Source organism: Peromyscus californicus, unplaced genomic scaffold (genome assembly GCF_007827085.1).
Source record: "Peromyscus californicus insignis strain IS unplaced genomic scaffold, ASM782708v3 Scaffold_7__1_contigs__length_154581171, whole genome shotgun sequence".
NCBI lineage: Eukaryota > Metazoa > Chordata > Mammalia > Rodentia > Cricetidae > Peromyscus > Peromyscus californicus.
The window spans coordinates 67402345-67469676 of NW_026294595.1; the positions used below are offsets into that span (position 1 = coordinate 67402345).

A 67332-nucleotide genomic window follows, 5' to 3' on the forward strand; every position below is an offset into this window, starting at 1 on the left:
CTCCCTCATCTGGGCATAACACTTTGCTGTGAGAACTAGGGGAGGCTATCAATGTGGAGCGCCTACAGACTTGCACATGTGTGCACAGACATAAGGAACAGAGATGGGTGTGCCCAGGTGAAAGCTCCCCTCGTTGCGCTGGGGTAACCATGAGACAGGGCAGCTCTCAGCAGGGGTGGGGGGTGGGGGGGTGACTCCTCTTCTCTAAGGGAGGAGCCAAGTCCTGTGGCCTCTAGCTGTCTTCTCCCATCTCCTGCCCCAGAACAGGTGCTGGCCCACGACTCTCCCAGACACAGCCCCTTCCCTCCCAACCTGTCTGCACTGGGCCAGCCTCTGGAGGTTTCTAATTGGAACAGCAGCTCTGGACCTGCTTCTCACCCTCCCCCACTTCCTGTTTACAAGGTAAATATTAGTCTTGGGTCTAAATAGAACAGAGGGACAAAGAGCACGTACACCCGGGAATTAAGGGACGCTTGCTTTGCCTTGACTTCATCAGGGCTGGCTGTTTGGGGTCACGTACAGTCTGGAGAGAAACAGGGATGGCAGAGAACTGGAGACTGGGACTTCCACAGTCAGCTTAATCCCTGAGTGGTCCACTTCTTACGGATTTCATACATATAACACACACACACACACACATCACACCACATATATTACAGCTTTTCTTTCTAAAAGTTATTATTTTTACTATGTGTATGTCTGTGTGTGGGTATATGCATGTGAGTACTGGTATCTGAGGCAAATCCCCTGGAGCTGGAGTTACAGGCAGTTATGAGCGACGTAATGTGAATGCTGGGCGTCAAACTTGGGTTCTCTGAAAGAGCAGTCAGTGCTCTTAACCACTGAGCCATCTCTCCAGTCACATTTTTTTTTTTTTTTTTTTTTTTTGAGACATGTTTCTCTGTGTTAACAACTTTGACCTTCCTGGAACTCACTCTGTAGACCAGGCTGTCCTTGAACTCACAGAGCTCCACCTGCCTCTACCTCCTGAGTGCTGGGATAAAAGGCATATGCTACCACCACTGCCCAGCTAAAATATAACTTTCAAAAACATATGCAGCTGGGTGTGGTGCACACCTTTATAATCCTGGCACTGGGGAGGCAGAGGCAGGAGGATGTCTATGATTCTGAGGCCAGCCTGGTCTACTTCGAAAGCTCCAGGACAATCAGGACTACATAGAGAGATCCTATATCAAACAAACAAACAAATGCCTCTCTTTAAAAAAAAATTAAATTACATGTATTTATTTGTGTGTGTGCACGTTCCCCACCGTCCACTCGTGGAGGTCAGTTCTCTTCTTCCACCCTGAGTCTCATGGACTGAAGCAGGGACTCAGGTATGACAGAGATGCCCTTACCTGTTGAGAAGTACTGATGGCCCTTTCCCCATCAACAAATGTGTAATAATTCTGCATCATATATGCCGCTTCAAATAAGGCTCGCAAAATGGTTACAAGTCATAATCATTTAGTTCCACATTTCATGTACACCCCTATTGGACCAGCCCCCAAAGGTCCCTTCGTGTCAGCCTGCAGCCTCCCCCTCCAGTGAACACCATCCTGACACAGACCAGCTTTGTCTATGTTTGAACCCCACAGGGTGCTACATAACAACATCTCCTTTGTGTCTGTCTCCTCTAGCTCACACATGGTTTCGTGGATCCATCCACGGTGTGCTCATCAAATGTGTAGGTCTTTGCATGGATAGTGCACCTTTCACTTCTCTGTCCCTTCTGTGGGTGCTGTGGTGGGTGTTTTTATGAGACAAGGTCTTGCTGTGTAGCTGGAGCTGACCTTGAACCTAAGGTAATCACACATATCTTTATTTTTATTATTTCCCTAGTAATGAGCATTTGGATGAACTTACAGTTTGGGAACACTGTGAATAGTTTTTTTTTTTTTTTTTTTGTAACTTTATTGATTTGATTGTGTGTGTGTGTGTGTGTGTGTGTGTGTGTGTGTGTGTGTGTGAAGTGTGTGAAAACATACGGGTACATGCCACAGTGTGCATGTGAAAGTCAGAGGATAAACTTCTGGGACTCAGCTCTCTCTTTCCACTGTGGATTCTGGGGATCAAACTCGGGTCTGCAAGCTTGCATGGCAAGTGCTTCCAACCTCTTCCCATCTCACTGGCCCCTGTGAATATTCCTGAAGACATGGTTTGGTTTGGTTTGGTTTAGACATTTTCTCTGTGTAACAGCCCTGGCTGTCCCAGAACTTACTCGGTACTCCAGGCTGGCCCCGAACTCACAGGGATCCACCACTGCCTGGTGAATGCATGTTTTTGTGTAACTCACTTCTGTTGCGTAAATGACGAGGGGATGGGGATTTCTGGGCATAAAGTAGGCTTGATATTTATCTAAGTAACTACAACAAACATCTGTCCCAAATGGTTGTACTAGTTTATACTCCAACCAATGAGGTTTGAGGGTTCCAGCGGTTTGTATCCTTAGCAACTTTTTTCATTTTGTAGGAAGCATTTTATTTTATTTATTTATTATTTATTTTGGTTTTTCAAGACAGGGTTTCTCTGTGTAGTTTTGGTGCTTGTCTTGGCTCTCAGTCTGTAGACCAGGCTGGCCTCGAACTCACAGAGATCCACCTGGCTCTGCCTCCCAAGTGCTGGGATTAAAGGTGTGTGCCTCCACTGCCCAGCATGTAGGAAGCATTTTTTTTTTTTTTTTTTTTTTTTTTTTTTTTTTTGGTTTTTCGAGACAGGGTTTCTCTGTGTAGCTTTGCGCCTTTCCTGGGACTCACTTGGTAGCCCAGGCTGGCCTCGAACTCACAGAGATCCACCTGGCTCTGCCTCCCGAGTGCTGGGATTAAAGGCGTGCGCCACCACCGCCCGGCATGTAGGAAGCATTTTAATGAATGGTTAAGTGGGTGTCATTGTGGTGTTAATTTATATTCCCTGTCAAGGCTGGGCGGTGGTGGCGCATGCCTTTAATCCCAGCACTCGGGAGGCAGAGGCAGGCGGATCTCTGTGAGTTCGAGGCCAGCCTGGTCTCCAAAGCGAGTACCAGGAAAGGCGCAAAGCTACACAGAGAAACCCTGTCCTGAAAAAAACCAAAAAATAAAAAAATAAATAAAAATATTCCTTGTCAACTGATGATATTGTACCTATTCTTTCATCCCTCTCTTTCCCACCCTTTTGGGGTGTTGTTTGGTGATGGGTAAAAAGATGTCATTTTATAAGCTGGGTATGGAGTGAATACCTGGATTAGGAGGCAGAGGTAGGAGTTTTTCAGTTGCATAGTGAGACCCTGCTGAAATATGAAAGAAAGAAAGAAAGAAAGAAAGAAAGAAAGAAAGAAAGAAAGAAAGAAGAAGGAAGGAAGGAAGGAAGGAAGGAAGGAAGGAAGGAGAGAAAGAGGCCAGTGAGGCAGTTCAACAGGCCGAGGCAAGCTTACAAGCCGCTTGCCTCGGTTTCTTTTCTGTTGCTGTGATAAAGCATCTCGACAAAAGCAGTTTGGGAAAGCAAGGGTTTGTTTCGCACACAGTTCCAGGGTACACTCCATCACTGAGGTGCGGTCACACGCCAGGGGCTTGAGATAGCTGATCACATCGCACCACGGTCAACAGCAATGCATTAATGCACACCTGTGTTCAGTTCACATCATCTACTCTTACACAGCTCGGGATCCCATCTACGGAATGATGCTGCCCATAGTGGGCAGGTCTTTCAATCTCAACACGACTGAGATAACCTCCCCTCAGGACGTGCCCACAAGCCAACCTTCTCTAGACGATCCCCCACTGAGATAGCCTCTCAACCCTGGCTTTGCAGCAGCCAGAGCTGTAGGAGCCACAGCCACCTCGGCTGGCTTTTCCTTTCTTGCCCCAGGCCCTCTGAGCAAGTCTGGGGTTTTCCTGTTTCAGCCACCCTACAACAGTCTCCTGCTGCCGCCCAAACCCCACAGGTGCCTGGGTTCCAAAGAGAGTTAGCCATCCCTGACTGGCCAGCTCTGCATTCAGGCAGCTCCCGATACACATGCTTTTTCCACACAGTCCCCTGTGTCCGCTTTTCAGATGGCTGGCTCCTTTTCCCTGTGGGTTTTGGGCTTCCACTGGACCCCCTCCTCTGGGCCACTGCCACACCACATCCTACTTGTTCTTTGTATAACCAAACTCCACTACCCACAGGAAGTAATCCAAAGGGTACTCAAAGAAATGAAATTTGACAAATAGATGTGTTTCATTTTGCAGAGTTTGGAAAATTAAAATATGTACACCATATTCAGGATTTTAACGGGCAACTGCTCTGAGTTCTGAAAAGGCTGATTACACATTTATTAGAAGTTATGGCCATCATGAGGATAATTGTGCAAATTAAGACTGACAGTGATCCAGCATATGTCTGGCATAGACTGGCAATAAATGATACAGCCAGCTCTTCCAGGACTTGACCATTATCTCAATTTTCTCAGGGTCTCCTAGAGATGCTGTCACCCCCCACCCCAGAGAGCAGGAAATAATTTTAAAAACATGATGCCTGTTTAAGTTGGAAGCTCTGCTCCAGCTTCACTCTCCCCCATTCCAAATCCTGCCTCCTCTCAGAAAGCCTGCGAAGTAGCGGCTCCTCCCCAGAGCTACTCAAGACTGTGCCTACAGGGTATTTAAACTGACTCCTAGAGAATGGCCAGGCAGTTTTTTCCAGTCTCCTCTGTTGATTTCATCAGAGATCTACAGAATATGATATTTAAGATGTTTTAATTATATAGGGATTTTTATGACAATGGGACACATCTGCTCCTGGCAGCACCAATCTACTTCCGAGAAGATGATGGGTATCAAAGAAACTTCATATGGAGTTTACTTTCTTTGTAAAAAGTTAGCCATTGGGCAAGAAACTACCCTTGCCTCAACTGTTGACAGTATGCTGTCCAAATTAGACAAGCAGGACACAAAAGAAAGTGACTGCCGAACTTTACCAAGACAAAGTGGGACAGTCCTTCAAAATTCCTGCTTCACAGAAAAGTCTGTCAGGTATTATAGGCCTATTTGCCGAAGATGAATGCCCCCACATTATAGAGGAACCTTGGGTGACTGTCCAGGCAGCCAGCTGTTTCTGTCATTTCTTAATTTTGGAAGTTGTTTGCTCTGTACTTCCTATTTACTCAGATAATATTATATCCTCTTTGGGTCTCTGATGGAGTTGAAGACTAGGTAGTTACAATTACAGTTTTCCTTGTTATCAAATTCAGAAAAAAACTCACTAAAGAGGTGTAAAGTGTATAAGGTTGAAAAACATAAAAGGATAGCTTTGTGTTGGTAATGCAAGTTAGGATAGAAAGTGAATTAAAAGGATAGTTTTGTGTTGGTAATACAAGTTAAGATAGAAAGTGAATTAGGTACAAAACTTTGGACTCACTAAGATAGGATAGATAATGGAGTATTGTCTCTGAATTTGCCAAATGCAAATGGACTGGACATTGTGAATGTAATTAACTGACAATTGTTCTTACTGTATATAGTTTTACTAGGTTAGTTAAAATCTTCCCTGCTGTGGGATGTTCTGTATGGCAAATGTGTTGCTGATTAGTCAATAAATAAAACACTGATTGGCCATTGGCTAGGCAGGAAGTGTAGGCGGGACAAGGAGAAAAATAAAGCTGGGAAGTGGAAGGCTGAGTCAGAGAGACACTGCCAGCAGCCATGATGAGAAACAGCATGTGAAGATGCCAGTAAGCCACAAGCCATGTGGCAAGGTATAGATTTATAGAAATGGATTAATTTAAGCTGTAAGAACAGTTAGCAAGAAGCCTGCCACGGCCATACAGTTTGTAAGCAATATAAGTCTCTGTGTTTACTTGGTCGGGTCTGAGTGGCTGTGGGACTGGCGGGTGACAGAGATTTGCCCTGACTGTGGGCCAGGCAGGAAAACTCAAGCTACACTTCCCTTTTTATTTAGACAAAAAGGGGGAAATGTGTGATATTTTGAGTGCATTCTGACAATAAAGTTTGCTTTGGGTCAGAGGGCAGACCTAGCCAGGAGCTGACCAAAACTAACCAGAGGTTTTAGAGGACTGCGGACAGGAAGTAAGCAGTAAGGCAGGGCTGAGAGAGGGTCTTAGTCCTTTTGGATGGAGAAACAGAAGTGATAAGAGTTCATTGGTGACTTCTCCATCGCTTTTCTGATCATTCAGGTTCCTACCCCAATATCTGACTGCTGGTTTTTTATTGATAAAGAATAATTAGATAAACGTATCAGTGGGAAAGAGATAGAAATGGAGTCAGGTGAGCTTCAAGAGTCAGGGCTGACTAAAACTAATCTTAGCAACTATTTTCCAGGCCATGTGAAGTGGCCTCTTTGCTCCCATTGGACAATTTTAGATACACTCTACCACTGAGCTCTTCAGATTGGCAAGCAGCAGGAGGGATGCCAACAGCAAGCCAGGAGAGATAGGTTGCTTCTACCATCAAAAGCAAGTGCAGAGACTGCAAATCAGTCCGTTTTCCTGTGTGGTCTTGGCCAGGCATCCACCCTCTCTGAATCTGTTTTCTCCTCCACAGCTCAGGGATCATAGCACTTTTTACAGGACAGCAGGATGAAACAAGAGTGTCTGTTTCTGCCAGCTGTGGTGACACACGCCTTTAATCCCAGCACTGGGAGGCAGAGGCAGGAGGATCTCTGTGAATTCAAGGCCAGCCCGGTTTACAAAACAAGTTCCAGGACAGCTAGGACAGTTATATAGAGAAACCCTGTCTCGAAAAACCTCAAAAAAGAAAAGTCTGCTTCCTTGGGGCCTGCAAGATGGTTCAGTAGGTAAAGGTGATTGCTGCTAAGCCTGGCAACCTGAGTTCAATCCCCAGGACAAATAGGGTAGGAGTGAACCACTCATCCACGCTTGTCCTCTGACTTCCACTTGTCCCACTGCACACATGCATATGAAACAATAAACACATCTACACTTCCTGTCTCCCCTTCCTCTTTTCCTCAGAGAATCCAATGTGGCTTCTAAGACCTCCCCACTCACCAGTTACCTCATGGGTTCCAACCCCAAAGGCAGGGGTGCTGCTGACCGTCTCTCTTTCCACCACCCTCTCTTCAGTTCTAGTGACCCACTTCTCAGGCTTTTCTCTTCCATTTGATGCTGATCTTCACTCCCACGGTGAGCCTTCCTCACTAACCTGAGTAGGGCTGCCGTGGCCATGGTTCAGAGCCTCCCCATGGCTCTCATAGCTTCCAAGGCCACCTATTTGCTAAGTGACCCGACCCCTTTCCCCAACTGCTTGCTTCTCATAGCTCTCAAAGCCTACCTCACCCCAGACATGAGATGTCGTGGATCACGTCTCATGAGAACTCATGATGGCTCCTTCGGCCACTGTCTCTGAATTCGTGCCTCCCAGAGAACATATCCACCCCAAACTTTTATTTCAGCCGACACCTGTCTTCACCATCTATGGCTAGTCTTTCTCTGTCCTGCCAGCCAGCTCCCAAATAATGACAGAGACTTACTAATTATGAAAGCTCAACCTACAGCTTAGGCTTGTTCCTAACTAGTTTTTGTAACTTTTTAATCTGTTTCTATTAATCGATGTTTTCCTCATGGCTTTTTACCTTTATCCCATTCTGTGTGTCCGAGTTATTCCGAGTCTCCTTGGTGTCTCCTGAGGGCCTCGACCCATCTCCTATTTCTCTCTGCCCAGAAGTCCCGCCCATACCGCCTGCCTAGCTACTGGCCATTCAGCTCTTTACTACACCAATCACAGCAATATACCTTCACACGGTGTACAAATATCCCACAACCACCATCCCTGGTCTACCATGATCCCTCTGCACCTTGTTGGGTACAACACTGGGTTTGTCCTCTTTCCTCTGCCTACCACCTAGCTTTTCTACCAGGTTCCCATTACCCACTGTTACTCATTCTGCTTGTCACTTCGCTAGAGGTGTCCTGATGACCTCTTTGGAATGACATCTCCATCCCTGCTTTCCAGCCTGCAGTCACCCCATCCTACCTCTTCAATATCCACTCATCTACCAAGTCCAGGTGAACCAAGAGTGTAGTTCCGATACTGGAAGTCTACCCACAGCATAAAGTAGAGCAGGTAGACTTTGTGGTTGTGGTTAGAATATTTAAAGCACTTTACACCTGTCTTCTCTGCCTCCTGAGTGCTGGGATTAAAGATGTGTGCCACCACAGCTTGGCTACTCCTGTCTTTTTTATTTGTTAAGAAAAAAAAAAAAGATAGGACTTACAACATGGTTAAGTTTGCACAAAGCCTGGCCCACCATCAAGGTATGCTCTTGTCATCCCTAGGGAGGCCGTTGGGGACCCAGACCACATTACACTACCATACTAAGAATTAAGGTGCCCCTTCTGAACTCCTATCCAATGATTCTCCTTCCTAAAGTGAGGCCAGGTGGGTCTCCAGCTTGTGCTTCCACGGGCAGGGATTCCAGGCGAGAGCTAGTATACCCAGCCTACCCAGGAATTCCCCACACACCGGAGCTCAGTGCACCACGAGTTTTCTACCTCCCTCCCCGGGACAGGTCCCTTTATGTAGTCCACGATGGCCTCAAACTTGCAGCAATCCTTCTGCCTCGCTGAGTGCTGGGATTCAAGGTGTGCACGCCGCCCAGCTCCGTGTTGTTCCACCCCCAACATCTCACGTGGTCAAGGCTCACGGCAGATGCAAACCATCTAACACCTCGCGCCTTCCCTGCCGGCCAAGCCTGTGTACCATCCACACAACACTACCCATATTGTTTGTTGTCCTCCAGCTTTCACAACCTTTAGACCAGAGGTTCTCAACCTTCCTAACGTTTTGACCCTCTGATAAGTTGTGGTGACCCCCAACCACAAAATCATTTTTGTTGCTACTTCATAGCTGTAAATTTGCTACAGTTATGAACTGTAATGTCAGTATGTGTTCTCTAGTCTTAGGGAACCCTTGTGAAAGGGGTTGTTTGACGCCCAAAGGGGTCACTACCCACAGGTTGAGAATCACTGCCTTAGATGCCGTGAAAAGCAGCCAAACTATCTAAAATCTGAACTACCAAGGACATGTGACGTGTGGATTTTAACTGAACTTTTCCAACCCCAAGGGCCAGTCAACTTGGTTCCTGCACCTATCAGGCGACCCAGAGAATGGCACACAGACACAATCTGCCACAACAGTCTTTATATAGAGTTCTTGTAGGGATGGGGGGGGGCACGGTGAAGGTGTCAGGTGCCTGCCTCTACCACCTCGGCCCAGCCACTAAAGCCCACGTCCTTGTGGATCAGCACCAGGCTGGGGCTAGGGGCTGGCTCCTCGGGTACCACAAAGCACTTTTCCTGGTCCTCAGAGATGGTGACCTCCACAATACCCCCACTTGGGGGCACTTCCTGTTGGCTGCATGTGTCCGGCAGCTCTGGATCACTTTGTAGGAGCACCATGGTGGGCTCTGAGGCAGCGGGAGGCAGAGGAGGGCTGGAGGAAACTCCATGCTGGTGACCGAGCTGGTGCCGCTTGAGGCTTTGAGGGAGGGCATAGCCCATGCCGCAGACAGGGCATTGGTAGGGCTTGTCTGTCATATGGGACTTGAGGTGACGGCGCAGCTTGGTGGCCAGTGTGTAAGCTCGGCCACATTGGGGGCACCGAAAGGGCCTTTCCCCCGAGTGTAGGCGCTCATGAGCACGGAGTGTATGTGGGTCTCGGAGGGCCTTCCCACACACCGGGCACAGGTAGGCCTCACCAGTGTGGGAGATGAGATGGCGCCGGAGCTCGGGAAGCTGGGGGAAAGTATTGGCACAGTGTGGACATCGGTACGGGCGCTCTCCTGTGTGCAGTCTCAAGTGCCCTCGGAGGTTGCCCCGCTGGCGGAATGCTCGGCCACAGTGTGGGCACAGGAAGGGCTTTTCCCCAGTGTGAAGCCTCATGTGGTTCCGCAGTGAACCCTGGGTGGCCAGGAGCCGCCCACACACTGGGCATGGGCACGGGGAAGGGGCATCTGGCATCTGGTGAGTCTTCCGGTGTAGCCGCAGGGAAGGTCGGCGAGCAAAGGCTTTGCCACACTGCTCACACACAAAGGGCCGGGCACCTGAATGGACCACCTGATGCTCTCTGAGGTCTCTGCGGGTACCATATGCCTTGTCACACTGTGAGCAAGGGAAGGGCCTCACCCCTCGATGGCCCAGCATGTGGGCTTTGAAGCTTTCCTCGGAGCTGTAACTCTTGCCGCACTCAGTGCACAGAAAGGGCTTATGGTCTGTGTGCACAAACGCATGTTTCTTGAGGTGGCAGAGCTGCAGGAATGCCTTGCCACACTCGCCACACTGGTATCGTCGCCCCTGCTTTGAGGAGCTTCCTACTGGGTCAGGAGGGCTGCACAGCCCTATGGGGAAGTTAGGGAGCTGGGGTCTGGGCTCTGAGATCTTTACTGTAGACAGGCACTCACTGCTGGAGACCTGTAACTTCTTGGCTGGGCAGGTTTGCACCTGGGGCCCTCTGGGAGTTAATAAACTGGCTTCATGGCTCTCTGGGCTCTTCCGGGTAGCTGAGTCGCCCTGAAGTTCAGGTGGTGTTTGTGGTAGGCACTCCTTATCCATGACATCATCTTGAAGCAACAAGGCAAGGGGTTGGCTATCCTTGAAAGGTTGATCTCCGGTTTGGGCCACAGGTCCAGAACTTACCATAGCATTTTCTCCTTGGAGACGATGGGGTGACTCATGACCAGGATCTGAGGAAAAAGATGAGGTGCAGGGTTAGCCAAGCTTGGTGGCAGATAGCATTACTGGGGAATTACACTCCGTGTTTTCTTGCTGGGCGACTATTCTTCAGTGGAAAAACCTACACCTGTGCCTTCCCTGGACCAAGAGCTACACTTTCTTTTTCCTGTCCAATCTCAAATCCTTCTGGGGAGGCACATCAAGGTGGTCACCAGGTTAATCCCTAGAGTAAGGCCACTCCAGAGTAATGGCCTCCTTCTTCTCCACTGGAGACACACATGGGACCGGACCTCACGTCTCCCCACCTGAGTTCATCTGTGAAACGAAAACCCTGCCCCAATGTGGGATAAGACACACAAGTAGAAGGGTACTGTGTGGGAAGATGAAGGGGACCAGGACTGGGGAGTAAGAGGGCAAGGTGGGGCTGGAGGGATGGCTCGGCAGTTAAGGACACTGTTCTTCCAGGGGACTAGGGTTCAATTCTCATCACCCACATGATGGCTAACAACCATTGGTAACTCTAGTTCCAATGGGATCCAGCGCCCTCTTCTGGACTCCTCAAGCACTGCACATGTGGCACACAAACTTAGGTAAAATATTTTAATAAATAAATAAAATAAAAATGTCCTAACGATGGCCAGGTGATGATGGCACACACCTTTAATCCTAGCTTTGGGAGGCAGAACCAGGTGGATCGCCAAGTTCCAGGCCAGCCAGGGCTACACAGAGAAACCCTCTGTGTAGGGTCTCAACACCCTCCCCACCAAAAAAAACCCAAAACAGCCATTGGAAATTTCAAGTTTTATTTTGTTTTTTCCTGAGACAGGGTTTCTCTGTGTAGCTTTGTGCCTTTCCTGAATCTTGCTCTGTAGACCAGACTGGCCTCGAACTCACAAAGATCCGCCTGACTCTGCCTCCCAAGTGCTGGGATCAAAGGCGTGCGCCACCACCGCCTGGCGGAAATTTCAAGTTTTTAAATGTATAACAATGCCAAGAAACAAATAAACAAACGAGAAACTTTGTATAGTTTCCTATCTTCATCAATATAATCATATCATTCCAGGAAACTCTTTGTGTGTGTGTGTGTGTGTGTGTGTGTATGTGTGTTGGGGAGTGCTTTTGAGACAGAGTTTCTCTGTGTAGTTTTGGAGCCTGTCCTGAAACTCTCTCTGTAGCCCAGGCTGACCTCAAACTCAGAGATTCACCTGCTTCTGCCTCCCGAGTGTTGAGATTAAAGGTGTGCCACCACCGCCCAGCTCCAGGAAACTTTTTTTTTTTTGGTTTTTCGAGACAGGGTTTCTCCGTGTAGCTTTGCGCCTTTCCTGGGACTCACTTGGTAGCCCAGGCTGGCCTCGAACTCACAGAGATCCGCCTGGCTCTGCCTCCCGAGTGCTGGGATTAAAGGCGTGCGCCACCACCGCCCGGCTAGGAAACTCTTAAGTCACAAAAATCTACACTGTACATTCCAAGGAAGACTTATCATGGTCCAACAGAAAACACCAAATGAGAGTTTACAGCCCCCAACTTTTTATGTCATTTGTCCAAAAACTCCTGGGCCAGTGAGATACCTCAGTGGGTAAAAGTGCTCACCATCAAGCCTGTGACCTGAGTTTGATCCTCAGGTCCTTCACTGGTGGAAAGAGAGAACCCAATGCCTGAAAGTTGCTCTCTGACCTGAATAGGAATTGTAGCAACTCTGCATGCACACACACACACACACACACACACACACACACACACACACACACGCAAATAAGTAAGTGTAAAAGACAAAACCAAGTCTATTATGTCCTCATGGCCCTTCTACAACCATAAGCTCTACTGAGCCATTAATTCCCCCCTCTTAGGGTTCCGTGTATGCCTGATTCTACCACTGAGTCACATCCTAGGCCTATTTAAAATCAGAGCTTTTTTTTTCCTTAGTGGGGGACTGAACTTAAGTCCTTCAGCACGAGAGGCAAGTGCTCTATCATTGACCTACATCCTTAGCCCTTGGCCAGATCCATTTAACCAGGTTTTCTTTCCTTTTCTCTTTTCTCTCTCTCTTTTGGGAGGACTAGAGATTGAGCACAGGGCCTCTCACATGTTACAAGCACTTTACCACTGAGCACACTTCTAGCTCAAACCAGATTTTCAAAGTTCATTACAATTTTACTGTCCTCCTTTACTGGGCTGAGCCACAAACTGCTTTTTTTTTTTTTTTTATCACAAACAGTTTTGTGACAGTCTGGGGGTGGGCATTTATAGTACGGGTTTGTTTATGAGGGGCAAACCCACAGGGTCTCTCATGGAACCTGGGGCTCACTGACTGGCCATGGAGCCCCAGGGAACCACCTGTTTTTACCTTTGGTCCCTTCTTGCCTAAGAGTTGAATTTATAGATGTGTGCTTTTTTTTTTTTTTTTTTTAATAATGTACATTGGGGTTTTGCCTGCATGTATGTCTGTGTGAGGATGCCACATCCCCTGGAACTGGAGTTACAGACAGTTGTGAACTACCATGTGGGTGCTGGGAATTGAACTTGGATCCTTTGGAAGAGCGGCCAGCATGGCCAGTGCTCTTAACTGCTGAACCATCTCTCTAGCCCCCACAATCAGCTTTTGCATGGATGCTGGGATCCAAAGTCTGGTTCTCATGATCGTGTATAAGTACCTTGCTAACCCAGCCATTGGCCAGCCCTTGTTTGTTGGTTTTGAAACAGGGTCTCATACAGCTCAGAAGGCCTCAGTCTTATATGTGGCCAACACGACCTTGAACAAGTGTTCACTGGGCATATACCTGTGCAAGACTCTGCTGCATCCTCTCGGGGGGAGGCCACTTCCTCCTGTACAGCGGACTCCTCTCCTGCTGCCCCCACTGCAGCTGCTTCCTCCTCTAGCCCGGGGCGCATGACACTTAGGCTCTTGGAGGGGGGCTGTGGGCACAGCAGCACCTCGGAGCCTGGCAACACAGTCTGGTACACCTGCAGGTGAAGCTTCTCGTGGATCCAAACCAAGGACACATTTCCATCACTCTGCAGCCTAGATCGCTGCACCAAACTGCAAAACAGATCCAGAGCTGCCTCAACAGGTCCTCTTCACGCGGCCTCCTCTGACCCCGCCGCCGCCGCTGCCACATCTTTGGAAGGACACACTGGAAAAGACCCCTGGGTAGACAACTAGAATCGGTTTCAGGTTCCATCCCAAGCTAAGTATCATCTGTATGCACACCTGTGTAACTTACCTGATCCAAGCTGAACTTTGCTTCCAGGTGCATATGGCTCCCGACCAGCCTAGTGACAGGTCCTAGAACAAAATAACAAAAGCCTTTTTCATACGCCTTTGGCGGGGTGGGTGGGGGGGTGAGTAGCAAAACAAAATAAAATCAAGCCTGGGTGCAACCTTTCTGGGATAAATCTAAGATGAAACTCACTCACTCTCTCTCCTTTTTCCCCCAAGACAGGATTTCTGTGTAGCCTTGGCTGTCCTGCAACTCACACTGTAGATCAGGCTGGCCTCGAACTCACAGAGATCCACATGCCTTTATCTCCTGAGTGATGGGACTAACAACGTGCCCACCACGCCCAGCGGAAAGCAGCAATCACTTTAAACAATTCTTCCTATGCACCTTTTACTCGCATCGTGTCCCCCAGTCTTCCAAATGATCTTTGGAACAGCCACTGCTTTCTTTTACAGGCGAGTAACAAGAGGCGTGTGATTTAGCTAACTAGTTGATGAGGCTCGATCTGATCCTGGTAACCTTAGCTTCTGACCTTTGTCACTGTCCACACCCTAGGAATTCGGTTCACAACTTTTTGCATCTGCATTCTTTAGTTACTGCAGCTTAGGTAAGGTAAGACAGTCCTGCAGTGAAGGGACAAAACCGACTTCCCAGCGCTTTAAAAACCCTGCTTCTAACGAACTGGAAGAGCTGTCCGGAAAGTCTGAACCTCCCTCAAACTTTCAGACAGGAGACGTTCTATTCTTCAATACCTCCTCGTGCGGTGGTTTCACTCCCTTGCCCTTCTCCTCCAAGACGGAGTCCACTTCCAGAGGTCCCCAATGCAGTCCGAGCTGAAGAGGCTCTCCGACACACCAGACCCCCAAGTGCTGTTTCCTGGCGCGGGAGGGGCCCACAGCCAAGCCCTGGGGGAGACTCTTTAGCGCAAGTATGGCAGGGTTCGTACCAGGGAGGAAGTCTTTGAGGCCCTGAGCAAAGCCTTCTGCAGAAGAGCTCCATCCTGAGTCCTGGCCCAGGCGCGGCTCGGGGGCTGCAGGGAGACGGGAAGGCAGTGAAGGAGCGGCCCACGAGGGCGTGGGGTTGGGGAAAGATGCAGGAGGAAAGTGCAAGGTCAACTATGCCTCAGGAGTCCGGGGGATAAGCAAGGCTCTACCCCAGCCCCTGAAAGGTTAGAAAGGAGTCCAGGCTCTTAAGCCCGCGAGCCTTGGAAGGCACCGGAGCAGGCTCCCAGGATCGAGACAAAAAGGGATGTGCGGGTAAGGCGTTGACTAGAAAACGCTGGGGCCATCTAGTGCAGGGCTGAGGGACGCAGACATCGCAGGTCACTCACGGAGCGGCAGTGTCTTCCCCAAGAGCACCTCCTCCGCCTCCTCCATCCTGATCAGAGAGCTCCCGCCACCACCCCTTCGCCGGAAGTGAGCGGTTTTTTTTTGGTCCGGTTCCTGTAGGAAACAGTCCTTGACTTCCAAATTTATGCTCAAGAAAGAATTCAGAATCAAAAAAAAAAAAAAGGAAAGAAAGAATCTCGATGGTTATCCTCCAATGATGCCTACCATCGAGATTCTTTCTTTCTTTCCTTTTGGAATTTGGAAGTACTGGTCAAAACTCTGTCCGAGAACGATACGAATCTAGGATTCCTGAGGCTGGCAAGTTTTCAGATCTAGAAAAGCGGAACCAATAAGTCCAACCCACCCTCTTGCGGGGAGCGAGGAGTCGGACAGTTCTACGGTCTAACCTCTTAGGCGGGCATTTCGGCAGGTGATTGCCGGAAGTGGGCGGGGCTCCCGGAAAGCCGTGTTTGGACCGGGCACCAAGCCGGAAATAGGAAGAAGATGTGGCGGAAGTGGCTGGGGAGCTGGGGGGCCCCCCGAGGGGGCGGTCCCCGTTCCTCCTCCTAGCCGGATGTTTGCCGAGCTTTGACAGGCGTGGCAGAGGGAGCCTTGCCGGAGCGCGGTGAGCTGCTGAGCGCGGGGTCTCGCTGGGCGTGGTGGGGGAAGGGAAAGAGCTGCCCTGGCCATCCGAAGGGGTTAGGTCCTAAAGGGGAGACTCGGAGGCAGGGGCGCGGGGGTGGAACCGGGCCTGAGGGCCTTGGTCTCCCCGCTGCCGGGATTTTGCCCCGCTTCGGTGTCTGCAGTGAGAAGACAGCCACTTTCTCTGACTTCTTCCTGCCCTCTCCAAGGCATAGGCCAGTACAGAACAAACCCGGGGGAGGGAGAAGTCTCCCTGACAGGCTCTGGCAAAGCACTGAGAGCGAGAAATTAGGGGGAAGTGATCGACCCTGCCACTTGATAGGTCATGCTTTCACCTCATTTTCTTGTGAAATGACATACGTTCAATCTGTTGTTTGTTTTTTGACTATGCAAACGTGATTATAGTTTAGAGTTGCTGTCATGTAGGGCTTTTGTTTTTTCGGAGTCACACCACAGTCCCATTCCAACGCCAGCGAATACTGTGACTTCTAGTTGCTGTCTCTGTTTGCCCCGATAGATATTAGAAGTTCTGGATGCCGTTTTGTGGCTCCTCTTTGAACCCTGTGAATTTGTGACTGACAGTCACAGTAGAGTGTTGTTGAGGGGTTGACTTTCACCAAGAGACCACCTCAAACGTACTCGTGGATTAAAATCCTGCCTCTGGGTTCTGTGACCTTTAGAAATTTGCTCATATCCCCCCCTCCCCCGTTTTGCTGAAACTGTAAATGGCTTTGATAGCATATGCTGAACTATTAGTGCAGTTGTGAGGTATTTGTGCCCAGCATATTGGTCTTCCACAAATGTTGGTTTCCTTCTTCATTTAGGAAAATCATTCATTCATTCAGCTAATGACAGAGTATCTGCTATGTGCCAGGCTTTATTCTGAATAAGTTGCTTTGTTTTTCTATGCTGGAGAGGGAATCTGGGGCTCTGTGTGTGCAGGCAAAGTGCTCTCTGTGAGTGCAGGCAAAGTGAGCTGTGGCCTCAGCCTTTGAAACAGGCTCTTAAGCAATAATTCTCAGAGGGCTTGTGAAGCCTTTAAAATTGCATGCAAGATTTCACAGATCTGTTCATTTTTTTAAGAGAAAAAGTTCACAGATATCAGAATTTTTGAGAGATTCACTATTTTGCAAAAGCCAAAGCCTTTGCCTAAAGTGATTTTCAGATAATTTCTAAAGGTCAAGGTTTACCTGCTGAAAAGGAATGTTAATCTGAGAGCAAGCAGTGTTTTGCAGAGTGGAGTAGGACTCACAGGTGGCTAGTGTATTTCATTTCTATCATTTTGTGTTAGAACTTCCCTTCTCTTCACAGGCTTCCCTCATCTCCCACTGAACAGCAGATAAACACCCTGACTCAGGGAAGGCAGTGGAAGCGGGTGAGAGAGACCAGGGAGCTGGGCCCCACTGTGATTAGTTTTGCTGGTAAAGGAGACTGTGAGGGAGTTGAAGGAGGTCAGGTCTAGAACTGACAGGAGAGGTTCCTGGGAAAGAGATGAGAGTCAGGTTCAGCTTCCTTCTTGATAGTCTCCCTATCCCTCCCTCACACATAGCTCAGCTCTAGCTGCTGCTTTTAATCCTGTTTACTTCCTTGCAAGTGCTTCTGAACACTGGAGAGTTTCTATTTCTGGGAGGAGCCTTCGCTTCATAGATAAGGAAATTTAAGGTCCAGACAGGAAAGGTACTTGCCCGGGATCTTTGCAGTCCTTGGCTTGGTCAGGACTCTAACCCAGTTTTTCAATATTTGACTTCATGCTTTTTCTAGCACACCAGGTACTTCCTGTGTACAAAAAGATTCCCTTGGATTGCTGTGAGGTGGGGGTGTCAAGGAGTTCCTGGTACCTGGGCAGTGATGGGGAAGGAGAGAAGGCTCAGGCAGGGAGATGTTGTTTTGAGCTGGAATCTGCCCTTTCATGAGCCAAGTGGTTCTCAACCTTCCTAATGCTGCGACCCTTTAATACAGTTCCTCATGTTGTGGTGACCCCAACCATAAGATTATTTTCATTGATACTTCAAAACTGTAATTTTCTTACTGTTATGAATCATAATGTAAATATCCATGTTTTCTAATGGTCTTAGGGGACCCCTATGAAAGGGTCATTTGGCCCCCAAAGGGGTTTCGACCCACAGGTTGAGAACCACCGAGCTAGAGGCTCCTGTGAGAAGCAGCACTCTAGCCTCCTGGTTGAATCAGGGAGAGTAGGTGGGTCAGAGGCAAATTCCTCAAGATGAAAGATTGCCTGGTTGGAGGACTGAGGGCTGAAGGGGGAGCGAAGATCTGGGTTTTGGGCAAAGGCAGATTTACTCACCAAGAGAAATTAATGCATTCCCAAATGTGAACGGTTTGCCCTTGAGTTCTTAGGAAGGAACCTGTATTTCGGTGTCCAGTTGGATTAGTGGAGAAGGCCGAGGGACCGGGGAGAGGAAGAGCAGGGAAGGAGCTTTGGTCTTTGGCTTTGAAAGCTTGAAACAGTTTTCCTCCTGACTCAGTGTGTTGCCATGGTGACAAGGCAGTTGTTGCTTAGGCCCTGGGAGCGACTTCACCATTTAGAGCCCTAGGTTGTCATGTGTGCGGGAGGGGAGGTGATGGGAGGTTGTCACGACCCTGCTGGCCCCAGTGTGGATCTCACGGGCAGCGCCTCTCTTCTTCCTATCCCCAGGCCCTCTCTCTCCTCTGATTTGCCCTGCTGGTTCTCTGACCATATATGTCTTTTTTTCTGGCTTCAGGAATGCAGCCTCTTCTTTGGGGTTGGGCAAATGGGTTGGATTGAAACCTTCTTCACCCATCTGGTGAGCTCGAGGGAGGTGTTTTTATGAAGCTGAGAGCAGAAAGTGCCATCTCTTTTAGCCAGATCCTAGACCTGGTTTTAATGCTGCCTCTTTTCCCTCCCTGCCAGCTCTTCTGCCCTTCAAGGCCTCACCTCCATGTTCTAGATATCAAGGGCAGCCTCTCTTCGCTCTGTACCCTCTCATCCTTTAGGTAATCTGTTGACTTTGCCACAGTGAAACCACTGTCTGGAACCCCTACAGGTTTAGAGAGGGCCTGAGAGCCTTAGGGACCTGCAAGGGGTCTGCTGGGATTGACAGATAGATTCCATCTCCTGCTACTGGTCTTTGTCTAAGGTAAACCAAGCTGAACACCTCAGCCATGGCCTTGTTTTCCTGGGACCCTATCATCTCCGGCCTGGAGAGAGGAGCGGAATGGCCCCAGCTGGCCTTTTTCATGGTGTTTGGAGACCCTTGGCTTCCTCAGAGTCTTGTGACATCTATCTCTGTAACTGCTGGAGCGTGAGGCTTCTGCACTCTAACACCTCTGAGGATATGCCTTTGGCCGCTGGGACTGCGTTACTTGGTCAGTCGTGATGGGCAGTGTGGGACCTGGCATGCCTCTTAGCGCCCAGCTGAGGACCTGAAGGGAGGTGCTGCGCTGTGCCATCCACTGCCCCAGCTGCCTTTTCTGGCCACATGCTCTGTGGAACTCTTGGCAGGATGAGGACTGTTGAGGAATAGGCACAAGGGTGCCAGAAGAGAAAAGAAAGGGACAAAAGGGTCCACTGTAAGAGTTACAGAAGCTAACCCACCACCTTTCTTCCCCTCCCACCCAGGTTTCTCTTCCGGTTCTTTTGCAGGGAACAGCCTTAGCCATGGATCCTCTCTCGGAACTGCAAGATGATCTGACCTTGGATGATACCAGCCAATCTCTGAACCAGTTGAAGCTAGCCTCCATTGATGAGAAGAACTGGCCTTCTGATGAAATGCCAGACTTTCCCAAGTCAGGTGGGTGGCACAATGTCTCAGGCAACTGAAGACGCCACAGAGAGGAGGCCCCTTCCAGCTAGAGGAGTCTCCAGGGGTAAGGTTGGGGCAAGGAGACCAGCCCTAGGGTATGGCCATGAATATAAGTTCACTGGGGGCAGGCCAGAGAGGATGAGCCATGGAGAAAATGCTAGGTCAGCCCCCCTGGGTGACCCTGCCTTTGCCTTGTTCCTCAGATGACTCTAAAAGCAGCTCTCCAGAACCTGTCACACACCTGAAGTGGGATGACCCTTACTATGACATCGCCCGCCACCAGATTGTGGAAGTAGCAGGTGAGCATGCCCAGTGTTGTGTCTCTGCCCTCATAGTCTGTGCTCCTGGCTTAGAGAAGCCAGTCTCTTTTGCCACCAAGAAAGGGTCCATTTTGTGTCTAGCCTCTGGTCTGCTCTTGAGCATATGTGCCTTCCCTTATGAGCTTGGATTGGTTTTGACTGGCATGTAATATAGTCACCTGCCACTGCTTCCTGACCCGTGGTCCCTTTGTCTCCCACTGCAGCCGTAATGTGGGCGGCCTTGTGGCCCTAATAACTTGGAAGTTAGAAAGTTGAGTTTGGTCCAGCTCTGCGCTCCGAACTCCTTCCTCACACTGTCGTTGAGAGGAGTACAATGATGCTCGTATGTCAGCGTCCTGGGAGCTAGCGCATAGTTGGCTCTGAACGAGTGGCCTTGCCCTTCCCTTCATACCCTCTCTTCCCTTCCCTTGCCCTGATATCTGCTTTCCCCTATCAGTCCCCGGGGATGTGGATATTGTCACTCCCTTCTGGGGGTTTGGAATGTGCGGAGCCTCCTTCAAACTGTACAATGCTGCACGGTTCCCTGGATCGTCAAGTTTCTAGTGGACGTGCTGCCCTGCTGAGAATGGGTGCAGGAACCCTTTGGGTCTCTGCTTCAGGGAGCTCCTTATATTCATAGGCAAGCCCCAGAGGAGACTGGAGCAGGGGAGTGGAGCCTCAGTGAGCTGGCTCTTGCTGTCAGGGCTGGAAGAGGCCATAATGTCTAAGGCATTCGTTCCATGGTGCCTGGGCTTCTGATGCTCATCTTGGTCTGGGTTGAGGGCCTTGAATGGAACCTGAGTGAGGTGTCTGTTGGGTGTCTAATGTCTACCTCGATAGCCTCCGGACTCTGTGGCCAGTCAGGAGACGAAAGGTTGGGGCTGTTCCTCCCACATCTGTGGGCGTCCTCTTATCTTGCAGCAGACCACCACCCTGCAGCACTTTTTTGTTTGTTCTCCAGAATGTGGCCAGCCTGAGGGGGCCCAGCCAGGTAGGTATCAGTTCTGGCTGTTTGTGCTTAGCCTCTCCTGGCTGTGGCCTCTGGATCTATGAATCAGAAAAGGCTCTTGGTGGAGGCCAGTGGGACAAGATTATTTGCAAATCCATTCCAAGAAGCTGGGAGCTACTGGAGGCTTTGGAAGGAGGAAATAGCAGAGTTTGTGAGGCATGATAGAGTGGAGGCAGCATAGTGACATGTCCAGAAGCCAGGAGAAAGGAGCTCCAGGGGCTGGGCCTCAGGAAGCACCCAGTGTGGACAAGGCCTGGCCAGCATGCTGCTGTGGGGCCTACGTGCCTGTCTTGCTGGCCAGGCTTGTTGGAAGAGCCAGTGGTGATGTCTCTGGCCCTGGAATTCAGAGGAAGAGCCCGTGTGGAAGGGAGAGCAGGCGATGCTCCCAGCTCCTCCACAGCCGCGGTTGTCCTTGCCTTCAGTGGTCGGCATGGACTCAGTCCCATTTGACGTGGTCCCAGTAGGGGCTTTCCAGTGTTGTGCTGGTAAAAGCAGACTCTTCAGAAAGGAGGCAAAGAGACCATTATTTGTAACCTTTTCAGTTTCTGTGACAGCTGGTTTCAGGCTTCCAACGTAATGTCAACTGGCTTGCAGGATTCCTGGCACTAGAAATGTTTAACAAATGTCAGCAGTCTTCATCCACTGTGGGCTTTCTCAGTCCCAGCCCCACTGTAGATGTTCTTGCATTGCAGGTTGTGGTCAGCAGTACCCAGAAAGCCTGCTAAGGAAGCTGTTCTGTTGCTGATTAACACCTTGAGAGAGTCCCTGATTGGTATCTGGGGAATGCAGGGCCTGGCTCTCAGGCTTTTCCTACTACACCCTCATCAGGCCCTCTCCCCAGCACCCTAGAGACATCACAGCTGCTAGCTCTGCATCTCTCTTGAGGTTCCAGGGCAGAATCGGTCCTAATCCCTTCTGAGAGCAGGGAGGGGGTTCCTGTGTGCTTTTTGAAGCAGCTACCCTGCTTGCTTGCAAACTTGGTGATGGGACCCCCATTGTGGGGAGACGGAGGACAAGGCCTGGACCCAAGGGCTGCTGACCCTCACCCCATGCTTGCCTTCCAACTCCTGACTTATCCTTTGAGCCCCTTGCTGTCTGGGCTCTTTTCAGCGTGTGTGTGTGACTAGAGCAGCCTCACAGTCAGCATTGAGCACTGGGTGGGGTCCCCTCCTCCATTTCCTAGACGCTTACATTCTTACACTGGGGTAGCACTCAGTGGTAGAGCTCTTGCCTAGTGCAAGGCCCTGGTTTCCAGCCTTAGTATTGGAAAAATAAAACAATAAAAGAGATCTGAAAAAAAGAGAGAGACCTACCAGTCCAGTGAAATAGGTTTTAACTAGTCATAGTCCCCTTTGACCCCCCTAGGGCCACCAGGGTGTAAATTCCTTTCTCTAGAGAAAGTGCCCATCTTTGTAATAGATTTTGTAGAACATAGTTTGTTTCCTTCCTTCCCTCTCTCCCTCCTTCTCTCTCTCTCTTTTTCTTTCTTTCTTTCTTTCTTTCTTTCTTTCTTTCTTTCTTTCTTTCTTTCTTTCTTTCTCTCTTTCTTTCTCTTTCTTTCTTTCTTTCTTTCTTTCTTTCTTTCTTTCTTTCTTTCTTTCTTTCTTTCTTTCTTTCTTTCTTGATGAACTAGTGAGTTTATTAGGATTATTCACAAAAGCATGGATGAAGGGTTTCTACTCCCCACTTCCGTGGCCAGCTAAGAGGTGGAACAACATGCTTCTGGTCACAGCCTTAGCCTCTCACTGACACTTGACATTCCAGAGCTCTCAGACTCTCTACCTTAGCTCAGTCCTCAACTCTTCCAGCCAGTGAGAGATGCCTTATTCCTGGGAGAGGAAGGAGCTTCACATAATGACTTTGAGGTCCCCAGACCCTCCTGCCTCAGTCTCGCTCCTGCATTCCAGGCATTCCTCCTGCTTAGATGGAACAAGGCAGGTGAGGCTCCCTTCTTTGCTGGAGTCCCCGGGTTCTGAACTTGAGATTGTGTGGCTGGGCTGCCAGTCAGTGTCTCTGCCATGCTCTGCTGCTTCCCTTTCCCTGACAGAGCCAAGTGGAAGTGTTGCTAGAGTTTTCCTGCCTGGCCCACAGTCAGGACAAATCTCTATCACCTGCCAGTCCCACAGTCGCTCAGACCCGACCAAGTAAACACAGAGACTTGTATTGGTTTCAAACTGTATGGCCATGGCAGGCTTCTTGCTAACTGTTCTTTCAGCTTAAATTAATCCATTTTTATAAATCTATACCTTGCCACATGGCTCGTGGCTTACCGGCATCTTCACATGCTGTTTCTCTTCGTGGCGGCTGGCAGTGTCTCTCTGACTCAGCCTTCCACTTCCCAGCTTTATTCTCCTCCTTGCCCCGCCTACACTTCCTGCCTAGCCAATGGCCAATCAGTGTTTTAATTATTGACTAATCAACACATTTGACATACAGAACATCCCACAGCATGGAAGTAAATGAGGACGGGAGCTTAGCTCCCAGCCACCAGCAGCTGGCCCCAAAAAACCCTAGCACCCCAGAGTCCATAGAGCTGGTGGCACCCAGGCCTTCCAAGTACACCTGCCTCCTAGGTGTGGTGGGCACATACCTGTAATAAATATCGAAGCTGGGGGTAGTGGCGCACACCTTTAATCCCAGTGCTTGGGAGGCAGAGGCAGGGGGATCTCTATGAGTTCAAGGCCAGCCTCGTCTACATAGTGAGTTCCAGGACAGCCAGAGCTGCATAATGAGACCCTGTGTCATACAAACAGAAGACAAAAACAAACACAAAATCCTGATCCTATCACTCAGTAAGCTGAGGCCGAGGACCTTCAGTTTTAGTCCAGCCTGAGCTCCTATTGACAGCACAGCCTGTCTCAAAAACAAAACAAACAAGCAAAAACTGTTGCTGATGTAGATGCGTGCTAACGATTCTGTTTGGAAAGATTCCTTCAGGAAACTCACTGCCTACCACACTCTAATTTGTCACTTAACCATCAAATACAAGTTCAGAAATGAAACTGTATGTCATGACCTGCGTCTTTGTGAAGGCTTCCAACACTGAGTACTTGAGATGGGATCTTACTGTTCTACCCAGGCTGGTCTTGAACTGGTAGGCATCAGTGACTCTCCTGCCTCGGTCTTCTAAGTAGCTGGGATCGTAGGTGTATATCAGCACACCTGGAGACCCACACTTACTGAATGACTGACGTGAGTCAGAGACAGGAAACAGTCCCTGCTTTCAGGCTGCTGGGAGCCGGTGGGAGATGGAGCATGGTTACCCAGGAGAGTAGAAACTGACAGCAGAGGGAGGGCTGTTAGTGCTGGGAGCTGTGAGAAGAGCCGGCTCGCTGTTTAGGGGAAGGTGGAGGCAGTTGTATGTGGGGGAGTCCCCCAGGTCCCTAGTGGCCAGTTTGGAACAGAACTGTCCGGAGGAAGGTCTGTCTCATACAAGCAACGAACAGCCTGGCCTACCCCGCTACCAGAGCTTCTGGGATAGAGGATGTGGTGGTGCAGCCCGAGAGCTGAGGCCAAGACTCAGAGTCTGTGAGCCAGTGTAATGATTTTTTTTTCCCCTTGAGATAGGATGTCATGAAGCCCAGCCTGGCCTTGAACTTACTATATAGCTGATCCTTGCTTTGAACTCCTGATTCTCTTGCTCCCACCTCCCAGTGCTAGTGATATAGTTTAGGGGTCTTGATCAGATTTGTTTTTTTTTTTTCTGCCAGTTAAAGAATCAGAAGGCAGGAAAAGTCTCCAGCACAGTAGATAGCAGTGGAGAAATCGAACACTGCAGACAGCAGCAGGCAGAATCAGCCATTGAAGCAACATGTTTATTGGGGCTGAGGAAACACACATGCAGCAGACACAGAGGGAAAGACCCTCTGTAAAGCAGATGGAGCAGGAAAGCTGAAAATTCCAGTCGCTTCTCCAAGGCTCAGTTTTTTAAGACTGAAGAAGAGTCTTCCTCCCCTAATTCAGGGTTGGTCAGTTTGGAGACAGATAGGATGGTTGATTGGCACCCAACTCTTAAGTTTGCTGAGGCCTTGAGCTTGTTGAGCCAGTCCATCAGCAGGCCTGCTCCTGGTGGGAGACAGAAGCCTACGAGTCCTTCAGTTTGCAGCTGCCAGGCTTTGATCTCAAGTCAGGAGGGTGAGGACAAAGCTGGCTATCTGGAATTCACCACCTTTATTACCTGTCCATGGCCACTCCGTATCTTTCTGCCTGCCTGGAATCTGTGTAACGCCTGGTCTCTCGTTAGGATTACATGTGTGTACTGTCACGTCTGGCTTCCATTTTAGGGACTATTTACAGGACTAGGTCTACAGATTCTCTGTAAGGTGGGATTGAGGGGAAAGGTGTGCTGTGAAAGTAGAGTTGGGGGCAGTAGCTGTTTATAATCCTCCCGAGGTGGATGCTAGGAAAGATTAAGAGACAAGATAGAGCTTTCTGGGCTTGGTGGGCTGGACCTCAGATACTGGTACAAGAAGTTCTTTGGAGGACCCACCCTGGCCAGGCCCTTTTGGACCTAACAAAGCCAGACCATGCTTTGGGTGGAGACAGGAGGGTGAAGGCTTATCCAGGAGCTGTCAAGGTTGTAAGGCTGCTAGGGTCAGGGCATTCATCCATTAGGGACCGGGCTATCATGGCACACTTGAGAAGCTGCCTCCTGCTTTTTCTGCCTCAGCCTAGAGAAAAATGAGAAGCTTTGGGACACTTTGAAAAGGACCAGCCCCTGGACTCCATTGTAGTTGGTCCTTTTTGGTTTTTTGGACAGGGTTTCTTTGTGTAACAGTCCTGGCTGTCCTGGATCTCAGTTTGTAGACCAGGCAGGCCTTGAACTCACTGAGATCCACCTGCCTCTGCCTCCCAAGTGCTGGGATTAAAGGCGTGTGCCACCACTGCCCGGCTTTTTTTCCTTTTTTGCTCTTTGGGGGCCCGTCAACTCGCTCCCAATAAATACATGGAGACTTATTCTTACTTATGAATGCTTGGCCTTAGCTTGGCTTGTTTCCAGCCAGCTTTTCTAACTTAAATTATCCCATTTCAGCTGGGCGATAGTGGTACATGCCTTTAATCCCAGCACTCGGGAAGTAGAGCCAGGTGGATCTCAGTGAGTTCAAGGCCAGCCGGGTCTGTAGAGTGAGATCCAGGACAGGCACCAAAACTACACAGAGAAACCCTGTCTTGAAAACCAAAAAACAAAACAAAACAGACACATACACGAAAAGGGCTGAAGAAATGACTTGGAGGTTAAGAGCAGAACACTGTATACATAATAAATAAAGAAATCTTAAAAGAAATCATCCCATTTCCTTTTAACTACATTTTGCCTCAGGGCATCTTAACCTTCCTTTATTCTACATATCTTTCTTTCCTTTTACTCTGTGACTGGCTATGTGGCTGGGTGGCTGGCCCTGGCATCTTTCTCTCCTTCCCCTTCTCCTTTTCTCACTCCTCCCTCTTCTCTTCTCCTGAGCCTTGATTTCTCCTGTTTATTCTCTCTGCCTGGCAGCCCTGCCTATCCCTCTCTCCTGCCTAGCTATTGGCTCTTCAGCTCTTTATTAGATCATCAGGTGTTTAGACAGGTACAGTAACACAGCTTTACAGAGTTAAACAAATGCAACATAAAAGAACACAACATATCTTTGCACCATTAAACATCGCACAGCATAAACGAATGTAATGCATCTTAAACTAATATTTCACAACACTCCATCATAGACAGAGCAGGATAATGGGCTTCACCAAGGGAGAATAGTCCTTACTGTTCAGTGGAGCGGAAGGGCAAACTCCCTGCACTTTGTGGGTTGTGTCATGAGTTTCTGCTCTCCTGGGTTGCTTCTCCTCTGCCTCTGAGGTAGTGGGGATGAGGCAGCCACAGTTTGGTGTCCTTGGAAAAGTGAAGTAAGTTAGGACGTGGGGGCATGTGAACCAGGCTTTATCACCATTGAGCTTTCCTAAGGACCCCTGCTCTAAGCTGACCCTGGAAGAGCATTTCATTTTGGGGCGATAGCATGTCTCAAGAGCTTTCTGGCTTTGTGACAGCCAGGGGCCAGACTGCCATGGTAAGTGTTTGAAACAAATACCTCTGAGAGAAAACACCTAGGCGGAATTTCTTTTCTCGAGACAGAGTTTCCCTGTGTAGCTTTGCACCTTTCCTGGAACTCACTTGGTAGCCCAGGCTGGCCTCGAACTCACAGAGATCCACCTGGCTCTGCCTCCCAAGTGCTGGGATTAAAGGCATGCGCCACCACCGCCCGGCACCTAGGCGGAATTTTACCACAGCTTCACAAACTTCCCCGTACTCCATGTTCTTCAAAATATCTTTAGTGGGAAAGATAATTTTATTTATTTATTTTTATGTGCATTGGGGTCTGTGTGAGGGTGTTGCATTCCCTGGAACTGGAGTTACAGACATTTGTGAGCTGCTGTGCAGGTGCTGGGAATTGAACTTGGGTCCTCTGGAAAAGCACCAATTCTCTAAACCACAGAGCCATCTCTCCAGCCTGAACGATAAGATTTTTAGGAGTGTCCAGAGTTCAGTCAGGGCCAAGTGTGGTCAGCTATTCTAATAATAAAATCAGAAAGTGTCTGTGGACAGAATTGTTGTTATAGGGTGGCTGACCCCACTGTCTAGCAACAGACCACTTTCCTCTGTAGCTTGGGCTGGCTGAGAAGCAGCCTCTACAGGTTTTCTAGGTCCTCACTGCTCAGTGCTTTGGGGTAAACCAGTTAGTTGTAGGATGTCTGGTTGGCAAGATAGTATAGGCCTTGATGGATATATTTTTGGTGAATATAAGGGGCTTTTTTTGGAGACAAGATCTGTTGTGACTTTGTCACCTTCCTGCCTCAGTCTCCCATGGTGAGATTTCAGGTGTGCACCAGTAGAACACTTAAGAAAATTCTTAGCAAAATCACATTTATTTTTTGTGTGTGCATGCACATGTATGTGCAAGCCATGGCGCACACATGGAGGTCAGAGGTCACCTTTGAGGAATCATTTCTCTTCTTCCACCATGTGGGTTCTGCCATGTGGGATGAAACAGGTCATCAGGTTTGGCAACAAGTGTCTTAACCACTGAGCTATCAGCCAGCCCGTGAGAACACCTTTACTATTCACACACACATCAGATCTGTACCTGTCCAGCAGTGTTTCCCAGAGAACACCTTTACTATTCATACACACATCAGACTCTGTACCTGTTCAGCAGTTTTCCCTTCCTCCCTCCTCCCGACTCTGGACTTGTGGTTTTAGGCCAGTGGTTCTCAACCTTCCTAATGCAGTTCCTCATGGTGTGGTGATCCCCCAACCGTAAAATTATTTTCGTTGCTACCTCATAACTAATTTTGCTGTTGTTATGAATTGTAATGTAAATATCTGATATGCAGAATATCTGGTATGTGACCCCTGTGAAAAGGCCATTTGACCCCAAAGAGGTCATGACCCACAGTTGAGTACCACTCTTAGACTCTCACAAAATCGTGTAGTAGCTGCCCTTTTGTGCCAGGCTGCTCTCACTTAGCTTATTTTCAAGGTTCATATATATTTTGTGGTGTATGTCAGTACTTTCTTCCTTTTTAGGGTCAAACTTCTGTTGTATGAATATACTTTTTCTCCCCCAATACAGATTATCTTGTATCTCAGGCTAGCCTTAAATTTATCTAAGTATAGCTAAGGATAACTTTGAACTTCTGATCTACCTGCTTCTACCTCTGAGTGCTGGGATTACAGATGTAACTATCACCTTCAGTTTATTTGGTACTAGGGATCAAGCCCGGGGCTTCCTGTATGCTAAGCTAAGCAGGCACTGTACCGAGTTACATCCCCATACATTTATCTTCTGAACACTCAACACTGTATCTATCCTCAAAGTGATTTTATTATTACTGTTTTGCTTTCTTTTTATTTTATTTTATTTTATTTATTTTTTTTTTTTTTTGGTTTTTCGAGACAGGGTTTCTCTGTGTAGCTTTGCGCCTTTCCTAGAACTCACTTGGTAGTCCAGGCTGGCCTCGAACTCACAGAGATCCTCCTGGCTCTGCCTCCCGAGTGCTGGGATTAAAGGCGTGCGCCACCACCGCCCGGCTCTTTTTATTTTTTGAGACTGTATCTCATGTAGCCTAGGCTGGCCTTGAACCTATTAAGTAGTCTTGAACTCCTGACTCTACCTCCAAAGTGTGGGTTTACAAGTGTGTGTCACCATGACTGGGTTAAAAAGCAAGGTTAAATACTTTTTTGGGGGGTGTCCCAATTCAGTGCCCCTGAAGTGACTACCCAGCATGCCCTTGAATAATGGGCATAGGTCAGTCAAGCCCCTGCGCTCACTGGCACAGGTCCCAGGTTGGGTAGTTTTTAAGCCCCACCCTCCACTTTGGTTCATTTTCACCAACTGTATCCATCTTCCTCCACACTTAGGTGATGATAAATATGGGCGGAAGATCATTGTCTTTAGCGCTTGTCGAATGCCCCCTAGCCATCAGCTGGACCACAGCAAGCTCTTGGGGTGAGTACCTTCAGGGAAGTAGAGTGGGGCTGCTCTGGAGCCTCAGTCGCCTGAACCATTCTCCATGCTCTCCTTCGCCCTGGGGCACCAGGTTACCTTTCTTAATCACCCCTCGTCCTGTAAGGAAGCTGCTTTATATATGCCGAAGAACACTAGACAAGGAGTCAGACCTGAGTTCTAGTCCTAGAGACTGTGACCTTGGCAAGTGTCTAAGAACCTTATTTTCTCATCATTCAAAGAAGAGAATGAAGCATGTGGCCTCTTTCCTGTCAGGAGTAAGAAAATGCACCAGAAAATAACCTTAAAAAGGAAATACTTTCCAAATATGTACAACTGTATGGTATTTCTGATGTAGTCATGATTCTTTTTTGTTGTTGTTGTTGTTTTGTTTTGTTTTGAAATGGGTTTCTCTATGTAGCCCTGGCTGTCCTGGAGCCTACTCTGTAGACCAGGCTGGCCTCGAACTTGTAGATCCACCTGTCTCTGCCTCCCAAGTGCTGGATTAAAGGTATGCACCACCACCACCAGACATACTCATGATTCTTTGTTTTTAAAGAATATTTAATTTTATTTTATGTGCATTGGTGTGAGGGTGTCGGATCTCCTGGAATGAGTCACAGTTGTGAGCTGCCATGTGGGTGCTGGGAATTGAACCCAGGTCCTCCGAAAGAGCAGCCAGTGCTCTTAACCTTTGAGCCATCTCTCCAGCCTCATGATTCTTTTTTTTTTTTTTTTTTTTTTTTTTTTTTTTGGTTTTTCGAGACAGGGTTTCTCTGTGTAGCTTTGCGCCTTTCCTGGAACTCACTTGGTAGCCCAGGCTGGCCTCGAACTCACAGAGATCCGCCTGGCTCTGCCTCCCGAGTGCTGGGATTAAAGGCGTGCGCCACCACCACCCGGCTAGCCTCATGATTCTTAATCATTTCTATTTATATTCATAATTACCATTATCTTACTTTGTACCAAGTCTGGTATCAATGGTTTCTGCGCCTGTGGGGCTTCTGCTACTGAATGTATATGTTAGAATCTCTCCTAGCACAAATCCAAAGACTGCTTGTCTTAGTCTGTTGCTGTGAAGAGACACCATGACCAAGGTAGCTCTTACAGAGGGTTTAACTGGGGACTTGCTTACAGTTTTAGAGGCTTAGTCTGTTGTCATCATGGTAGGGAGCAGGCAGGCATGGTACTATGCTGGAGAAGTAGCTGAGAGCTACATTCTGATCTGCAGGTGCTCACACACACACACACACACACACACACACACACACACACACATGCTTTCTCTCTCTCTTTTTCTGGTGCTGTGCTGGAGAAATAGTGCAGATTTATATATAATATAATAATATATAATGCTGTATAAATATATCCCAGTTTGCAGGCAGCAGACACACACACACACACACACACACACACACACACACACACACACACACACACACACACACACACACACACACACACACACACACACACACACTGGGCCTGGCATGGGCTTTTGAAGCCTCAAAGCCCACCCCAATGACACACTTCCTCCAATAAGGCCACACCTCCTACTTCTAATTCTCCTGAAACACATCCACTTTCTGTTGACAAAGCATTCAAATATATGAACTTATGGGGGCCATTCTGATTGCAGCCAGCACACTGTTTAAATGTAGACGTATGTGACAGGCCTCTCCTGGCCTTTCACTGTTGAGCCAGCACTGGGTCTGTAGCTGGGACCGTGTGCTGTCAAGGCATGTGAGGTACTCCACAGAAGAAGAACAGAAACTGCCCTGTTTGCTCAGAGTGGCCGTTTCTGTGCTTTCTCCTGACCAGTTTCAAGTACTCTCTAAAATATAAGCTATGCACACCACCACCCACAGCAGCCCCCTGTGATCCTGCATGCTGTACCACCACAGCAGCTCCCTGTGGTCCTGCATGCTGTACCACCACAGCAGCTCCCTGTGGTCCTGCATGCACACCACCACAGCAGCTCCCTGTGGTCCTGCATGCTGTACCACCACAGCAGCTCCCTGTGGTCCTGCATGCTGTACCACCACAGCAGCTCCCTGTGGTCCTGCATGCACACCACCACAGCAGGCCCCTGTGGTCCTGCATGCACACCACCACAGCAGCTCCCTGTGGTCCTGCATGCTGTACCACCACAGCAGCTCCCTGTGATCCTGCATGCTGTACCACCACAGCAGCTCCCTGTGGTCCTGCATGCACACCACCACCACAGCAGCTCCCTGTGGTCCTGCATGCTGTACCACCACCACAGCAGCTCCCTGTGGTCCTGCATGCACACCACCACAGCAGCTCCCTGTGGTCCTGCATGCACACCACCACCACAGCAGCTCCCTGTGGTCCTGCATGCACACCACCACCACAGCAGCTCCCTGTGGTCCTGCATGCACACCACCACAGCAGCTCCCTGTGGTCCTGCATGCACACCACCACAGCAGGCCCCTGTGGTCCTGCATGCACGCCACCACAGCAGCTCCCTGTGGTCCTGCATGCACACCACCACAGCAGCTCCCTGTGGTCCTGCATGCACACCACCACAGCAGGCCCCTGTGGTCCTGCATGCACACCACCACAGCAGCTCCCTGTGGTCCTGCATGCACACCACCACAGCAGCTCCCTGTGGTCCTGCATGCACACCACCACAGCAGCCCCCTGTGGTCCTGCATGCACACCACCACAGCAGCTCCCTGTGGTCCTGCATGCACACCACCACAGCAGCTCCCTGTGGTCCTGCATGCACACCACCACCACAGCAGCTCCCTGTGGTCCTGCATGCACGCCACCACAGCAGCTCCCTGTGGTCCTGCATGCACACCACCACCACAGCAGCCCCCTGTGGTCCTGCATGCACACCACCACCACAGCAGCCCCCTGTGGTCCTGCATGCTGTACCACCACAGCAGCTCCCTGTGGTCCTGCATGCTGTACCACCACAGCAGCTCCCTGTGGTCCTGCATGCACACCACCACAGCAGCTCCCTGTGGTCCTGCATGCTCTGCACATGCCGGGTTGTGGTGGTCACAGAAGAAAGGCTGAGTGTGGAGTCTGCTGGTCTCAGCTGAGATAGAGGCAGAGGCTCATTCCTTGTAGTGAGTCTTTCTCTCTCTGGCCTTGTGACCCTCTCTGCACGGCTCTTAAAATAGAGCAAGCAGAGTTTTGTTGGGGACCCACCACGTGTCCAACCAGAAATATTCACCATAGAGTTCGGCCCGAGGAGGCTGAGTCACAAATCCACTCCAGCTTTTTTGCCACCTCTGATGTACCAACTAGCAGACTTGTGGCCAGGCAGAAGGTCCAATGAGAGGAAATCACAGGCAATGGAAAGCACCTAGTTTTTCGGGGCAGTTACTGAGGAAGCTGTGTCTACCTTTTATCTTCCTCCAGGCTCAAGAAGCCTTGGGCAGTTTGCTGCTGCAGGACCTCCTTCCCTTCACACACACACACACACACACACACACACACACACACACACACACACACACACACACACACACACACCCTACACACACACCACACACCACACAGAGCACATACACACACACCACACACACCACACCACACACACACCACATACACCCCAACCCACCCTCTATCCCCCCCCACACCCCATCTAGTCACAGTCCCTCCTGAGACCAGACTCATGCTTCCACTAGTTCTGTCTGTCCTGTTTTCAGTCAGATTACATCAGACTTGGCTTTTCCCCACTCCCCACCCAGATCTAGGGGGTTGGAATGGAAAAATGCTTGAAGCTTGGACTCAGAAGACCAGTTAAATTTGAGCACTGAATTTTAACTAGCTATGTGCTTGGAGGCAAATCTCTGAGTTCTATATGAACTCTGAGTTCTCTGTGTCCTCACAGAGTTGTTATGGGTAACAATGAAATTCCATCATATATATTTTTAGAGTATTACAGTTTTGAGAGGTTAAAAATATGTCAGTAGTTGTACAGGAAAAACAACACCTATAAAATAATGAAGTCTCACAGACCTGTTACCCAGAAAGAAAACCACTGTGTTTTGCTACATCCACTTTGTATTTTTTTCTATATGTGGAGCTCTGTATTCAATTTGATGTCTTGGATAATTCTTCCATCTTTGGGTAGAAAACATTCCTCAAAGTATCCTTTGATGTTCTTTTGTTTTTTACCCCAGGTGTTGGTGGCACATGTCTTTAATCTCAGCACTCGGGAGGCAGAGGCAGGTGGATCTCTGAGTTTGAGGCCAGCCTGGTCTACTGAGTGAGTTCAAGGACAGCCAGGGTTACACAGAGAAACCTGTCTCAAAAGAAAAAAAAAAAAAAAAACAACCTAAAAAGACATATTATTTAGCTGGGCAGAGTGGTACGTGCTTTCATCCCAGCACTTGGGAAGCAGAGGCAGGTGATCTCTGTGAGTTCCAGGTCAGCCTGGTCTACATAGTGAGTTCCAGGTCAGCCTGGTCTACATAATGAGTTCCAGGTCAGCCTGGTCTACATAGTGAGTTCCAGGTCAGCCTGGTCTACATAGTGAGTTCCAGGTCAGCCTGGTCTACATAGTGAGTTCCAGGTCAGCCTGGTCTACATAGTGAGTTCCAGGTCAGCCTGGTCTACATAGTGAGTTCCAGGTCAGCCTGGTCTACATAGTGAGTTCCAGGTCAGCCTGGTCTACATAGGAGTTCCAGGCCAGCCTGGTCTACATAGGAGTTCCAGGCCAGACTGGGTTACACGGTAAAACCCTGTCTGTTCTCCCACTGCCCCCCCAAAAACCCCACACAAAACAAAACATGTTATTTACATATAATATGCATATAGAAAAGTAAACAAATTGTGTACTACTTTCTTTTTTCTTTTAAGACAGCTCTCATTTTGTTGCCCAAGCTGACATAAACACTTGGGCTTAATGACCTTTTTGCCTCAGCTTTCTGAGTATCTGGGACCACATATATATAACACTACACCAGTTTCTGGTGAATTTGATGATACATGTCTGCAATCCCAGCACTTGGGAGGCTTATGAAGGAGGATTTTGAGTTTCAGGCCAGCCTGAGCTACAGAGTGGGACCTTGTCTCAAAAAACCTAAATACAAAACAAAACAGAAACTCCAAACCTATCAGTGCCCCCCTCCTGGTCTCCAGTTTGCTTTTCCAGTGTCTGCTCAAGGGTGACCACTGTTCTGACGCCTGACTTCACAGATTAATCCTGTCTGTAGGAGCATCCTGTGAGATAGTCTATTTATAGATGTCCCATGGTTTCTTTAGCCAATCTCCTGATATTGGACAATTTGCTGGCTGCTCAGTTGTTATTTTTTCCATAATAAAACTGGAATGAGCAGTGTCCTACAAGAATGTCTCTGCTTCCCTCTGTTTCCGTAGGAAATGCTCTTGAACATACTCTTACACGGTCAGGACCGTGAGCACTGTCCAGCCTCTGACCGGCGCCATTTTCTTGCACTCCAAAGGTCACGGCATGCATCATGGATGGCCGTGTCACTTGACTGTCATCTGTGCTGCTTTCCTCACTGCAAAACACCGTCCTCTTGTTGTTGTTGTTGTTGTTTGAGAAAGGGTTTCTCTGGGGAACAGCCCCGGCTGTCCCGGAACTTGCTTTGTAGACCAGGCTGGCCTAGAACCCATAGAGATCCGCCTGTCTCTGCCTTCTGAGTGCTGGAATTAAAGATGTGTGCCACCACACTCAGCTGCAAAATGCCGTCTTAGTATGTGATGGCCCTTTGTCAACTACAGAGTGCTTAGTGTGGATAAGGGCTAAGTTAAATTATTCTCAGTTTAGTACTGCTCAGAATCTATGGTAACTTAGCCTTTCTGCCCTGCCTACCTGTGCTGGCCCAGCTCTGCACCCTGGGACCAGTCATTAGGCTACTGTCTCTAGGTCAGATCATTCATCTGGGCACTTAGTCAAGTCTTGGGGCACTCCCTCACACATTCCCCTCCTCTGGGATGTGTTTAGCATTTGGCCTGGCCAGCTTGGAGTGGCATCCCTACTAGAGCCAAGGGACTGACTGGCCATCTTCTAAGAGGTCTGACCCCGGGATTTCTGCCCTCTCCCTGTTTATTTCTTCCAAACTTCCCAGTGTGTTCAACGTGTGTGTGTGTGTGTGTGTGTGTGTGTGTGTGTGTGTGTGTGTGTGTGTGTGTTGGGGTGCTACATACCCTGTTGTGAGCATAGGGAACCTGAGGAGTATGGCTTTGTGGTCCATTAAAAAAGCCTTGGAGTTGGGCTGAGCAGTGGTGGCACACACCCTTAATCCCAGCACTCGGGAGGCAGAGGCAGGAAGATCTCTGTGAGTTCGAGGTCAGCCTGGGCTACAGAGTGAGTACCAGGAAAGGCACCAAAACTACACAGAGAAACCCTGTCTTGAAAAAAAAAAAGCCTAGGAGTTGGAACAGTTGACCTTCTGGTCATCCTGATGTCCTTTCATGGACACAGTGTTTTACAAACTATACCACAAATCACATACAAAGGGCAGCTCTTGTCCAGGGTCTAGAATGCAGTCTTGGAGCTGGACTTCACCACTGTGCCCCACCACAAACTGAAACCTTGGCTAAGAGCTTGGCCTCTGCTGATTGCCCTCGTTAGTAACGGGGTGAACTTCAGCTCATTTGTGATGAGGGAGAATGAGGTAATGGATTGGAAGCACTTGGCAGACACTAAAAGCTTTGACTAATAACCAGTGACTGTCCTCGTTACTGGCTCAGGGTGATCCTGAGAAAAACATGTCAAACCCTTTGAACTGTGGACACACAGCCTAGCTTGGAGCCTAGGTCTACTGATTCTGCTGCTCAAAATGAGAGCTGTTTGTGTACTTACTTCTCCATTAGGCCCAGCTCCCTACCCTCTGCCTCCTTCCAGGAAAGAGGCTGTGGGTTACATAGCCAGATGGCAGCAGGGAGGGAGCGTCTGTGGAGAAGGAAGCATGGTGCAAGTCCTGGCTTCTGTTGTAACAGGGGCCACACCTGTTGTGCAGAGGACAGGTCTGAACGGGGCTCTTTGTGTGTTTATGATGTTGGGTGTTGAACCTATGGCTCTCACATGCTAGTAATCACTCTACCATGGAGCTACCTCCAGCCCTGGGCATTTCTCTTGAAGGTACTTGAAACACACCCTGGACCAGTATGTGGAGAGTGACTACACACTGCTCTACCTGCACCACGGCCTGACCAGTGACAACAAACCCTCCCTCAGCTGGCTGCGGGATGCCTACCGGGAGTTTGACCGCAAGTGGGTTGGGACATGGGGGTGGGCTCCAGAGCCTAGCGTGGGTGGCTGTGGGCCAACAGCTCTCTGGGCTCTGGGCTGTTCTCTTGGTCAGAAGCTTATTCCATGTCAGTGGAGGCAGGGCCCCCAACAGCCCTGCTCCTTACTCCACCTATTCCCAAGTTTCCCACTTGTCCTGCAGGTACAAGAAAAACATCAAGGCCTTGTACATTGTGCACCCAACCATGTTCATCAAAACCCTGCTTATCCTCTTCAAGCCCCTCATCAGGTGAGCAGGCGACAGGTGTGCACCCTCACGTACCAAGCAGATACCCAGGGTGGCCAGCTTGGGGTGATACCTGTCTGCAGGGAGAGCAACAGCCTATCATGGGGCCCGGGCTGACCCCGATCCTTCCCTTTGCCTCCAGTTTCAAGTTTGGACGGAAGATCTTCTATGTGAATTACCTGAGTGAGCTGAATGAGCATGTGAAGCTGGAGCAGCTGGGGATTCCTCGCCAAGTGCTCAAGTGAGGCAGCGGGTGGGCTCGTAAGCCGGGTGTGTGTGTGTGTGTGTGTGTGTGTGTGTGTGTGTGTGTGTGTGTGTGTGTGTGTGTGTGTGTGTGTCCACTACTCAGTTGTGTGGGTGTGTTGCGTGGGAGGCAGAGTAACCTGGGCAAGAGGGAGCCTAGAGAAGCCAGGGAAATGAGTAAGGCAGTGTCAAGATTAGAGACGGTAGATAGAGCCAAATCCAACCCCATTTCTGTCACAGCTGTTGACTGAATCTCTTTAAAGGGTTTGTTTTCCACTGTGTTACATTAAGTGGGGCTGTTTTGAGGATATATGAAATAATCCATGGGAAATCACACAGTAAACACTTCGATAAAGTTGGCTACAAGACTGCAGAGCCAGAGGGCCTGACCCTTGGTCCATCTACTCTCCCAGGTATGACGACTTCCTCAAATCCACACAGAAGAGCCCTGGGACGGCTCCCAAGCCCATGCCACCACGCCCTCCGCTGCCAAATCAGCAGTTTGGGGTGTCACTGCAGCAGTGAGTATGCCAAGGTTAGGCAGGTCCGGGGTGGTGGGGTTGGACCAGCATGCAGAGTCCCAGCTCACCCCTTTGCCCACAGCCTCCAGGAGAAGAACCCGGACCAGGAGCCCATTCCTATTGTGCTCAGGGAGACGGTTGCCTACTTGCAGGCTCACGGTGAGTGCTGTGGAGCCCAAGGCCTATTGACCTTCCAAGTTACCCTGTCCCCCAGCTGCCCTTGAGAAACTCTGGGCAGGGCATAGAAAAGTACACTCCCAATGACCCTTCTTGGAATTCCAAGACTGGTAGGGCAGGGAAGTGATCCATCACCCAGAGTTCTGAAACTCACCAGGCCCCCTTGTTTTCCAGCTCTCACAACTGAGGGCATCTTCCGGAGGTCGGCCAACACCCAGGTTGTACGGGAAGTGCAGCAGAAATACAACATGGGTGAGTGGGCCAGACCCTAGAGCTCGTCCAGACCATGTGTGCACATGTGTGTGTGTGTGTGTGTGTGTGTGTGTAGAGACAGACAGAGAGAGAGAGAGAGAGAGAGAGAGAGAGAGAGAGAGAGAGAGAGAGAGGATGGGACATGTAACTGTGAGGGCCTGTAAGCAAGAAGAAACTTCTTGCCATAAGTTTCCACGTCCTTTGGTGTGACGGGGGTGGGGGTGGGGGGGTGTTTGTTGTTGGTTTTTTTTTTTTTTTTTGGTTTTTCCAGACAGGGTTTCTCTGTGTAGCTTTGCGCCTTTCCTGGAACTCACTTGGTAGCCCAGGCTGGCATCGAACTCACAGAGATCCGCCTGGCTCTGCCTCCCGAGTGCTGGGATTAAAGGCGTGTGCCACCACTGCCCGGCTGTTGTTGTTTTTTAAGATTTATTTATTTGTTATGTATACAGTGTTGTGTCTGCATGTATGCCTGCAGGCCAGAAGAGGGCACCAGATCTCATTACAGATGGTTGTGAGCCACCATGTGGTTGCTGGGAATTGAACTCAGGACCTCTGGAAGAGCAGCCAGTGCTCTTAACCTCTGAGCCATCTCTCTAGACCGACTGCTGTATTTTTAAAACAACGGGAAGGAGTCACACCATACAACAGGGCTCGCATGAGTGATTTATTGAAGGGAGGGAAGAGAAGGGGCAGAGAAGGGAGCAGAGACTGGTCCCTGGGAATGAGAACGAAGGAAGAGAAAGAGATGGGAGGTGAGCAGTAGGGAAATGTAGCAAATGTGCACAGCTGACAATGGATCCTGTCGGGGCCCTAAGGGCAGGCCAGTCCATGTGCCTGCATGCTAACAGTGACCACATAGGCCCTCCGTCTGCCCGGCTGCATGCTAACAGTGACCATATAGGTCCTCCGTCTGCCCGGCTGCATGCTAACAGTGACCACATAGGTCCTCTGTCTGCCCGGCTGCATGCTAACAGTGACCACATAGGTCCTCCGTCTGCCCGGCTGCCCAGGCTGGCTGCCTCACTTTCGGGAGCTGCAGCCTTGGGTTCCAGATCATTCAGAGGCAGGGAGTAACTGTCATGTGTGCCAGTGCCCGCCCTCATGCTCTCCAGATGGTCTGAGCCTGTATCCCCTTGTTACAGAGGAAGAGAAGAGGCAGTAGGGGGACCCTGGGAAAAGGCAGCTTGTGCAGTGGAAGGACATAGTAAGGGTGTAGGGCTTGCTGGCCGCCGGCTTGGTCTCATCCTTTCTCCCTCACAAAGGGCTGCCCGTGGACTTTGACCAGTACAATGAGCTGCACCTGCCAGCAGTCATCCTCAAGACCTTCCTTCGGGAGCTTCCTGAGCCCTTGCTAACCTTTGACCTCTACCCCCACGTTGTGGGCTTCCTCAGTGAGTTCCCTCCTTCCTCCCCAGCTGTGTAGATCCTCTGCAGAGTTGGATCTGAGCTCAGGGATGTGTATGTGGCCGTACATCTACCTACCCTCCCCTGCAGGCTGTGGGCATAAGCAGCTCCCAGCAAGTTCGGTTGGGGTTCCCCACTAGTCTGATGGCAGGGTTTCCTAAGCTAGTCCTCTGCTCTGTAACCTGGGCCTCCCCTCCTCACAGATACTGACGAAAGCCAGAGAGTGGAGATGACAGAGCAGGTTCTCCAGACTCTGCCAGAGGAGAACTATCAGGTGCTTCGCTTCCTGACGGCCTTCCTGGTGCAGGTGAGACTGCCTTGGCCTCCCCTGCTCACCTGATGACGGGGGAGGCTGTGTTGTCTCTGCTTGGATGCTCTGGATATGGTTGCTGGGAGTAAGGCAGGGGCCATAGATTCTAGCTGTAGCCCGTTTCCTTCCACAGGTATCTGCCCACTCTGACCAGAACAAGATGACCAACACTAACCTGGCTGTAGTCTTCGGCCCTAACCTGCTGTGGGCCAAGGATGCTGCCATCACTCTCAAGGCCATTAATCCCATCAACACCTTCACTAAGTTCCTCCTGGATCATCAAGGGGAGTTGTTCCCCAACAACACAGATGCCCAGGGTGTCTGAGCTCAGCCCCCACCTCCAGCCCCTTCTCTGGCAGCCCCAGTTGGACTTGGCCTCCTGGTAGTAACCTTATTGGAGTCCGGGGCTCCTGCCTAGGAAGGGGCCCTGAAGCCCCAGGAGATGGAAGTTGGAGCCCACTAACTGGGCAGTCCCTCCTCTCCCTCTGCCCAGCCCACCTCACCAGCCCTGGAGGCCTCTGTTATCGTAAGACATTTTCTTTGCCTTATACCTCTCACTGCCTCTTTGGTTGCTGGGCTTTCCAGACTGGGCTTGGCTCTTCTAGGATTGAGCCCCAGTAACCCCTCCCCCTTTTCCTGCCTGTTTCCCTGGCAACTGTAGAAGACTAAATCACTGCCGGCTGTGCTGGTATGGGGGCTGGTCCTCTCTTTCCTGATTGCTAGGAAGTGGGACAGCTGAGCTCCTTGGCTTGGGCTGGCTGTGCTAAGGTACCTCCCTTTCTGGTCAGTTGCTATGCTTTATAGAAGTGAGTTTTGGCCTGGGTACAAGTTCCCTATGTCTGCCCTTCCTACTAATAGGGATGACAAGACCAGAGCTGGCTTGTCTCTTCTGCCTTCTGGGTCTGTTCCTCCCCAAGTGGTACTGCCCCCAGTGTGTCCTATCCCCCATTTCTGCCACACTTGGCATCCTAGACAGCAGAACCCAGAATCTGAGCAGCTGTTGAAACGGTCCTCTCCCGGGAGAGTTCCAGTGTCGAGTAGTATCAGTGACAGCAGCCCTGGCCCTCCATGTCTTCTTTCCGTTCTCATGTGCACGGATCCTCAGCCAGTGGCTATGGTGGGACTTTCTGGTGTGGAGTCCCTCTGGTCCCTGTTGTGGCTAGAGGGGCCACTGCTTCAGAATCTATGGTGGCTCTCACGTCCTGCCTGGGTACTCTTGGAGGGCAGGAGCTCAGAAGCCCCTAAGAGGGACAGAGGTTTTACTAATAAATCACCCTGCCAGGAAGGTTCTAACAGCTCCTTTGAGGGAAGATGGTGGGCCACAGGGTCCTGTTGTCTTTCAGCAAGCCTGAGCCTTGGTAGCTGATAGCTTTCATTCTCCTCCCAGTGGAAACTTGAGACCCTCTTCTGGAAGTTGGCCCCATAGTGATAGGGAAGTACCTGCAGTGACCCTGCCCCCAGGTGTGGCCAGGCCTGACAGCTCCAGAGATGGTACCGGGTGCTGCGGAATCTGCACTGACCACCTTGCAGACGAGGCCAGGCCTGACCTCGCCGGCTTTTTCCTGTACCACTGTGTGGCAGGTCTCTGGTGCCTCAAGTGCGGCTTCTGTCCTCCTGGCCCGGCCTGGGCCACACTCTGCTTTCACCCACCTTTTTGTATCAAGTGTCGCTACACTCCATTTGCTGAGGAGCCTTTTGGGCCTTCTCTTGCCCTTCTCCTGGCCCTGCTCTGTCAGTCTGTAGCTGGGGGCGTTCTTACTGTGAATCCAGTGTTCACACTTACCATGATTTCCTTGGCACCAATCATGTATTTCACCATTTGCACTTTTTGTATTTCAATAAAAATGGAAGTGGAAAATGTCCACCTGGCTGTTTAGGAAGTAAGGCTCGAGTCCAGAACCGAGTGGGAGTGTGCTGTGGCCGGGAAAGAGGGCCTCAGGCCGTCCCTCCCGAGTCCATCTTATTTTCCTATGGAAAGCTGAGCAAACACTCAAAGTCCACTGGGTCCTTACTGCCATGGTGACCCCACGCAGCTGTGTCAGGACTCACCCCACTTCCAGTGTCTTCCAAGATCACCTGCAAGTGGGCCAGAATTAGAGTGGAGAGTGGCAGGTGTAGGGTTTCCAGTGAAGATCTAATGACCCTACCTACTGCCTCCTTCTGTGCCCTCACTTCACATTTTCAATGCGATTATTGTGTGAATTGGCTTTTGCCCTTCCCTTCTATGTAGGTCGAGGAAAAGCTCAGGCTATCAGACTTGAAGCAAACCCCTCACCAGTGACGACATCTCTCTGGCCCTAGGGCTCTATTGTGTTGAAGGTCACATGCATGTAACACCTGCTCTGGTTAAAGAATAAGGGCTGGGAGCTAGAGAGTGAGGAGTGAAGAGCACTTGGTGCTCTTCCAGAGGACCTGGGTTCAATTCCCAGCACCCACACAGCAGCTTACAGCCATTTCTAACTCCAGTTCCAGTGCTCCCTTCTGACCTCTCTGGGCACTACACACACATTCTACACAGACATACATCCACACATACAAATTTTTTAAAAAGCTAAGAGCCGTATTATGCTTGGAAGACAGTGCTCTGTGAAACTGTCTGTTCCCTTTCCTTGTTTGATCATTCTCTGGGCAAGGAAGTACCAAGTCACCATTCATATTTTGGTATCTGCAGCATTCCAGCAGGTTACCTTGTGTTGTATCATAGGACCAGGGCCTCTTCTCCCAGCTGATTGTGTGAAGGGAACTTAAAAGGGAGAGAACTAGAGTGAACATGTTGGACATCGGGATGGGTTTTACATTAGGGATTGAATTTTTTTGTTTATTTTTGAGACAGGGTCTGACTCCTGGAACTATGTAGACCAGGCTGGCCTCACACTCAACAGAAATCCACTCACCTCCTGAATGTGGGATTAAAGGCATAAACCATCATGCTCAGCTCTTGGGCTCTTGAGTCATGATTCTTACCCACTCTTATTGGTGGATTGGTTTCCAACTGGGATTATATACATTTATCAAAAACTGGTTCCTCTGGGACTAGAAATATTGTCTATGGGGAAAGTGACCAGAGATCATCCCAGCCTCACGTGGCAGCCAGCTGAGATTCAATTTTCCTCATTTCTTTCACCTCCCTAACCTGACTCTCGGCCTGGGAGGCTAGACTCTCCACTGCCACCTAGCCACACAGGATATGAAGTCTGCTCTCCTTCCCTCTTTTGAGTAGATTTTGCTTGGTTTTAAAGGTTGAAATGGTTATTTTCATGCTGGGGATGCAGCTGTTGTGGAACTGAACTCAGAGATCCCCGGCCTCTGCCATTCAGTGCTGGTTCAAAGGAGTGCACCACTACACCCAAGATGATAAATCTTAGGCTGGTTTCAAACTCGTGATCCTTTTGAGTGTAGTGATTATAAGCTTGTACCATTACACTTTTTTGTTTATTTTGTTTTTCTCGAGACAGGGTTTCTTTCTATATAGCCTTGGTTGTCCTGGAACTTGTACTGTGGACCAGGCTGGCCTAGAACTCAGAGGAGCTGCCTGCCTCTGCCTCCCAAATGCCACCGCCGCCACTACCACCAAGCTCACACTTTTATGTGTATTTTATGGCAATTTAATGGCTTGCAACTGGGAGGAAGACAGAATTTTACCTGTCACAGTTGTCAAGGGTAGGTTCCAAATATCTGCCTATTGCTATCAGGAGGTTATGGTAGCCCAGGATATGGGCCTGCTTTTCCTCTTTAGGGGAAGGGCAGCAGCCAGAGTTGCTGGTTCTGCCAGTGTTAAGACAGTCAGTGTTATAAAACACTGGTTCTGAGCTTCACGGAAGCAGCTCCATTGCACAACTGTGGCCTGATTCCAGGCGCCTTGAGACACAAGACTTAGGCAGTTTCCATTCTTGCTAGCTCTGCTCAGCTGTAAGCCGGGTGACACTTTGCAACCTTGAGGCAGTGAGCCAGGGAACAGCAGGGCCAGAGACAGGGAGAGCTGTTTACTTGGGTTGCGCCCCTGGCAGGGCCTCTGCAGTTCCTTAGGTGCTAGCTAAACAAAACCTTAGCAACAGGAGGTCTCGCAGGTATAGGTTAAGACCAGATACCTTGCTGGTCATGGAGCAGCTGAGCACTGTTTTTGGAGACTCCAGCCAAAGGTGGCTCAGCAAGGATGTTACTGTTTCTGACCCAGGGTTGGACCGCTGTGTCCTCAAGTGTTACTGTCTGTATCAGATGTAATTTACAAGGGCACCCAGGCTTTTACTGGCAGAGTGGGCTGACTTAGAATTTCTTGATGGTCCCATTCTCTTGTCTTGGGGCTGACTTGACTGTGCGGGTACAGGGGAACTCACACAGCAATTATCTAGTTCACTTTTGCATCTAGGATTATCTGTTCGCTGGCTCTGCCTTCAGCTCTGCAATGTGCACTAGGAGGTAGTGGCTGGTTTTACCAGAAGGCTGGAGCCATAGCTGGGCTGCATGTGTGTCAGTCCTAATCCCTGAGGGGCTCTCCTGTTCTTCACCACTCCTCTGAGTCCACTGCCCTGGCTTGAACTTGACAGGCCACTGACTCCCCCACTCTCCTCATTTGCTCAGCCACAGCCCCTTTCACTCCATCAGCCACCATTCCTTGTCGTATCTGCTGCTGCTCGTCTTTCTCCCTGCGTAGTTTATGTCCTGCAGGAGGTGGGAGTATGCTATGGAAGGGGATAGAATGCTGGTGACAAGAGCCCACCCTTTAAGGAGATTTTACAAGGGTTCTTCACGCACTTTGTGTCACTGAATATTCAAGCACATGGCCCTGTCCTGGGGAACAGAACAAGGCTCTAGAGAGCTAAGACTGTTAGGTACTTGGTCAAGCCCCAAGACTCAAGCAGCCCTGACAGTCAAGACTTTCTGAAATTCAGGCTCCACCCTTCCTTCTAGTGGAGCCTGATGGTGGCACAGTCCTTTTTTTTTTTTTTTTTTTTTTTTTGGTTTTTCGAGACAAGGTTTCTCTGTGTAGCTTTGCGCCTTTCCTGGAACTCACTTGGTAGCCCAGGCTGGCCTCGAACTCACAGAGATCCGCCTGGCTCTGCCTCCCGAGTGCTGGGATTAAAGGCGTGCGCCACCACCGCCTGGCCTGTGGCCCAGTCCTATAGAGAGGTGGAACAGTGGACTAGTCCAGACCACATTTGGAATAGGAAACTGTAAAGTACAGAAAACTTTATTGGAAATCTCTTGATTATATTTCCAAGTGTAACTCTCATTTCCCAACAAAGCACTGGAGAAGGGGCCTCACAGCCACCTGGTCCCAGCCTGAGCCTGGCTGCAGAAGTTGGTCTAGAGCCCATCTTTTCCACTGTGCAGGACTGAAGGGAACAGGCCACCTTGAAGGATGCTCTGCTCAGCTTCCCTGATCTCTTCCCTGATAGGTCTGGGACACAAAGGCTGCTGCCTACAAAGGCCGCTGGCTGGCTGAGCCTTGCCAAGAATCCATGCCCTCCCCCAACTCAGTGCTGGCTCTGGGAGCAAATCTGGTTCAGTAGGCCAATGTACCTGATCCAAAGGCTGCAGTACCATCTGGCCACCACTGCTGGGCACATTTCTCTGTGGCAGCAGAAGCATGCACAGGGGAAATGCTCCAGGATTACATGCAGATTACTAACAAGCAGTTGTGAGCCACCTGCTCCAGTGAATAACAGCTGCTGCCAGTGAGGAGCCAGGGGCCAGAGGAACAGGGCAGGCTGGCAGAGGCACTTGACTTACTCAAGCAACAATACCTGAAGGTTTAAGTCAACCATAAGCTCAGCTTTGGTTTCTCAAAAGGGAACCAATCCATCTTGTAAACCCAGGGCCGTATACAGACTCTGGAATTAGAGGGAGGGAGGAATAGCTCCCCAGTCCTGCTCTAGGCTCAGGGACTCGAGCAGCAGGACACAGTGCTCCCTTGGGCACCATGTGTCTTGAGGAGTCATCACATTGAACATAACCGGGATTTCTTGGGCCACATGAAGAGCCAGTCACTTTGCAGATGCTGTGTCAAGAGAAGATCTCAGCAGGAGCACACAGCAAGCAAGAGAAAGCCTGCCTGCTGTCAGTGCAGCTCCACACAGGAGCTTGAGCCGGCCACTCTGCGCCTGCCAGCCCCACTCCCGATCTTCTCCTTGGATGCAAGGGAAGATCCTCAGAGCAGCAGGTTCTGAGGAATCTGCACAGGAGGCACTCATCCTTCCCCAGTGACACTGCTAACCCCAAACATATTTTTCCTATAAAATATCTGATTTCTCTGAAAGTAATAAATATTTACCATGTCCTATATCCAAGCAGCAGCAATTGAGGGAGGGTGAGGAGGGAGGAAAGAACCTTTCTGTGACTCTCAGGAGTTAAGATGGAGGGAAAGGAGGGGGAAAGAAGGAGGGAGAGTGGGGTGGTCCAGGATCTACTGGTGACACAGAGCCCTCCTTTGCCCAGCGGGGTCTCCTTCCTCCTTCTGCCTTGCCCAGTCTCCCAGCCACCAGCTGCAATGTCAGGTGGCTGATGGTAAGGACAAGCAGGCAGGGCCATCTGCAGGGTAGCAGACCAGGCAGGAGGCTGGCAGCAGAAGGAACAGGATGACACCCTTTGTGAAGCAGCTGAGGATGGTCCCTGCTGAAGCTCTTCAGCCATAGCCAGAGTCCTCCCAAAGTCTGGCACTGGGCCTGACTGCTGCCATGAGTCTCCAGGAGGTCCAAAGGGAACCACAATGTCTTTCACCTGGCCAGAGACAGCAGGAAGGCAGGGAGCTGCTGAGGAGTAGGAGGTTCTCTGCTGGGTCCATAGAAAGGGGATGCTGCAGATACTCGGGACACTCTTACTGCAGGGTTTCAACAAAGGCATCAAATTCTCGGACGTTCTTCTCATGCACAGCCAGCTTCTCTGGTAAGGAATCCTGGAGCAAGGAGAGGAGAGAAGCTTACTCTGGAATGCCTGGGAGAGGCAGCCAGTTCATCATCAGAGTGCAGGAAGTGGACACAGAACTGGGCATTGCCAGGCTGGCTGAAAGGCAGGGCAGTGGAACAGATTTGGGGAGGGAAGAAGGGATAAGGCCTCAGAGTTTGGGGGGTGTCACCAGGCTGCATCGTAGCCGGATGAATCAAAGTGAACCACAACACATGAGCTAGGTAAACTGACAAAAACATGACAATGAGAAAATAAACATGAAATAGCCTTTGTACAGAGCAGACAGACACTAGAATCAAACTGCATCTTTAGAGCTCAGTCAGTCGAGGAAAAGTTTTAAAAGGGGATCCTTCCTGTACTTTGTGGGTGTCAAAAGGCCCTCGGAAAACAAGACAAAGCAGCCACTGCACTTTCACGACTGACACAGGTCTGTGGGAGGTTGGACACCTGCATCCTTAGACTGGCTGGGGATGTGGGGGGGGGGGGGGGAGGGGGGCTGAAAGTCACTACAAAACCATCAAGAAAAAGACAACCATATGCTTGCTGCCAGCCTGTCCTGCAGCACCAGCTGTTAATGAAGACCCAGTCCTTTCCATAGGCTGCCTCCACCAGGGTTAAGCAACAGAAACTATACCAGAAGGCTTTAAACTGCAGGGTGACCTTCCACAATGGGGTAAAAGCATAAGGGGCCTGGGAAAAGTGGGTGTGTTTTAGACATTGAAGTGGCTTGGACACCCTAACAACTGAGGCGAGTCTGTGGCCTCTGCCCAGGTGGAAGGCAAGCCTCGGCTAGTCCTGGCTAGGGGACCACAGCTCCAACTCTTGGACCTTGTTTCCTTCTCACAACATGCCAGTGATCAGAGGGCTAAGCTCAGGAGCTCCCCACCTTGAGGTCAAAGCTGGGACTGTCCTTGCCCTAGGCAAGGCACTCCATCACAGGAGTTCCATTCTGTAAAGTGGGTCAGGATGAAAACCGAGTTTACAAGAGTCAAGCTAAAGCACCTAGTGTTAGCTATGTACAGAAGAATGATGAGGTGGGTGTGGGTATGCAAGGCCCAGGGCTCATCCCGTTACACGGGGGGGGGGGGGGGGGGGATATATATATGAGAATGTGTATGTTAGTCCGGAGCTTAGCCCCATTTAAGGCTAATACTTAGGGCCAGGTGTGGAAGCACACACCTTTAATCTCAGCAGATGTAGGAGAATCGCTGAGTCTGAGGCCAGCCTGGTTTACACAGTCAATTTTAGAACAGCAAGGGCATACAGACTGTCCAAAAAAAAAAAAAGAATCAAATACTTAGTTTTCTTTTTGCACTGTGATTCCTGGGCACAGCTTTCTGCTAAAGCAAACCAAGAGTAGCACTTCCTGAGGCCCCAGATTTCTGCCAGGGACACAGTCCTACCTCAGATAGTGAGACCTTGTCTCACAGCATGAGTGCCCCAAGTCCATGGTTTGTTCAGGGCACTCTTCTGCTCTTCAGAAATGCCTTAAGCAGAGATGTGGTGATCATAGTCTATCTCAGGACACTGGCCCAGCAATATAAGAAGGGCTGAATGCAGAATGAAGCCATCCAAGGAAGACAAGAACACTGACCCTTACTCAGGACCTGTGTGTTCCTTTGTCCAGTAGAGAGGTATGTGCCCGGCAGTGAAGAGTGGGCCCAGAAGTATGTGAGCAACATCCAAGTGCAGAAAAGGGCCAGTGGGATGGCTTCATGGGTAAAACTACTTATTGTACAATCTTAACGTGAGTTTGATCCTTGGAACCCAGGTAAAGGCAGAAAGGGAGAGCAACCCTACATGGTAGTCCTCTGACCTGAGTGCCACACATATGCTGTGGCATAGACACAACACCCTCCTGCCACATCACAGACACAAACGCACAGTAAGTAAATATTTTCAAAGTGCTGTGAACAAGAAAACTGAGTCAAGGCAATTCAAGACAACTGCCAGGCACCACGTACATGTCAAGTATGACCAAAAAGCGATAACCAGCTAAAAGTACTTCTGTCCTTTTCAGCAAAGATGGAAGGAAAAGGGGCAGGATGGAGTAACACAAAGTTCCAGGCCTGTGGCACTTGAGGACAGGAGGCGAGAGGAGGAGCCCTGGGAGGGAAGGGGTTTCCATACCAAGTCTTCCGCCATGGACTGGGCTCCAATATCTATGGAGAGGCTGCTCAGCTGAGGGGGATTCTGAAATTCACGGTAAAAGGTCCCCAAGTCCATCGGAAGAATGTCGTCTTTAGAAAAAGCAGGTTTCTTTAAAAAACAACACAAACTCAGCTTAGTTCATCTTTGGACCATGAAGGAAAACCAAAAAAGAGTTATCTCATGACAAGACTTTCTTTTCAGGAAAGTGTTCTTCTAGGCTCATCTAGGGGTGAGGAAGTCTTTGCACCTTGCTTATCTGGTTCATCTAGTCCTGATGATGCCATTCCTTCCCCTGGTTAGGTTTATGACCCTCCCTTCAAACTCCTCCTAAGCAAAGGGCTTTTGGAAAACCCAATACACACTGAGTTTCAACCAAAGATGTGATACTAAAAGCCTTGCTGTTCCCAGGGTTCCAAATGTGTCCCCAGAGTATCCTTGCAGCCTGTGCACCACCCCATCCGAAATGAAAATCTTGTTCACAGGCGGCAGATGCTTCTAGGTTTACTCTCCAGAGAACAGCAGAGAGCAAGAGTGGTGACTGTAACTTACAAAGTCAATCATAACAAAGTCGTCATGTGTATTGCCACTGCTGCCCCCGCTGGAGCCATCTGAGTGCAGGCTGCCGTGGAGGGGAGACGTGGTCTCTGGAGAGTCCGGGGGATTCACCTAATTCAGAATAAGGGGAGTCAGTGCAGACTCTGTGAGTAGGCTATGGATTACTGTGAGCTGTCTGACGGTTAGGGCAGAAACATACTGCTGCACTGAGCATGGAGACGCATGCCTGCAATCCCAGCACTCAGGAGGCTGAGGCAGGAGAACTTCAAGTTGGAGATTTTCCTGGGCTACAGAGTTCCAGGCAGCTTTGGCTTTGTAGCAAGCCCCTATCTCAAAGCAAACAAAGGAAAAAAGAGACACTGCTGACTGCAAATCCATAAGCCAAGGAGCCTGGCGTAAGTCCTGTAGAGGACTTAGTGACTGCCCAGGGAGGATGGCCACTGTAGCATCTACTGGAAACTGGTAGTCACTGGGGGGCTCACCATAGGATCAGCATCCTCCAGCTCCAAATTCTTGGGAGCAAACATGGCAAAGGGTATGTCCAAACTTGTCAGGGTCACCTGAAGAGATAAAGGAGAGAAGTGTTCCTGCCTGGCTTCCCCTAGCATACTTGTTTCTTACAGGCTGCCAGCAGCCTAGAGGTCCAGCAACTTTCCACAGCTAGGCCAATCATGCTACCCTGGCCTCCTTGCCCTCCGTGTCTCCAACCAAGTATGTTCACAGCAGAGGACTATGGGAGTGTGGTTGGGAATGCTTAGTCACAGTAACTGAGGAACAGCATGTCACAGGGCCCACTGGTTATTGATCCTCTCAAAGACAAACATGCACACATACAAAGTTTGCCAGCAATTGTGGCAGTTCCACAGGACATTGTGCAGGGACCTTAACTAAGAACACAGACATCAACCAGGGCAGTGGCAGGAAAAATTACCTGGTTGATGGGTTTGTTGACAAATGCTCCCACTTTTCGGACAAAGATAGTCTCCAAGACGTCATGGGGTGAGGCCCGACCCTCACTGCTGTTAGACACAGTCTCAGTGTCCTCACTGAAGAGGAAAGAGAAAGTGGGTACTCACTCTCAAACGCAGAACAACTCTAGTCACTGAGACCACCTTCCTGTGTAACTGAAGCCTGGAAAAGAAGTCCAGCTGCTACCACTGTAGAAGACTGGACTTTCTGGAATACCTAAAATGTTCACATATGTGAATGAAACGTCATGTTCACTGTGAGCTCATACAATCCTATCAGAAATGCCAGTGACAACCACACACAGCAGCCAGAGACAGTAAGCCGCTCTCACGAAGCTACAGGTTAGCATTTACCTCACATTTCAGCCCCCTTTAAATCCATTACTTTTTAATTTTATGTGCATTGGTGTTTTGCCCGCATGTCTGTCTGTGTGAGGATGTCAGATCTTGGAGTTACAGCTGTGAGCTGCCAGGTGGGTGCTGGGAGTTGAACCCAGGTCCTCTGGAAGAGCAGTCAGTGCTCGTAACTATTGAGCCATCTCTCCAGCCCCTCTAGCCCCCTTTTTTCTGATTAACTAAAAATACTGTAAGACCCGATAGTTTAAAGCTGGGCGTAGTGGTACACGCCTTTAATCCCAGCACTGAGGAAGCTTCTGAGTTCTTAGGACCTCCCTGACTCTCAGAGTCCTCCCCATCCTGGGTCCACTATCACAGCTACTCCTAGACAGTACCAGGACGAGTCCAGGATCAGAAAACTGGGGCACTAAGTGACCAATAGCTCTTCCTTTGATCACGTCATTGGGGTTGGGGTGAAAAAGGTTCAACATTTGAAAAGACAGGATAGAATAAATTATTTTCCAAAGATTTCCCTTCCCACTACTCAATTGTGCCAATGAAAAAGTACATCAGGCATTCTCTACTGAGAAAGTTGGTGAGGGGAAGAGAATGTCTTCTCATTATCCCAGGACTGTCCAAACAGTTTTCAATGCAGCTTTCCAGAGACAGTGCTTAGCGTGCTCAGAAGGAACAGGAACTTTGCAGTCAGGGTGCAGATACACGTGTGTGTGTGTGTGTGTATGTGTGTGTGTGTGTATGCACAGGCACATGAACACACACAATGTTCAATAAAGAAGAAGAAAGTCCTACTATTTCCTCTGAGCAGCTCAGCCCTGGATAGCTTCCTCACATACTAGCTGCAATATTAGACTCTCATCAAAGACCTTCACCCTTGGGAGCAAGAACTATCAAGCTGAGTCTGTGTGTCAGGGTGTCCAGGTCCCTGGATGGCATTAGCAGTTGCAGAGCCAGGCTGGGAACTCACCTGCTAGAGGGTGTGGCGGCACAATGCGTCCCATCAGAAGGTGTGTGAGTCACCGGTCTCTCCTGGTCAGCCTGGGTGCCGTGAGCAGGCTGGTAGGGAGCAAGAGGCACCCCACCTTCCTTCCCTGGAACCATCAGCTTTGGAGGGAATGGAAAGACAAAATGAACTATGGCAATAACACGCAGCAGGTGAACCTCATAAGCTTTCCCATCACCAGTGCCTCCACCAGGGAAGCAGCATCTTGGACCTTAATTCTCTTGGGATATGGCTACTGGAAGGCATGCGTGGTGATGACTATTGAGGGAAAAGGGAAGAGAGAGTGAAACCCTGGCAAAGTCTTTCCCTTCGAAAATCTGAGGATCCACCTTCTTCTCAGAGAGTCATTTTAGTCCTCCAAGTTACCCTGTTGCCCTTAGGAGGGGAGTCAGCCCTGGGAAGCCCGTGGTCCTCCCCATCCTGAAAGGTACCTGGTGAGTGTGTGTAGTGTTTAAGCCAGCAGTAAACACTACTGGATAAGCCAGGTCAGCCGATCCAAGGCCCAGGACAGCAGGCTGATAGGAAAGGCGAGAGCTTGAGAGCTGAGCAAGAGAAAAACAGAGGGGCAGAGGAGAGGCAGGGAGAAAAAGGCAATCCTAGCATGTGACTCATGCTGGAACTCAGCAGAAAGGCAGGAGCAGATCACAGTGGAATGAGGGGCAAGGGTGGGCCAGGCCTTCTTCATTAAGAAAACAGAGACTTGTTTGATCTGGGATTAGCTCTAGAGCTTCCCAAAGGCCTCCAGTGAATGCTCGGTTACCTAGTTCCCTGTTTCCAGCTCAGCAGATCTCCTGGGCACAATCCTGGGGTGAATTTCCCATGTCATCCTATTTTCTCTTTTGTCCTTGAGATCCCTTTGAAACTAAAACTATCTTCTCTAATCACACCTCTATCACCCCAGGGAATGGACAGCTCCTATTTATATTGAAAACAGAAAGATTACCAGTCATGGACTGTTTATTTGGAAATCTGATATAAATAACTCCATGGATTTTTCACATAAATGGAAGGAGGAGGGGAAAATAAAAACCACTATTTTGGGTTGCTGGGCTGTGGCTGTGTCCTGTTAAAATTAATTACCAAGCCTTAAAATAATCCCACAGAACACTTAGGGGCTATATAACTATACCCTGTACTCTGCTTGCTTTCTTTCTTTCTTTTTTTTTAAGTAGAAAAAAGCCATCTGATCACATCCCCTTCTTCCCATTATGAACTCACTTGATGGGAAAAGGCCAGTCCTGCCATGGGGACCCTCAGAGTGTCCGTCACCATAGGAGTAGGGGTCTGAAAATGTGCCTTTGTGACAGTAAACACACACTGTGCACAGACACACAGAGAGACAGGAGAAACAAGAAAAAAAGAAAAGGACCTTGAGAAAGAAGTGGAAAAAACCTCCAGAAGGGACAGCAGTGAGAGGCTGGACAGAGTGGTGACTCAGGAGAGAGGCAGGGAGATGCATGCTGGCTTCCCAAAGCAGCACCTAGGGGGTGCTGAGAAGTGACATTTATCTCAGGGCATGCCCCGCAAGCCTGTCTCCTTGACAGGCAGCTGGAGAATGAACTGACTCAAGTGGGAATGACATGGCAAACAGAAACCCAAACCAAGCATTAGTCTGTCATCAGCCAGAAAGGTGTGGGAGGAAGTGAGGGAACAGCTCTAACCCAGAGGCCTGGAGCAGAATGGAGATGAACTTCAGAACTGAGGACGCGGGCCTCGATCAGGAAACTCTCAGTCTGCAGGACAGGCTTAAAGAGCTGAAATTTGTTGGCCAGACTGTTAGCAAGCTCAGGCGTACTCTTTCCTATGTCATCCTGGGAGTGACTGGGAGTGCTGTGTGTGTGTGTGTGTGTGTGTGTGTGTGAGAGAGAGAGAGAGAGAGAGAGAGAGAGAGAGAGAGAGAGAGAGAGAGAGAGAGAGAATGTGTATTCATATAGGTCTTGCAGTTGGGAGAATTTGAGAATAAAAGCTTGGGTGTTCTCAACATTCTTAGAATTTCAAAGCTACTTATACAAATGCTGGTCATTTGGGGTTCTGTTATTTCAGCTTTAAATTTGACCGCTACATGTGTAGTGTGGCATACCCCTAGCCCCACAAAATAAATAAATGTGGTAAAACAATTTTTTTTTTTAATGTAAAAGAACTTAATAACAAAAATGTCCCCATTAACAAACTGGTAGCTGAGCATGGCAATCCTAGCACTTGGGAGGTGGAGGCATGAGGATCAGACACTCAAAGCCAGTCTTGGCTACATTTCAAGTTATGAGATCTTGTTTCAAAAAATAAACAAAAATTATAGTAGTACATGGTGGCACATGCCTTTAATCCTGGCACTAAGGAGATAGAGGCAGGTGGCTCTCTGTGAGTTCAAAGCCAGCCTTATCTACGTAGACTCCCATCTCAAAAAAAAAAAAAAAGAAAAAGAAAAAAAGGTAAATGGATAGGTCTAGAAGAAACTAATAATACAAAAGTCATAGTAGTGTGCATGCTTGTAATCCCAGCACTCAGGAAGCAGAGGAAAAAGAGAATGGCCTTCACAAGTTCAAAGCCAGCCTGGTCTACATAGTACATGTTCTAGGTCAGCCAAGAATACATGGTGAGACATTATTTCAAAAACAAAAACCTGAAGTCAAAAAGAAAGGATAAGGCAATGAGGTAGATGTAAACGAGTCTGAGAAGTTTCGGGGGATAATTAAGTATCCACAAAATTCAACCAGCAGAAATGATGACTGCCCGTCACAGTCTCAAGCCATGCCATTAACACAAGACTGTGGCGATGCTTTCTCTGAGGATGCTGGCATCAAAATGTTTCACTGAAACTGGGTTTTCGAATCCAGATTCACTCCTGTGGGAAGTTAGTGGTTGAAATGCTTGGATAGAGAATGTGGACAGGCAGATGCAGAGCTGTGTCAGCTCTTAAGTAAAGCAGTGCTGCCAGGTGTGGTGGCGCACACCTTTAGTCCCAGCACTTGGAGGCAGAGGCAGGGGGATCTCTGAGAGTTAGAGGCCAGCCTGGTCTACAGAGCAAGTTCCAAGACAGCCAGGTCAGTTATACAGAAAAACCCTGTTTTGAAAGATCAAAAAAAAAAACACAAAAAAGCAAACAACTAAATCAATACATGCAGGCAGGTTAGAGTGGTTCTCTGGTGTCAGAATGCAGGAGAATTCTGTGACTGAGTTTTAGAATTTGAGGACAACAACAGAATGGTTAGCCTGGGAACAAGCACTATTACTGCTGAAGAAGGCTCTCTTGTTACTCCACAAAAGAAGCTCCTTAAATGACCACAGTCACGTCACCAAAGGGAGTGTAGCTAAATCTGGACAACGTTCCCTAAGGCCCACATGAATGTGCACAACAGCCCACAACCTTTTCCCTACCTGGGAGGGAGGGGAGGTGGAAAAAGAGGTGGTACACACTTCCTGAGAGTCCTCCACTGATGGGTATGTGACTCCAGCATCCTCACCAGTTCTATAGTGGAAGAAGAAGGAACAATGAATTTGATGATGATGGTAGCCAACTTCAGAAAGTACACAGTGATTAAAAAGGCTGGGAGTTGTGTCAAGAAGTTTTAGGCAGAATTCATAAAGCCGAACGGCAACCGAAAAACATTTTTCATAGCCCACAAATTACTGGTGTTCATGTAGTCTCCAAATAACTTGCTCTGGGAGAAAGTGACATCACTGTTGTGATCCTAAACACTCATTAAGTTCCCAAGACGCTGTGGCTCAAGCCTTGTGTACCTAACAGGCAGTAGCAAGAAAGGAACTAGCCTTTTCATTTCCACCCACACGACCAGTGGATGTTTTGCTTAGCTGCAGCTTGGGGGAGCATCTCCCAGTCCTTACCTGTAATTGCAGGGGTGCATGGGAGAGGAGCTGGGATAGGGACGGTCAACAAAGTGATCAATGATAATCCCCATGATAGGTGGTGTCCTCTCAAATTGCCTGTAATGCAATAAGCACATTGCAGTATTTGTTAGACTGTCTTCCCAGTCACCTTCAAGTCCACAGAAGGCCCCTCACTTCAGAGCTACAGCAGGTCTACCAGAAGTCTGTCTCTAAATAGAAAGCACAGACTCTATTTCTGGACAGGCTGGCTTGAGGACACTCGAAATCTCCAATGGGACAGCGATGTTCTCTCCTTCTCTCAATCGCATTTTTCAGCAATGTAAACTGTAGTTTTAGCCTTGGAGCTTTGGTTGGGGAAGCAGAAGCTTTAACATCTTTACCATCATTGGGAGAGCTCTTATGGACTCCAAGCCACTTCCTCACCTGGTAGACATGAATGCCAAATTAATTCTGTAAGCGCAGGAAAGAGTGATGGTGCCAACAGGGGTGCCCACTGTTCCAACTCGAACTGTCTGGAAGCCTACAAGAGAGAAAATGTCAGCTTGTTTCCGGAGGATACTGACCCGACCCCTAGGCAGCCTGTCGTATGGTCACTGGCATTATTTACTCAGCATTATGAGGAGAGCAGCTTTGGTTTCTTATGTATGTTTCCCACTTGCAATGTATTTTCTATTGACCCAGTGCTACCAAAAGAGAGACACTGTCTTAAGAGATCTTAAAAAACCAGAAGACAATGCCCAGCAGTGGTGGCGCACACCTTTAATCCCAGCAGAGGCAGAGGCAGGTAGATCTCTGTGAGTTCGAGGCCAGTCTGGTCTATAGAGCGAGTTCTAGGACAGCTAGAGCTGTTACACAGAAAAACCCTATCTCAAAAACCAATAAAAAAAAAAAAAACCCGCCGGGCGGCAGTGGCGCACGCCTTTAATCCCAGCACTCGGGAGGCAGAGCCAGGCGGATCTCTGTGAGTTCGAGGCCAGCCTGGTCTCCAAAGCGAGTTCCAGGAAAGGCGCAAAGCTACACAGAGAAACCCTGTCTCGAAAAACCAAAAAAAAAAAAAAAAAACCAAAAAAAAAAAAAAACCCAAAACCAAACCAAATCAAGCAAAAACAAAACAAACAACAACAACAAAAACACACACCAAAAAAACCCCCAATCAAACCCCAAAGACAAAAAGAGAAACCACAACAGGAGGTCTGAGTAAGGAGCTCAATGGTACAGTGCTTAATTAGCATGCAGGGTGGGGAGAGGAGAGAAAGAGGAAAGGGAGAAACCCCAAACAATGAGTTCCTGCAGGAACTTCTGAAAAATTACTCTGTCAACCCTAGTAGCTCCTTGGACAACTGACCTGGCTTCTTACCTTTTCCTTACTGTATTACACATTTTGAAGCTATGGTATGTGCTATACAAGGTTAATAACATATCTAACTAGCAGTTGAGATCATCTTTGAAGTTAGGACTGCTCTTAACACTATAAACGTTTCTGGCCTGAATACATACCTTCTCCTAAACCATTCAGTTGAACTTCCCCAAAATAAATCCTGTAGGGAAGAAAGAAAAGAAAATGACACCCCATTCTCCATTTTCAAAGGCTATGTCTGCCAGCCTGGTCTACAGAGCGAGATCCAGGAAAGGCGCAAAGCTACACAGAGAAACCCTGTCTCGAAAAACCAAAAAAAAAAACAAAACCACAAAAGGCTATGTCTAAACACCTAAACAGCCTAAACATGCCCTGCTTCCCTTCTCTGCATGGGCACCTTCCTGCAGCTAAGCCTCAGGCAAGCACCCGTGTGGTGATGGCTACAGAAGAGACTGAGGAAGATGGGCGGAGCTGGCAGCGTCGAGCACCTCCAGAAACACCCAAGTTTGTGCAGCAAGCCCTTTACCTGAGGGGCCATCTCAGCTGCCCTTAAGTTGTTTCTTTAAGGTTTCTGGCCACAAAAACAAGAAAAGTAACCAACACAGTAAGAAATGAGTGAAGACTAGAAAGAAATCTTCTGTTATAGCCAAGTCTAGTAATTTTCAACAAACACTCAACTTGGCATCTGAGAAAAAAGACAGAGGTTGTCAGGGTACTGTCAAGAGTAAGGATGACTTCTTAAACAGTCTCAGCATAGGATCACTTCAGTATAACTGGCAAGTCTCTCTTTGGTCCCTCCATACTAATATGCTAGTCCTACAAGTCAGCTCTACATTTGACAAGGGCTAAACCAACAGTTCATGTCCAACTTAAAACATTCTGGGGTGATTCAGGAACCCTGGCTTCCTCATCTTGTTCTCATTCTTGAATCTCCCAGACTCCTCCATACAAGCCCACTTGGCAAAGTGAAATGAGGACTGCGCTGATATCCCACCCTGCCCACCTCTGCCTGGTCAGCTATTGTCCACTCCATGTGTAGTCAGAGATCATTCTCCTGTGTTCCTACTTGCTAAGACTGTGTTGGCCTCAGTGCAGCTCAATGTTACCTCATCCAGGAGGTCCACCTTACTTGTTACTCCAAGAAAAAGCTTTGCCTTTCTGTGTTCTCCTAAGTACTTTTCCCTGGCATTGCTATGACATTTTCAAATCCTGGTCCTAACTGTGCTTATGCATGTATCATATGTATCAAATTTCCCCATTAAAACAGAACCACTTGCTGGGCATGGTGGTCATGTCTTTAATCCAAGCACTTAGGAGGCAGAAGCAGGCAGATCTCTGTAGTTGAAAGTCAGCCTGGTCTACTGAGTGAATTCCAGGACAGCCAGGACTGCACAGAGAAACCCAGTCTCAAAAACATTCCCCCAAACAAAACAAAACAAACACCCCACTAAATCCAGGGCCTCTGTGCCTAGTATAGTGCGTGCACTAAAGTAGAATTCAGTAAAATGTGCTGAAGTGGATTACTGACCTAGTACCTGGACTAACTGCTGACTAGTTCCTTACAGCTATGGACAAGAACACTTATATCAGTTTGTCAGATATAAAGGTTGAATTTAGCTCTGGAAGAGAAGAGGTTTTAGAATCAAGCATGAAAAGCTTATGTGTTTGTTTGTTTGAGACAGGGGTCTCATGTAGCCCAGGTTGGCCTCATATATGCTATGCAGCTGAGGATGATCTTGAACTCCTGATCCTCCTGTTTTCATTTCCCAAGTGCTGGGATTACAGATGTGCTAGCATCCCAGTAAAAGCTTTTTAAGAAAATTAAAATTGGCCAGGTGTGGTGGCACATGCCTTCACTCCCAGCACCTGGGAAGCAGAGGTAGGAGGATCTCTGAGTTCAAGTCCATCCTTGTCTACATAGCAAGCTCCAGGACAGTACATAGTCAAATTCTGTCTCAGAAAGAAAATTTTTAAAAATTAATTAATTAATTTTTAGACAAAGTCTCACTGTGTATCCTGGCTGGCCTTGAACTCAAGAGATCTGTCTGCCTCTGCTTCCTAAGTGCTGTGATTAAAGATGTATGCCACCATGCCTGGCTAAATGGATTTTCCTTTCCTTTTGTATGGTGCTGAGGAGTATAGCCAGGGCCCTGTGCTTGCTATACAGGTCCTTTACCACTGAGCTACACCCCAGACCTGGACAATTATTTTTGCTGTTGTTTATTTTTCTTTCTCTTATGAGTATGTGATGTATATGAGTGTTTCTAAGTGTGTGGGCACATACATGTATGCAGGGGTGCACATGTGTACAGACCTAAGGTTGATGGCAGGAATCTTACTCCATCATGTTCCACCTTACTAACTGAGGTAGGGTCTCTCAACTGAATCCACAACTGACCGACAGTAGTCTGCCCAGCCAGCTTACCCAGGATCCCACTTGTTGTGTATTATTTGTTGACACGGACCTTTGCCAAAGCACCTTCTGACTGGTTTAATAAAGAGCTGAATGGCCAATATCTAGGCAGGAAGAGGTTAGACTGGACTTCTGGGGACAGAGAGGACTCTGGGAAGAAGAAAGGCAGAGTCACCAGTGGACACAGAGGGAAACAGACATTGAGGAGGAAAGGTAAAAGCCAAGAGTCACATGGTAACATGTAGATGAATAGAAATGGGTTAATTTAAATTATAATAGCTAGCAGAACAAGCCTAAGCTGTTGGCCAAGCTTTCATAATTCAATGGAAGTCTCTGTGTTTTTGTTTTTGGTTTTTTTTTTTTTTTTTTTTTTTTGTGAGCTGGCAGCCCAAAGATAAATCCATCTACACCCACCTCTACCTTCCCAGTGCTGGCCTTGACTTACAGGTAGGCTGCTATGCCCACTTGGCATTTATATGGCTTCTGAAGATCTGAACTCTGGTTCTCAATGCTTGCACGACAAGCACTTTAACAACTAAATCATCTCCCCAGTCCCAAAGCTTGTTTGTAAAATTCTTAAACTCCCTTTCTAGATTTGAAATGTATGTCTGCAGGACCTCAACATCCATTCAACAGGAGCCGTAACTGCACAGAAACAAAAGGACAGTGGGACTGGTGACTCTGAAAAGCTGGGGTTCACGAGGGAAGTTGCAAAACTATAGAAATAATACTAGAACCTGTGAATGGCAGACAGACTATGTACATTGCAAGGAGGCTGATGAGTAAAGCAAGATCCTTGATATTTACCTGTACAGTATTACATATTCATGACCTTGTTTTCTGGAGAGTCTGTAGGCTGGTGTCACCCTCGTTATAGCCAGAAGAGACTTCAGCAGCAGGGACAGTCTGTTGTATACAGTGTAGGAAACTTTGATTTCTTTGTCACACCTGAGGAACAAAAAGACACTGCCAGTCTATGCTATGGAAATGCTGCAACTCTGCAAACACATTTTGAACTAAAGATGCACTTAAGAGCTCTAGTGGTATTATGTGCCTTTAATCCCAGCACTGCGGAGGCGGAGGCAGAGGTGGGCAGATCTCTCAGTTCAAGGCCAGAGATCTACAGAGCAAGTTCTAGGACAGCCAGGGATACACAGATAAAAACCTATCTCGAAAAACCATTAAAAAAAAAAAAGAGAGAAGCCGGGGGGGGGGGGGGGGGGGGGGGGGGGCCGCGGGGCGCGGGGGGGCCGCGTGGCGGCGGCGGCGGCGGCGGCGGCACACGCCTTTGATCCCAGCACTCGGGAGGCCAGTCTGGTCTACAGCTCGAGATCCAGGACAGAACCCAGTCTCAAAAAAGAGAAAGCTCTACCAACATACTGCTGAGGTAAGTCTTTCTATATTAGATATAGGTAAGGACCAGAAAAACCCACTATGTTTTTGTCTACTTAAAAAACAGCAGTACACTTAAAAACAACCTAACAATATTGCAAATTATACTCAACCTGCTGCTTATTCTCAAGGTTCTGTCTTAGGAGCTTAACTCTACATAGAAAATTTGGAGAAAAAATTCTATTTGTTACAAAAGTTTGGATAACCTGTCAACTGCTCTTCTATTCAAGGAAAACAAATGTCCATACCAGAAACATACTCTTTTTGAAAACTCAAGCTTCAGGCAGGTGGTGAGCTAATCTGCCTTGAAAGACAAAAACAGGGAAGGAGGGGACATTCCAACCCATCACAGTACATTAAGAGAGCAATGAGGAGAGATTTCACGGGCTAGCTGCCCCACAGAATACCATGCTGCAGGAGCTCCCAGGGGACTTAATCAGAGACATAGCTGTACTCTGAAAAAAACACAAATCTGTCCCATCGTGAGTCGCTCTGGACCCATCCTCCCTCTGAAGGTCATCTCTGTGCCTAGGCTGGAAGCCAAGCATGAAGCAAATCATAGCGAAGCCTGCTGGCTCTGCTCACTGGTCAGAATGCCTCTCTGTGGCTGACAACAAAGTCTGCTTTCACATGATGTCATTGCTTAGCCTCAGCTACCACAACCAAAGAGTGTGACACAGAAACACTTACTTTTCATTCATTTCAAGACACCAAATTTCCAACTCCATGGAATCTCCCTGCAGATGGGACAGGAGAAAATACATTTCAATTATTAAAAGTTACCTGACTTGTCATCACACAATCACAAGAATATTGGCGACTACAGATCAACAAAAAAGAAAAGAATGATTTAGAAACAGCAGCTTTTCTAAAAAGTTGAATCATGCTATATATACACTATTTTTGTCTTATTTTTTTAATAAACATATCATGGAATTTTCCTTCTAACTAAAAATTACAGAGAGGAGGAGGAGACAAAGGGAGAAAGATCAAGAGAGACTGATTTTTATTTTCTTTTGTAGTACTGGGGATCCTCTTCAGGCTTCGTGTTCACCATGAATCTACCAGTCAGCTACTCTAGCAGAATCTCCACATTCTGGGCCACTGTTCATGATTACCCCGTATACTACGACTATCATTTTATCTATCCAGGTCTCATATTTTTTGACATATTTCTAGTTTTTTACCACTACAAGAAAAACATTTTTCCTTTAATTGTATTTATTTATTTAGTGTGGTGGTGGGCCATAGCACACATATGGAGATCAGGGTACAACTTTCGGATATTGGTTCTCTTCTACCATATAGTTTTCAGGGAGCAAACACAGGTCATCAGACTTGGTGACAAGCACCTCACTGTTGAGCCATCCTACCAACTCTAGGCTTTGCTTTTTGAGACAGTCTCATGCTCACTTTGGCTGTGCATATATTAAAATTGGAACAAGAGTCTCATTATGCAAAATAAACTAGCCAAGAACCTCTCAATCTTCCTGCCTCAATTTCTGTAGTGCTGGTATTGGGGAGAGGTACTACCACACCTGACAAGAATATACGGTTTTAACTTTTCAAGGCTTTATACAGGCTAGCTAGGCTGTACTACTAGTCGAAGGCTCCAGTCCTAAAATTTTTGATATATATTTTCCAAACTGCCCTTTAGAAAGACAGATATTTTTCAAGTGACAGAAGAGCCTTTCACTTCAATTCTACAGGTGCTATTTTTTTTTTTTTTTTTTTGGTTTTTCGAGACAGGGTTTCTCTGTGTAGCTTTGCGCCTTTTTCCTGGAACTCACTTGGTAGCCCAGGCTGGCCTCGAACTCACAGAGATCCGCCTGGCTCTGCCTCCCGAGTGCTGGGATTAAAGGTGTGCGCCACCACCGCCCGGCGAGAATCTATTCTTAAGGTTGGCGAATCAATCTACCCACGCAGAGTTTTTTGGTCCATTTGCTTTATTTCCCTTTCGTCCCTTGTTTTACAGTTATATATCCCCCCCAAAATCACAATCCTCCCCTCCACCCAGCCTGAACTTCCTCAGGCAGTGATTGTCCGCTATCAGGATCAAATGGAGGGATGATAAGAATCACAATGAGGGGCAATAGTTGTTAATTACCATTTGTAACCCAAAGGGGAAGTGACTAATGAATGACTAAAGGCTAAATTCGGGTAATATCTAAGAGGGATCTTATGTGCACAACTATAGTCTAAAATGTGTTTGGTAAAGAATGTTAAAAATCTAAATATTCCTAGAAGTGGTTAGTTAAGGAGTTAGGGGTCTAAAGTTAGTAAGGCTGTAAGAAAGAAAGGCCTGAGCTAAATTGTATAAAGCTATTACTTAATGTCCACCTGACCTAGGCGGTGTCTCCTTGTGGAATTTAAGTCAGGAGACTTGCAGGTGGGCTGTTATCATTGTTAGTCCTTGGAAGCTGGGCGCCCCCCTGGGCGGTGTTTCCTGTAGTCCTTGAAAGTCCCTAAGGGAGGTAATCTGATTCCAGAGAAAGCCTTTTTTGAGGCTGTTCTCCAAATTCCTGGAATGTGTATGTCCAGAGAGTGATCAGTCCACACTGTTAGCCTTTCTTGGGGGAAAGTCAATTGGGAAAACTATGAAGGTACACATGATTTTCATAACAGAATACAGATGATACATAACAAGCCAAGTAACACCAAAAACTCCTTGGGATTTGGCTTCCTCTGGAGGAATTCCCTGATTCCTCCAGGTGGTGACTTTGCCATAACCAGCTGAGTTCTTATGATATATTCCTGCGGCCCGCAGCAGCCTTGCATGCCAAGTAAGACAACCAAGTCCAGCATGGCCTTACCTCAGAAGTCTTGAGTGAGATCTCCACACACATAGAGCGCCCCACAGCAGGCAGCTGCCCTGACAGGGCCTTCTTTGCTTCATGTGTTACTTCTGGGATGTCTTTGATTGCTAAATTGAACTAAAAACCAGGAGAAATTTCTGTGTGAAACCCTCTCAAGCAGTATTATGGGAACACAGAGTAGTACATGCAGGTATTGCCTTTAGCTGAGCTGGAGAGATGGCTCAGCAGGCAAGAACACTGACTGCTCTTCCAGAGGACCTGGGTTCAACTCCCAGGACCCATATGGCAGTTCACAACTGTCTGTAACTCCAAGATCTGATACCTTCACACAGACACATATGCAGGCAAAACACCAATGCACATTAAATAAAAATTAAAAAATTATTTTAAAAAAAGGAACACTAAGCCACTTCTTCCTTCCCTATGGGAAGCAGTTTGCACCAAAGCCCCAAGTCTCAAGCTGGGCGGTGATGGCACATGCCTTTAGTCCCAGCACTCGGGAGGCAGAGGCAGGCCGATCTCTTTGAGTTCGAGACCATCCTAGGCTACAGAGTGAGTTCCAGGAAAGTCTCCAAAGCTACACAGAGAAACTCTGTCTCAAAAAACCAAATCCCGCCCCCAAAAACAAAATCCCAAGTCTCAGGCTAAAAAGGTTAATTACCTATTACACAGATTAGCAGCCAAGATATTAAGTTTATCTCCTAAGTACTATATTTTGGCATGTTACAGGAGGAAAGTCAAGGTCCAAATATATAGGAGATTAATTTTTATAAAGAACATACACACTTTCTATACAAATGGGTCAACTGATTTAGCAACTCTATAAGCTAAAAGGACATTTTATATTTATTCCTTTTGACAGACACCATAATACACAGCCATTAGCAAAGAACAGGAATTTACCCAATCTGAACCCGTTGGGGAAGAAGATGAACGGGTGCAAATCTTTTCACCAAGTCGGGCCTGGACAATTACTTGGACAGTCTGAAAAACAAAGCACAAAATAAAAAATGGCTTGGGGTTAGAGCCTGAGCAATGCTAAAAATAGAAAAAAGGGGGGAGGGGAGGAAAAGGAAGAGAAAAACAAAATGATTTAGCTCCTTATGAGGTCAAAATCCTGCCAAACCAAGGTTAAAATGAGGCTCCAGGGAGGTGCAGAAGCCTAAGAGCAAACAGAAAGAGTGCACACAGAACAATACTGTAAGCATTCCTTAGGGTGGTAGCTGCCAGTACAAAGCAGTATGAGGCTTGTGCTCTAGAGTGATCTCACATGGCAGAAGGAAAGCTGCACGTGGTGGCCACGGTGTTCATAAACTTCCACTGACACCAATTTGGGTCATGACAGTAGATTTCAAACAAAAACTGCACAATTCTCCATACAGCTTTGCTTATGCGGCTTGTTTCTTCCAGATCATTTTACCATCAGAATTGATGGCATGGCTTGCACAGTAATTGTTGCAAGGAAGGAGTGATACAGGCAGAAATAACCTTTAGATTCAGAAAAACATAACATTCAAATTATACCTGGAATTCCCACTTACTGTGAAGAGAGGAATTCATAAACATTGGTGGGACAGTTAATTCTAATTGTCGAATTTTGCATTACAAATTTGTCAAAAAAGAAACAAAAAAATTAAGCTGGACACTTTTAATCTCAGCACTCCAGAGGCAGAGGCAAGTGGATTTCTGAGTTTCAGGCCAGCCTGGTCTACAGAGTAAGTTTCAAGACAGCCAGTGCTACACAGAGAAACCGTCTGAACGAAACAAAATAAAACAAAACATAACAAAAAAACTGTAGAGTATTAGTGAAACTTGTCTTTGGGTGAATGTGGGTGGAACCATCCCACTCAATGGGCTGGAGTAATGGACTAAATAAAAAAGGGGAGAGGAAGCTGGAGAGAAGACAGTAGTGAGGAATGCTGGCTGCACAATCCCGAGGACAGGAGTCGGATGCCAGAACCCACACAGAAAGCCAGGCAGGCCACAAACGCCTGTAACTCCAGCTCTGAGGGGTTCAACATCCTCTTCGCTTCCATCTGAGCACAAATATATACCCAAGAGCAAACACGCAAACACACACACACACACACACACACACACACACACTGCAGACTGACATTTAAGGGCTGGCAAGATGGCTCAGTAGATTAATAATGCACTAGCCAGCAAACCTGAGGACCTGAGTTCAATCACCAGGACCCACACGCTGGAAGGAGAGAACAGACTCCTGCAAGTGCTTCCACACAAGTGTGGCGCGCGCGCACACGTGCACACACACATTATGTACAACAATGTGAAATGGTCAAAAGGAGTATGGAGCAGTGCTCACACATACAATCCTAGCACCTGGAAGGCTGAGGTAGGACTGCCATGGGTTAGAAGCCTAGCTGGGTTACAAAGTGAAACCTTATCTGACTAACAAGAGTTAGCCAGATGGGCACTGGAATTTTCTTTTCTCTACTTCCTGCTCCAGCATGACATGAGGAAATGAAAGGACTAAGCAGATGCCATAACAGGCTGCTCAGTCTTCTCAGAGATCAGGCCTCAATTTCAGTTTCCTAAGGCTTGAGCAAGCAGTTTCTGGAAGGGCCATGAACAAAAGACTGCTCAAAGTTTAGCCAGATGTTTACTTTCTGGGGCCCCTCACCAACTTAGAGTTATGTGCAGTACGTGCTTGACCAGCCAGCCCCCATGGTGGCTCAAGGACAAAGCCTGGGACTTGTGCTGGACTGCCCCCAAAGTAATAAATTGTAACCACCAGCCAGTAAATTCAAAGGTTACATACCCTCACCCAATTAAAAGAGAACAGAGATAAAGATAAACCAATCCGAGTTGCACCCGTGCAAAACTCCCCCAACCCCCCTGAAGGGCTTGTGGATTTTGCCTTTAAAAAGCTAGCCACACAAAGAAAAATCAAGTTCCTCCTGGCCTCACCACTGCGAGTGAGTGCTTTGGATCGAGCTTCCCTGTCCGCGGCTTGTAAACAGAAATAAACCATGCTAATTGCATTCTGAACCTAAGGTCTGTGGTGGTTTGTCTTTGGGGTCCCAATCTGGGCATAACATTAGCAGCCTCCAGCCTCCATAGTGGACTACATTCTCAGAACTAAGAGACAGAACAGACCTTGCTCCTGTCAAGAATCTGGTCACAGCAACAAGAACAGTACCTAATACACTGGGCATTTTAGTGTTCGTTGAAGCTGTGGGAAAGATGCACAAAGGCTGCCCATTCCAGTTCAGTCTTTATCCCCACTTCAAGGGAATATACTGTGCCAATAACCTGGCGTAACTGTTTGACATTTCTACAGATAGCCTTACAAAAAATTTTTTTGAACAAGTAGCTGTGGAAAATTGGAAGCTACTTTTTACTTACACCCCCAATTCCACCCCCACACTTCACAGTTTCGTTTACAACAGACAGAAGTATCCCTGAAAATGGGCAAGCTGCAAGCTGTTATGCTAGTTTCCAAGGGAGGCGAAGGGGGAAGCATGAACGATATTTCTAGCTGTTCCCAGCCCAAGAGAATGGACATATTACCTTGAGTGCAAAAAACTTAATAAACTTGTCCAGGTCCTTTCTGTCCTGGGAATTGAGATCAGTTTCCATTGCCTATGGGAACCTGTAATAGAACACAAGAGAGGTGACGACAAATGTGACTAATCCTTTAAAAAGAGATCACTGCGTCAGAGCACAGACGGGGGCCTCCGAGCTGTACATCAGTCACGTGGGAGTGGGAGAGACGAAAATTCAGTTAAAGAT

At 48.4% G+C, this 67332-nt stretch overlaps 3 protein-coding genes across 18 annotated transcripts in view; 1 reads left to right on the forward strand and 2 right to left on the reverse strand.

The window, feature by feature from the left end:
- Window positions 1-9108: 9108 nt before the first annotated feature.
- Znf408 (zinc finger protein 408) lies at window positions 9109-15575 on the reverse strand. Its single transcript, XM_052726159.1, has 6 exons — window positions 15429-15575; window positions 15206-15317; window positions 14628-14905; window positions 13879-13940; window positions 13435-13694; window positions 9109-10668 (listed from the first exon to the last, which is right to left on the reverse strand). Exons 1-6 carry the CDS (start codon window positions 15429-15431, stop codon window positions 9173-9175), a joined length of 2211 nt encoding a protein of 736 aa, XP_052582119.1. The 5' UTR covers window positions 15432-15575; the 3' UTR covers window positions 9109-9172.
- Window positions 15576-15712: 137 nt separating this feature from the next.
- On the forward strand, window positions 15713-41677 carry Arhgap1 (Rho GTPase activating protein 1). 3 transcript variants are annotated; one of them, XM_052726175.1, is made up of 13 exons: window positions 15713-15828; window positions 19447-19618; window positions 19834-19929; window positions 29340-29427; window positions 36515-36646; window positions 36825-36911; window positions 37051-37149; window positions 37565-37672; window positions 37755-37831; window positions 38024-38101; window positions 39364-39492; window positions 39709-39812; window positions 39949-41677. In XM_052726175.1, exons 2-13 carry the CDS (start codon window positions 19486-19488, stop codon window positions 40138-40140), a joined length of 1323 nt encoding a protein of 440 aa, XP_052582135.1. In that variant the 5' UTR covers window positions 15713-15828; window positions 19447-19485; the 3' UTR covers window positions 40141-41677. The 3 variants fall into 3 exon arrangements, with proteins under 3 accessions (XP_052582135.1, XP_052582136.1, XP_052582137.1); XM_052726176.1 differs by having other exon boundaries at window positions 15720-15828; window positions 19471-19618; XM_052726177.1 differs by lacking the exon at window positions 15713-15828 and adding an exon at window positions 18687-18821 and having other exon boundaries at window positions 19471-19618.
- Window positions 41678-44987: 3310 nt separating this feature from the next.
- Window positions 44988-67332, reverse strand: part of Atg13 (autophagy related 13) — a 46534-nt gene continuing 24189 nt past the window's right edge. For 9 of the 14 annotated variants that reach the window (XM_052726167.1, XM_052726166.1, XM_052726165.1 and 6 more), the window contains 17 exons: window positions 67111-67192; window positions 64477-64557; window positions 63571-63690; window positions 61448-61494; window positions 60173-60313; window positions 57093-57133; window positions 56019-56115; window positions 55593-55691; window positions 55125-55215; window positions 52968-53066; window positions 52181-52291; window positions 51714-51850; window positions 50356-50470; window positions 49907-49984; window positions 49419-49535; window positions 48849-48977; window positions 44988-46707 (listed from right to left, as the gene is read on the reverse strand). In XM_052726167.1, coding sequence (XP_052582127.1) covers window positions 46630-46707; window positions 48849-48977; window positions 49419-49535; window positions 49907-49984; window positions 50356-50470; window positions 51714-51850; window positions 52181-52291; window positions 52968-53066; window positions 55125-55215; window positions 55593-55691; window positions 56019-56115; window positions 57093-57133; window positions 60173-60313; window positions 61448-61494; window positions 63571-63690; window positions 64477-64557; window positions 67111-67179 — 1650 coding nt within the window. In that variant the 5' untranslated portion in view covers window positions 67180-67192 and the 3' untranslated portion in view covers window positions 44988-46629. The remainder of the gene's footprint in view (window positions 46708-48848; window positions 48978-49418; window positions 49536-49906; window positions 49985-50355; window positions 50471-51713; window positions 51851-52180; window positions 52292-52967; window positions 53067-55124; window positions 55216-55592; window positions 55692-56018; window positions 56116-57092; window positions 57134-60172; window positions 60314-61447; window positions 61495-63570; window positions 63691-64476; window positions 64558-67110; window positions 67193-67332) is intronic. The other 5 variants (XM_052726169.1, XM_052726171.1, XM_052726173.1 and 2 more) reach the window with 5 other exon arrangements.

What these genes read in the sequence shown, in the direction of transcription:
- Znf408 (XM_052726159.1), bottom strand. An exon ending in GGGGAAGACACTGCCGCTCC is followed by an intron (nt 14,906 to 15,205) that starts GTGAGTGACCTG and finishes GTCTCCCTGCAG; the next exon opens with CCCCCGAGCCGCGCCTGGGC. An exon ending in TGAAACCACCGCACGAGGAG is followed by an intron (nt 13,941 to 14,627) that starts GTATTGAAGAAT and finishes ATTTTGTTCTAG; the next exon opens with GACCTGTCACTAGGCTGGTC.
- Arhgap1 (XM_052726175.1), top strand. Translation starts at nt 19,486, where the DNA reads ATGGATCCTCTCTCGGAACTGCAAGATGATCTGACCTTGGATGATACC. An exon ending in CCAGATTGTGGAAGTAGCAG is followed by an intron (nt 19,930 to 29,339) that starts GTGAGCATGCCC and finishes CTCCACACTTAG; the next exon opens with GTGATGATAAATATGGGCGG. An exon ending in GCAGCAGAAATACAACATGG is followed by an intron (nt 38,102 to 39,363) that starts GTGAGTGGGCCA and finishes TCCCTCACAAAG; the next exon opens with GGCTGCCCGTGGACTTTGAC.